The following is a 72,089-nucleotide window of genomic DNA, read 5'->3' on the forward strand; positions in this document are numbered from 1 at the left end:
GAGAGGACTACAGATAATTCTAACTATATGACATCTGGTAAAAACAAATCTGTTGAGACAGGTTGTCAGGAGTTAGAGGAGAGAGAGGGATGAATAGGCAGAGAGTAGGGGAATTTTAGCACAGAAAAACTATTTTTTATGATAACAAAATGGTGAATAAATGTCATAATATATTTTTCAAAACCAATAGAATATACAATACCAAGTGTGAACCCTCATATTAACTATGGGTTTTGGATGCTGCTGCTGATGTATCAGTGTACAAATCAACTGTGACAAATTAACCACTCTGGTGCCTATGCTGCTACTGGAGGAGGCTGTGCCTGTGTGGGTGAAGGGAATACGTGGGAACTCTGTACTTCCCCTAAATTTTGCTGTAAAGGCTAAAAGTAATCTAGAAAATAGTCAATTAAAAAAATTAATAGCTTCTTTACTCAATCCATGCAGCCATAGCCGTAGAAGGAGATAAAGTTCTTTCCCCAAGTGTTTCAAATAAATCTTTTAAGAGTTCTTTGCCTACAGTGGGAACTAACTCATGGTTAAAGGTCAGTTTAAGAACTGCCTTCCCACCTAATCCTGTTTTAGATAGACTCAGGATACCTGTCTGGGCAGAGTGTAGTGGCTACTAAATATTTTCTGACTTTAAAATCCATGAGTGTACACACTCTTTAACTGTGGTTATTTGTGTATGAAACTTACTGAAAAACAATAGAAATCCTGACAAATTTTGAGAGAAGACTAAGAGCAGTGTGTAATAGTCTGTGACTGTTAAATACCTAACTATACCTTGATCCTTGCATAAACAGGAAGTAGGATGGTGAAGCTGTGCATTCCCCCAAAGGCATCCCATTAAACACCCACCTCAACTGTGGTCATCAAAGAAAAGGGACCAGTGTGTGGAGGCTAGGATGCTCCATAGAGATCTCCTTCAAGTCTAAAGAATATATTTTCCGGGAGGCGGCTCAGCATAGCGCTTGGACTCGAGCAGCCGCTGGGGCTCCGGGTGGCTGCCTGGGGAGGAGCTGCATGGCGAGCTGTTTGGACCCAGAGTGACCGCTTCCAAACACTGGGGGGTTGCCCGGAGGAGGAGGAGAGGCCCGGCGGGTCGCTTGGGTCTAGGAGTGACTGCATCAGAGCCACGGGCGGTTGCCAGAGGAGGAGCTGCGTGGTGAGCTGTTTGAACTCAGAGTGGGCGCTCCTGAGCGCCGGGGGACTGCCCGGAGGAAAAGGAGGAGCGCGGCGGGACGCTTGGTCTGGGAGTGACTGCATCAGAACCACAGGCGGTTGCCAGAAGAGGAGCTGCGTGGTAAACTGTTTGAACCCAGAGCGAGCGCTCCTGAGTGCCAGGAGGTTGCCCAGAGGAGGAGGAGGAGCACGGCGTGTTGCTTGACCTGGGAGTGGCTGCATCAGAGCTGCGGGCGGTTGCCAAAGGAGGAGCTGCCTGACGAGCTGTTTGAACTCGGAGCAGCTGCTCCAGAACACTGGTGGCCTGCCTGGAGGAGGAGAGTGGTGGGACACTTAGCCTGGGAGTGACTGCATCAGAACCACAGGCGGTTGCCAGAGGAGGAGGAGAGTGGTGAGCTGATTGGACTAAAAGCAACCGCTCATGAACACCGGTGGCCTGCCTGGAGGAGGAGCGTGGTGAGTCACCTGGTCTCGGAGCCACCGTTCCTGAACACCTGGGGGGCTACCCCAAGGAGGAGGAGGAGGAACAGGGCGGGTCACTTGGACTTGGAGTGACTGCCTAGGGCTACGGGTGGTTGGCGGGAGGAGGAGACCCGAAGTGAGTTGTTTGGATTCCTAGTGACTGCGTCGGAAACCGGGCGGCTGTCCGGAGGAGGAGGTGTGTGGTGGGTCTCTGTGTCTCGGAGCTATTGTACGGGGCTCCAGGTGGTGGCTCAGGGGAGGGGCTGCATAGCCAGGCGATTGGTGCAGAGCAGGGTCCCAAGAGCTAGGTGGCTTCTTGCTGGAAGAGCCGCACAGAGACACGCCTAGGGCGGAGCGAAGTTTCCAGGGCTGCGGGCAGATTCTCTGGGAGAGGCAGCCTAAGGAGACTCGCCTGCGAAGGGTGAGGCTCCCAGGCCCAGGACGTAGGTCCGGGCCCCTGGGATCGTTGCAGAAGAAGACAGCCCAGCCCAGGAGGTAGTTGTAGATTGAGGGGAACCTCTAGGAGGGCAACTGACTAGCGAGACGCCCCCACCGAGTGACTCTTCCCGGCCGGGGGAGGTTTTCCCACAGGGACGGTAAAGCCAGAGACATAGGCACAAACAGGCCTTGCCTCAGCCCACAGTCTACTTCCCCATTGGATGACCATTGGTCAACAAGTGGAGGCACCTCCGCCCACTAGCAGGGAATATACGCCACCTGAGGGTTACCACACCTAGAGAGGCAGCTTCTTCGTGGAGCTCTGCATTATCAACCTCCTCCAAGACTTCAGGCTACTGAAGGATAAGAGGGGATATACTAGCAATCTTCAGGGACATTATAAGTTGATAGAGGAAATCTGCAATATCTTAATGACCCACTGATCCCTGAACAATATGAGAAAACAAGGGAAGAAAATGCCCCAAACAAATCTAGATGTTACATCAATAAAATCCAACGACAGCATGGCAGAAGAAATGACAGAAAGGGAGTTCAGAATGTACATAATTAAAATGATTAGGGAAGCAAACGATGAGATGAAAGAGCAAATGCAGGCATTGAACGATCGCACCAATCGACAGTTAACAGAGCAAATTCAGGAAGCAAAAGATCATTTCAATAAAGAGTTAGAGATATTGAAAAAAAAACAAACAGAAATCCTTGAAATGAAGGAAACAATAAACCAAATTAAGAACTCCATAGAAAGCATAACCAATAGGATAGAACAGCTGGAAGACAGAACTTCAGATATTGAAGACAAAATATTTAACCTCGAAAACAAAGTTGAACAAACAGAGAAGATGGTGAGAAATCATGAACAGAATCTCCAAGAACTATGGGATATCATGAAAAGGCCAAATTTGAGAATTATTGGGATTGAGGAAGGTTTAGAGAAACAAACCAAAGGAATGAACAATATATTTGAAGAAATAATATCAGAAAATTTCCCAAATCTGAAGAATGAAATGGAAAATCAAGTCCAAGAGGCTTATAGGACTCCAAATACACAAAATTACAACAGACCCACACCAAGGCACATTATAATGAAAATACCTAACATACAAAATAAAGACAGAATTTTAAAGGCTGTGAGAGAAAAGAACCAAATTACATTCAGGGGGAAGCCAATACGGATATCAGCAGATTTTTCAATCCAGACCCTAAAAGCTAGAAGGGCCTGGAACAACATTTTTCAAGTTCTGAAAGAAAATGGATGCCAACCAAGAATCTTATACCCAGCAAAACTTACCTTCAAATTTGATGATGAAATAAGATCATTCCACGATAAACAAAAGCTAAAAGAATTTACAAAAAGAAAGCCAGCATTACAGAACATTCTCAGCAAAATATTTCATGAGGAAGAGATAAAAAACAAAGAAGCAAATCAGCAAAGAGAGGAATTATCCTAAAGGAACTGTCAAATAAAGGAGGAACCAAGATGTGTCAAAAATTTTAAATATGAACCAAATGACTGGGAATACAAATCATATCTCAATAATAACCCTGAATGTTAATGGCCTGAATTCATCAATCAAAAGACATAGACTGGCAGATTGGATTAAAAAGAAAGATCCAACAATATGTTGCCTGCAAGAGACTCACCTCATAGAAAGAGATACCCATAGACTAAAGGTGAAAGGATGGGGAAAAACATACCATGCACATGGGCTCAGCAAAAAAGCTGGAGTATCCATCCTCATTTCAGATAATGTGGACTTCAAGCCAATGTTAGTTAGAAGGGATAAAGAAGGACATTTCATACTGCTTAAGGGAAGCATAAATCAGCAAGATATAACAATCATAAACATCTATGCCCCAAACAGTGGCTCATCCATGTATGTTAAACAAATCCTTCTCAATTTTAGAAACCAAATAGACCATAACACAATAATACTAGGTGATTTTAACACGCCTCTTTCACCACTGGACAGATCTTCCAAACAAAAATTGAACAAAGAAACCATAGATCTCAATAACACAATCAATAATTTAGACTTAACAGACATTTATAGAATATACCATCCAACCAAGAGCGAATACACTTTCTTCTCAGCAGCACATGGATCCTTCTCTAAAATAGACCATATATTATGCCACAAAGCTAATGTCAGCAAATACAAGAAGATAGAGACACTACCTTGTATTCTATCAGATCATAATGGATTGAAGTTACAAATTAATGAAAGAGTAAAAAACAGAAACTACTCCAACACCTGGAGATTAAACAATATGCTACTATATAATGAATGGATAACAGAAGATATTAGGAAGGAAATTAAAAAATTCTTAGAGGTAAACGAGAACAAAGAAACAACATATCAAAATCTCTGGGACACTATGAAAGCGGTACTTAGAGGAAGATTTATTTCATGGAGCGCATTTAATAAAAGAAGTAAAACTCAAAAAATAAATGACCTAACACTACAGCTCAAAGCCCTAGAAAAAGAAGAACAGACCAACACCAAAAGTAGTAGAAGACAGGAAATAGTTAAACTCAGAGCTGAAATCAACGAAATTGAAACGAAAGAAACAATACAAAAAATTTACAAAATAAATAGTTGGTTCTTCGAAAAAATAAACAAAATTGATAAACCTTTAGCCACACTAACAAAGAGAAGACGAGAGAAAACCCAAATCACTAAAATTCGGAATGAACAAGGAAATATCACAACAGACACGACCGAAATACAAAACATAATTAGAAGCTATTTCGAAAATCTATACTCCAACAAAATAGAAAATTTCGAAGACATCAACAGGTTTCTAGAGACATATGACTTGCCTAAACTGAACGAGGAGGACATACACAATTTAAATAGACCAATTTCAAGTAATGAAATAGAAGAAGTCATCAAAATCCTACCAACAAAGAAAAGTCCAGGACCAGATGGGTTCTCAGCCGAGTTCTACAAAACTTTTAAAGAAGAACTCATTCCAATACTTCTCAAAGTATTCCAGAAAATAGAAGAGGAGGGAACTCTCCCAAACTCATTCTATGAAGCCAATATTACCCTGATTCCTAAACCAGACAGAGACACATCGAGGAAAGAAAATTTCAGACCAATATCCTTAATGAACATCGACGCAAAAATTCTAAACAAAATTTTAGCAAATCGCATACAAAAACATATTAAAAAGATAGTGCACCATGATCAAGTGGGTTTCATCCCAGGGATGCAAGAAACCTGTGGCTACCTCTACCTTCATCAATGGTGTGTTGCCATCAAGATCACCGAGGTCAAACTTACAATTCTTCTTTATTAGAAAATCCACCATTTCTGCTTTGCCAAAGACTCAGGCATAATGTAGAACAGTCCTATAAAACATGCCACTAAAGAAGAATTAACCTATAATTACATTTATGTAACAAGCCCTACATATAAAAATGTATGTGTAATATCTATAAACACAGATGAAAAGTTTTCTTTCACTTCTACATAAAAATGTACAAGAAAATGGAAATTCCTCTTTATACATTTTGTGTTGGCAAGGACTGTCCTAAGAAAGAATGAAGTGAAAAGAAGACTTCCTTTATTTCTTCCTCTTTAAAAACTTTTATTTATTGCATTTTGGTGCTGGCGATTGGATGCATGCCCTTTAGCTTGCTAAAGTCAAACTGACTTAAATCAGACAAAGTACTCTTTTGCAGATGCTCAAGTGATTTATGGACATAGTGAAAAATATCTGTGCCCCTAGTAAGAGAAGAAATATAATTCTAACATTAAATGAAATACATTTCTCACCTACAAAGTTTTGAGGATGCAAGAGGAGTTGTACTTAGACTCTGCTGCTTAAGGTTAAGCTGCATAACACTCCTCAAATGGATGATTTGATGGTAAGTTCTGTACAATGTTTAAAAATGTATACATCCCTACCTACCAATTCTAATATACTAAATATTTTTTCCATAAAAAAAAAAAAAAAAAGAATATATTTTCCCCAGGTGCTGGCAGTGTTCCTGGTCAAGAGTCCTTAGTTGTCAATCTTTTCTGGGAATTTCCTACTGCTGGAGAGAGTTATCATACACAAGTTCCTGGAGACAGCCAACATCAAATGACCAGTACATGCAGGAACTTGTAGCACCACCAAACTCAAAGCCACTCTAAAGGGTCAACCCAGCTTCAGATCTTCTTCTGCTTGGTTGAGGCCTCCATTGAGACTACACTGTATCCTGTTCTTTTCTATATGCCCACGTCCAATGATCTCTATTGCCCTCCTTAGTAAACTTCCTGCAAACTAATCTCTGCCTCAGAGTCACCTTCCCAATTAACTTGATTTTTGAAAACTAAAAAGACCTCTCAGAGGGCAGAGGGCTAATTAAAGAACTTCATTCACTGCTGCAGCAGGACATATTTTTCCCCCTTATGTCTTTTTCTGAGTAGGTGTGTGTGTGTGTGTGTGTGTGTGTGTGTGTGTGTGTGTGTGTTATTTTCCTGAAAGCTGAAAAAAAAGTCATATTGACATTTTTGCACTTAGTTATTACTACCTATGTGTTTAATATGGAGCTATGATGCACTGTGGTCTAGAAAAGATATAAGAAGCTTATGTTACTGTATTATACTGTTTGAATTTATAAAGAACAAAAATTTATTTCTCAAGGTCTAGAGGATCCAAGATCAAGTTTCCTGCAGATTCAGTATGTAGTGAGGCCTGCTCTGGGTTTCCAAGTTGGCTTTTTGTTGCTGTGCCCTTACTGGCAGAAGGGTACGAAATGTATAATGTTACATTCTCACATGCTACAGGGCAGGGCGAGGCAGCTTTTTTGTAAAGGGATTAATCCCAGTTACCTTCCAAAGGCCTCATCTCTTAATAATACCACCTCCGGGGTTAAGTTCCAACATGATTTTGAGAGGTCACCAATGTTTAAACCAGAGCAGTTATTTTTATTAAAATGGATCAAATATTCTCCAATAAGATTTGATTACTATCTTATAAGAATATGAACTATGAATACTATATTCTTTATTTTAGAAGATAAATAGTTCTAAAAGCAAGATTCCCTTAGATGTTTTTTTATTGCAAGCCATATTTCACTAAGGAGTCAAAAGTGGTCTGTGAAAAAAATTTAAACACTATCATGGAAATGTTGGGAACATACAACTTGCCTCAAAATAGTGGACTGTCATAGAGATCATTTGATCCTTTTTTTTTTTTTTAGTGATGGAAGTTGGACATTTAGTTGAGTAATTTTTTCTGACTGGATAAAGGACTTTGTTTCCACATCTTCTTTGCAGCAAGCATGTGTTTAAATTACATAGGCCAACACGCTGTAAGTGAAACATTGGTATGGAATTTCCAGGAATCTACCTAAAGGCTCTCTCCTATCACTAAGGGTTTTCCCTGTTGCTCTTTTACTTCTTTCTTCCAGCCAACAACTCAGACATGGAACTGAGACTAATTAATCTTGCACATAAAGCAATCTGGAGGGTGGGCCCCAGAGTTAAAATGATGAAACAAAAAGAGAGGTGTCACAATTATAGAGGAATGAGAAGCCACCAGTCCAGCCCAATGATGCCAACTCTAAATCTTTTTTGCCCATAAAAAATAACTTTCTATCTCACTTAAGCCATAACTATCTCAGATTTTTGCATTATATACAGCTGAACTTAATCCAAACTAACACATTCAATTTGATGTAATCCTTAAAATGGCCCCTGGCCCATCATTACTCCTCCAAGGGAAGGTTTGGATGTGCCACCTGGTGTCCTACATATTTAACAGGTGTACTGTACACACAAGAGGCTAATTAGATCCCAAAACTTCATGACTTTTTACAGTCTAGCCTCATGCAAAGTACTTCTAAAAGCAATTCCACATAAATTCTATACTGATATAAGGGGTTTTTTTGTATCAGTATAGAACATTTTCTGGGTATTGGACATTAACTGGGAATTTGGATGGTGGAGAGCAAAAATACATTGCTTACTCCTTGACTTTTCTGTTGTCACAGTTACAAATTACCACAAATTTAGTGACTTAGAAAACATAAAATATATTCTCTTATAGTACTAGAGATCAGAAGTCAAAACGAGTCCTATGGGGCTAAAATTAAGTGTCTGGAGAGCTAGTTCCTTCTGCGAATTTATTACTGTACAGAAGAATCATTACTGGTCTCTTCTAGCTTCTAGAAACTGATGGAAATACTTGGTTTGTGGCCACAATATTTCAATCTCTGCCACATTGCTTTCTCTTCCATCTCTGATGCCCTGTATTTCTTTTAAGGATCATTGTGATTACACTATGCACACCTCTATAGTCCAGGATGACTTTTCCATCTCAAGTTTCTTAAATGAATAATATCTGCAAAGTAAATGCTGCTGTATAGGTGGCGGGGACTCAGGGGACCTAGGTTTAGGATGTGGACACATTTGAGTCTGTGATTCAGCCTGCCACACTGACCTAGACTTTGGCTTAGAAATAACCCAGGAAAGGACTTTCCTAACTTAAAAGTAATAGAAATTGATAGATATGACTACCTTAAATAAAACTTCTATAAATCAAAAACTAAAGTTAATATGTTAAAAGGAAAAAACAAACTATGTTGAAAATAACTCGCTAGGTGACAAGAGTTTGAAGTATTTGATATACAAAATATTACCTCTAAAATTATATTAAGAAAACCACTAAGATTCCAAACTCTTGATAGACAGTTAATTGTGCACAAGCACAAATTCATAAACGGTGACCCCCAAATCTATTCCTCTTCACAAGTATAAAACCCCCAAATAAATAGAATGTTTCACTTTCAGGATTATGATGATAATAACAAGATAATATCAGTGGTAATAGTGCAATTACCTAAATTCATGTACTTTTATAAATTACCTCAAGGAGTGGCTATTGGTATTTCTCAGGAGTTAAATAGCCCTAGGTGTCAAGAACCTTAAAAAAATGTTCATATCTTCAACTTAGCAATTCCACTTTTGGGAAATGCTCTAAAATAGAACAGAGAGAAAATTGGGAAAACCTAAATATCCTAAAACAGGAAAACGACTAAATAAACTGTGCTAAAATCATAAGATAGAATATGCTTCAGTTATTTAAATCTATGCTACTTTGAGAACATGTTTTTTAAATCCATTGGAGAAATTTGTATGATAAGGGCAGGGAGGGTGATTGTACAGGAAGCTGAGCAGATGTGAAATATCTGCTCAAAGGATGGGGAGAACATGCCTCCCCAGACCTCAGACCTGGGCTTTCTGAATGCTCTTTTCAACTGCTATGCTTGATAATTTAGATATATTGATTGTGTGAGTTTGTTAACACTGACTTCAACCAGCATCAAAGAGATACATAGGACTGAAATTCATCCAGTTAACATTACTATGGCTCTAACAAATGTTAAAATATGAAACACTGCATTCTGAATTGGTTGTTGAATGGCAAATGGTTGCTGGCCTGGGCTGAACCCTGGGATCCTCTCTGTTTCTTTGGCTTCCTGGGCCCCTTCATTGGGGCCCCTTACTTTGAATCTCTTTTTTATTGGGCAACTGATATGGCTGTCATAGCTGGGCTTCCAGGAGCTTCTCCAGCTTTGTGACTTTCATGGTAATTGTACTGGTGCCTGTACTATATGAGTTAGTGTATGTTTATCATCACACAAAAACACATATTCTTTATAGGGCAAACTTCTTCCAGATTCTTTCTTTGATTTTGGTAGAAAGAAAGAGAGAAAAAGAGGGAGGAAGAGAAAGGAAAAAGAGAGAGAGGGAGGGGAAGGGAGGGGTTGAGGAAGGAGAAAGGAAGGAAGGAGCTCATTTGATTCTATTTTGCCTCATTTGCATAATCTTTTTCTCATAAGAAAGGGATTCAATACTAAGACAAACATGAGTGGAGCACATACACTGTAGCTCTGAAAAGCTCAGAAAAAACCTTTTGCTTTATTTGGTTTAGTTGCTACCTTGTTCTTAGTGAAGCAAGAATTAAACACAGGCAGTCAGTGTGGATAGGTAATCAGGTCAGATGGAGAAAATGGAGGCCTGTTTGAGTCCAGGAAGTTGGAGACTACCCCTGGGATATCGGGATGTTAATGCCTTCAGAACCCTTTGATTGCCAAGACTGCCCCTTCCAGAAGGCTGTTAATGAAGCACCCCCTGAACAGACAGGGAACCGCTAATTAATGCCCTTTGGGTTGCCACTCCCTTCCTGCCCCACTCACTTCCTGCCCCATAGCTGCACCTTGGTCCTTCCAGCCCACCTGCTTCACACCTTTTGTCTATCCCATCAGAATCTCCTGGGCCTTGTGACAGGAAAGAGAGAGATAAGGGGGAAGAGGGCAGGAAAACAAAGAAAGTCTAAAATGTATAAAAGGGGCAGGACACCCTTACTTCTTGGGGTACCAGGATATCAGCTATGGCCCCCTTCTCCCTCCATGGAGAAGTCTGCGTTACTATTTTTTAAATAAAACTTGTTTTCTACCCTTGCCTTGGCCACTTTTCTAATGCTCAAACTTCACATTTGAGGAAGAAGAACTGGTCACCAACTACCGGCAGTATCATTAGTACCTTCATGTTTATGGATAAAAGAATGTGAATTCTACATGTTTCTGTTTTCTCTGCTTGTTTTTCACTCTGGTTAATCTTCAGCTTTTCTCAAATTGATTAATTTGATTCTACAATTTCTATTAATTGGTTTTCATGCCTTCCTCCTGAAATGGAAAAGAACCAAAGTAACGCCATTTTGTTCTGACCTGACTCCATTGTAGGCTTGCTTGTAATGTTTTCCTTTGAGCCTCCTGAAGCTGTATCTATGTTGACAGTACAGTAGGACCTTCTTGCGTCCCTGGCTATGGCCCTGATGTATAACAAAAATGACTCAGAAATGTATAATCAAAACTATTCTCTCATGTAATCAAAATATCTATCCCGACAAGGTCTTTTTTTACTTACATGTACCTCAATTTTTCTTGTGGTTTTGCCTTTATAAACCCCTGCACCCCCATGCTCTGGGATGTTCTCCCAATAGCCATTTTGGGCATTGCGTGAGACAGTCAGCAGGTCGGCTAATAAAGATTCTCAAATTTGGACTTCTCAGTGGTGATCAGTCTGTTCTTAAATTGTGCCCCACAACACTACCTCCCATAAATTCCCAATTTGAAAAATATTACCTGTTGAACAATGGTAAGAGAAAACAAATTCTAAAAACTTGTGTATTCAGGAAGGGAGAGAGGAAGAGAGGAAGAGGGAAAAAAAAAAAAAAAACTTTGCGTATTCAGTATTGTCACAATAGTACAAAATGATAGCTTTGGATTGGGTTCTCCAAGAAGCAGATGCCAAGACAGAATCAAAAGTGCAAGGATTTGATTACAGGAAATTCTTCTGGGAAAAAAAAATGGGGAAGTAGGAGAGTTTAGACCCAGTGCAAGGTTCATTCTGAGCCAAGGAAAACTGGAAGTAGGTTGAGTGAAAGGATCCTAGACTGCTGTGTGTACCCTAAAAAGCTTGGCAAGGCCATGGGGAGTTCTTAAGTCAAAGTCCTTCATCAGAGGAATTTTGTCTCCCAGAAACAAACCCATCTCGTTATTTCTCTGGTGATCAGATGGTAGCTGGGAAGCATGGCCTCAGCACAAGTAGGATAATGAATTTTCAGAGTGTAGAAACTGAGACCTCTAGTCAGTTACAGTGCTTGAAATTGAAAATCCTCCAATTACTAGATTAGGGGCTCTATTCTTCCTTTCTATGTAATGCCCCTAGTACCTCCTAGAACCATTTCATAGCTTTAGACCCTAATATTTTGCTGAGATCTCAAACTACAGACATGTCAAAAGGTGTACATATCCACAAAATTAAAAAACAAAACAATTTGCAAAGAATCATGAATCTATACGTTGGTTTCATGAAGAAAGCAATGAGATAAACATATGTAATGACACAAAACTGTTAGCACATAGTAAATATAACTCACACAGGTGCATTTGTTTATAAAGTTTTCTTCAAAGATTTGTTTACAAATAAAGAATATCTAGGAACTCTCAACATTTTTCCTGAATAGGATTAAAGAAAGGAAAATACATTTATTAGGATACTGGTTTTGTGCCATGTCACTGTGGTAGATAGTTTTGTGTATGCAACCTTAAAATGCTAATTTGTGTCTTTTATTTAATATTAATATCAATCTTCAGGTGTTATTATTTCTGTTTTAGAGATGAAGCAATAGAATTTAAAGAGGTTGAGTAATTTGCCTAAGGTCTTATAGTAAGTAAATGATAGAAATACAACATGTAGAAGTTTGCCAACAGGGAAGAATGAGGAGAATATATCTATACAAAAATATACATATGTATATATGTAAATATACATGTACATATATATGTATGTATGAGTAACATGTGGAAGCTCCTGGTTTATCTGATCCCCAGCACAAAACAACTATATATATATGTATGTTCATATGTATACATATATATACACACACATATACATACATATACATGTATATTAATATATACACATAAATATGTATAGATACATATATATGCATATATATAACCAGAAACCATGCACATACAGAAGAAAAGGTAGGCCCAAAACTCCAACATACTGACTCACATGCTTATGTCTCTGTGTGTGTGTGTGTGTGTGTGTGTGTGTGTGTACATATTTTTGTTTTGTTTTATTTGTGTGCTGGGGATCAGACAACCCAGGGACTTGCATATGTTATGCATGTGCTCTACCACTGATCTACATACCAGCCATGTGTATTTTACTATTGCAAGGAATTTTTTTCCTCTAAAGCATCTTCAGTCTTCCACCTAAATAGCTAAGGCTATTTCACACCATCTTTTGGATCAATGCTATCTACATCACAGCGTGGGACCAAATCTCTTACCAGGGGACACTTAAAGAAGTCAAGGGGAGTAGTCATGATCAAGTCAGCAGTTTTATCTGTCTCAGGAAGAAAGCCAGCACCTACGCTCCTTCTCAATATCTGACTTTCATTAAGTAGTCCCTGGTTTGGTTACTTATCCAGTCATCCTGTTGTGCTGTGACTTCATACTGTTTTGAGCATTTGCAATCTTTCAGAGGGTTAAAGTCCTTTCTTCAAAGGATAATTACAATGCACAGTCCCTCTTTGAGGTCTCCTATCTTCTGGATTCTATTTCTTTCTGTCCTTCAGTTCTTCTTTTTTTTAATTGATTCTTTTTCGTTATACTTGACAGCAGAATCCATTTGGTTATAATTATACAAACATGGAATATATCTTATTCTAGTTAGAGTCCCATTCTTATGAGTGTACATGATGGTGGGATTCACTATGTTGTTTTCTTATACGTACTTGGGAAAACTATGTCGGATTCATTCCACTGTCTTTCCTTTGCTTATTTCCCCTCCCTCCCCTCCATTCCCCATTGTCTAATCTACTGTACTTCTATTTTTACCCTCACTGCCCACCCCCCTCATTGTGAGTTAGCTTCCACCTATCAGAGAAAACATTCAACCTTTGGTTTTGGGGGACTGGCTTACTTCACTTAGCATGATAGTCTCCAAATCCATCATTTCCTGGTAAATGTCATAAAGTCATTCTTATTTAAGGCTGAGTAATACTCTTTGTGTACATATACCACATTCTCTTTATCCATTCATCTATTGAAGAGCACCTAGGTTGGTTCCATAGCTTAGTTATTGTGTATTGAGTTGCTTTAAACATTGATGTGGCAGCATCACTGTAGTATACTGATTTGGATATATGCTAAGGAGTGGGACATCTGGGTCAAATGGTGGTTCCATTCCAAGTTTTTTGAGAAATCTCCATACTGCTTTCCATAGTGGGTGCACCAATGTGCAATCTCACCGGTAATGTATAAGTGGTGTACCTTTTGCCCACATTCTAGCTAACCTTTATTGTTACTCGTATTCTTGATAATTGCCTTTCTGATTGGAGTGAGAAGGAATCTCACTGTAGTTTTAATTTGCATTTCTCTAATTGCTAGAGATGTTGAACATCTTTTCATGTATTCGTTGACCAGTCATATTTCTTCTTTTGAGAAGTGTCTTTAGTTCCTTTGCCATTTATTGATTGGGTTATTTGGTTTTGTTTGATGTTAAGTTTTTTGAGTTCCTTATATATTCTGGGTTTTAATCTTCTGCTGGAAGAGTAATTAGCAAAAATATTCTCACATTCTGTAGGCTCTCTCTTCACATCCACATTCTTTATTGTTTCCTTTGCTGTGAAGAAACTTCAGTTTGAAACCATTCATTTATTGATTATTAATTGTACTTCTTGCATGTTAGGGATCATATTAAGGAAGTCAGTTAGTGAGCAGATACGTTGGTTGTGCCTAACTTTTCTCCTAGTATGTATATGGTTTCTGGTCTAATGCCCAGGTCTTTGATACCCTTTGAGCTGAGTTTTGTGCAGGGTGAGAGATAGGGGTTAAATTTCATTCTACCACATATGGATTTCCAGTTTTCCCAGCACCATTTGTTAAAGAGGCTATCTCTTTTCCAAGGTATGTTATAGGCACCTTTGTCTAGTATGAGGTAACTATTTTTCTGGGTTTGTCTCTGTCTTCTATATTGTTTCATTGGTCTTCTTGCCTATTTTGGTGCCAATACCATACAATTTTTGTTACTATAGCTGTGGGAAGCTATCCATGACTAGCAGAATCAGGCTCCCAGATACTGGCAGTCATGAGAGACTATTTCAGATAGTCTGGGGTGTGTGACTTCTGTGCAGAGTGGCTCACTGCCTGAGAAAGTTCGAATCCTCCTGGGATGATCTGCTAAGCAAAAGGCTTTCTTAACTCCACCCCATCCTATTTCTCACAGAAGAAGCTCCTCTTGGTCCCCCTTTACCTATATGACTATAAATAAAGGGAAGGTGGGCTCCTCCATTTTGTTAGAAGCCAGATCTTAGCATGGCTCAATCCATCATGCCCCCTTCAATTTAAAAAGATATTGTCTCCTGCGGTTATTTTATTAAATAAGTTTCTCAGTGATTACCAGTGCATCCCTCCGACAGAAGCCTTTCCCTCACCCACACTAGATGTGGAAGAAACCCTACATATAGCTCTGTAGTATAATTTTAGGTCTAATATTGTGATGCCTCCTGCTTCACTTTTCTCACTAAGTATTGGTTTGTCTGCCTTCAGTTCTGAGACCTATCCGTATAGCTGATCCATATTTGTGATTGCTTTTATAAATCAACCATCTTGAATTTGCCCCACTTCTCTGCTTATCAAAGTCTTATTATGAAATAAAAAGAACAAATAAAAAGGTTACTACCCCCCCCAAAAAAAAAAACCCTTTTTATGACACTTTGAGTCTCAGTCTCTTTATAATAATGAGTTTCTTCAGCAAACAGACATTTTCAACTTGTTCCACTATCAATACTTTTTGGTTTATTAATATGGGTCTTGATACCTACCTTTTCCAAATAAAGCCTCTTTGGTTTAAAAATAGTTTTATATGCAACTTACTGATCATTTTCATGTATCACCTCAGTTAATCAACATAATAGGTGTTGTGTTACAGAACAGGAAATTGAGATATGGAGCAGGTTTGATTCTCTGGAAGAAAATGCTGAAATAGATTAGGGATCAACGTCTGTGATAAGAAAGGGGAAGAAGGGAAATTGAACAGAGGAAGAAATTAAACTGTGATGCCGCCTAAAATAGCCTTGGTCAACTTGGTTGAGAGTGATCAAGTATTGCCCATTGGCATTCCATGTCAGGTCAAAATGGCCAGCTCTTCGTACACTTTGCTTGCTCCATCGCTGGCTGCAGGCTGTCATGGGAAAGCATGACCTCAAACAAGGAGGGTTCCAACTAAGAAGACTGTAAAGGAATTAATAATGGGAAGTTATCCATGACTGCATTCTTCACAGAGCAAATAATCCTTGAAGGGAGGACCTGTGTGGTACATCTCTGTGTCTACCATGAACTCTTAAGGGGTTTCAAATAATCTGTGAAAGGTTCTTCAGCTAGTAACTAGTGAAGGTTTGATACCACATCTTTTGTGACTCTAAAGTCCATTTTCCTAGCCAGATATGGTGGCACACATCTGTAATCCCAATGATTCAGGAGGCTGAAACAGGAGGATTATATGTTCAAGGCCAGCCTCAGCAGCTTAGAGAGGACCTAAGAAACATAGGGAGACCCTGTCCCAAAATTAAAAGGGTTGGGGGATGTAGCTCAGTGATAAAATTCTCCTGGGCTAAATTCTCAGCACCCCCCAAAAAAGTTCATGCTCCCCACTAATTTCAAATATCTATTTAAGCCACTATATCAGTCACCTTTGGATTTTTTTTTTTAAATAAAATAGGCATCTCTGCATCTGCTTTGTATATTTAAATGGAAGTTATAATTTGGTCATCTAATAATAGGAAAGGGGTCAAGACAGAAGTTTAATTACTAGGTAAGTTTAATTATACAGATAAGGTATAAACTTAAGAAAAAATTGACTTCTTACCAAGCTAAAAAAAACCCCAACTTATTAGTGTAGCTTCTTTTAATTTTTCCTTACCAGAATAAAGATAGGAGTTAGATTCTGAGGCAAGTTTTCATCTAGTGGGTCTCTCAGGATTCCAACTGTGGAGAGATAAAGAACCCGGCATTCAGATAAAGCTATTAAAATAAATATCTTTTAGGATACACAATAGCTGGTACATAAAGTTGTTTTTAAATTTTATCTAATTCCCATGAACTCCTTTATATGAAAAGTCTTTTTAAAATTGTGAGTTTTGAAGGCTTTGAGTTGAGATAAATGAAGTGAATGTGTCTTCTCTCTGGTTTGTGATGATATCCTGAGTTTTGTGGCTTATGGTTTATGGTTTTTGATTTCTAGGACCATTTTAAGGGAACAACAAATCTTGCTTCAGCTGCCACAGGAAGTTTACACTCTATCCTGAGCACAGGAAAGGAAGGAGGGGTGCAAATGCTATATAAATACATTCCAGGATGTATTTGTCACTGTGACAAATACTTGAAAACAACAACTTCAGAAGAGGAAAAATTTATTTGGGCTTACAATTTCATGGACTTCTGCTCTGATCAGCTGGCTCCATTGCTTTGGGCCTGAGGTGAGGCAGAAACATCTTAGCAGTAGGGCATGGTGGAGGAAGGCTACTCAGCTCATAATAGCTGGGAAGCAGGAAGGGCAGGGGACAAGAAATATCCTTCCAAGGCACACCCCAAGTGACCTACTGTCTCCAACAAGTATCACTCCCACAGCTTCCACCACCTCCCAGTAGTCCATCCAGCTAATAACAGATTAATCCATTATCCAATCACTTCCCTAACGTCCTACCTCTGCACTGGGGACCAAGCCTTCAACACAAAAGTCTTTGGGGGAACATTCATTCCAAATGACACACTTGGTCAATAATGGAAGTTCTAAAGTAACTGTACGTTACTCTGTATTGTACTATGCATGGTAGAAATGCATGAATATTTAAGTGCTAATAATGAAGGTTGATGTAAAGAAGTGACAGATACTGGTTGACTGAATTCTTTAAAATTAGGAGCAGTGACACATACATCTTCATTGTATCTCCAATCATTGCATATTGTGCCAGAATCAATGAATACACAAGAGTTTTTAATCTTATGTACCAAAAGCCATTGAAGTTTGGCCTTGGGAGCACATCACCAGTCTCTGGGGGAAAGATTTGCAAAGTCACCTTCTGTCAATGACTACAAAAGGATGAGGGCCCCTAAGCAAGGTCTGTCATTTGGAATCTCAAATGGTGACAAATTTGAATATCTCCTGTGGTTGTAAACTAAACTAATTTTTAGCAGTCCCACAGTAACCCTAAACTGATTTTGAAATTTTCTATTTCTTCCTTCACCATTTCTATTATACTTCATCCAGACAGCAACCACATAAAGATTGTTGAAAATGAAAGTTTCCTTTAATTGATAGTCAAGATCTCATTTTGCTCGGAACTTTAATATATTTAGAAAGAACATGTAGCCCATACTAACAATGATCTTGTTCCATTGATATGTATCTGCAGATTAAAGGCAGCGGCCCTTCCCTCTTGTTGAGGAAATGTATCCTGTCACTCATTTTCTCCATAACCTCAGATCAGTGCTTCTTGTTTTCATGATAATAAGCAGTCTCATCTTCATGATGTTTGGGAGGGGGCTGGAGTTTAAGATCTTTTACATAAAAGAAGTTTCATAATCACAAGCTGTGAAAAGGGAGAGAATGTATACTTACCATAGGTACTTTTTTACCACGAATTTCCTGACCTTGATTTGATTAAAATCTCAACCTAAAGATTGCAACAATTTAGATGTCTTTAGAGTTTAATTGTTCATTTCACTTTGATAAAAACCTCAAGGTGGGGCAAGAGTGGCAGAACGGAAGGAGAAGCTAAGGACTGAGTTGCTTTGCAAAGCAGTGTTTGAAAGTGAACAGCCCATTTAACAAGAAGCAAAACCACAGAGAAGATTCTGCTCACTTTGTTTCACAAAATCATTCAGGCTCTTCCTACGGTCCTCTCCCTCTAGTTCGCCCCTTTACTTCTCAGATACTGCGGGGGTAGATAACCTGATCCATCTCTGAGAAATTCAGGGGAGAAAAGAAGACTTCTGCTTGAGTGGTTTTTCTGTCACTGATGTTCAGGGAAATGAAGACATCGCCAACCATGTGTAGAATTGGGAAATCATTTTGGGTCCTTTTCCTAATCCCATATCTGGGCTTCTGGAGCATCCACGGTAAGGTACTGACTTCGATTATTTCTGGTTTTATTTCTCAGTGGATTATGGACACAATGTATTACCTTGTTGAACTTAGTAGGGCATGATGTTTATGCCAAGTGGGTAATGGTAGACGAAATGAAGCCGTTACATTTGCTCCCTAATGACATTATAAAATATACACCAAATTAGAGCATGCTACTCATGCTTAAATAGTGAAGACCAAATCCACTGCTTGGCCAGTTTTCTTAAAAACCCATGTTGATGATAAGAAAAAAGAATTGATTAGCTACTATAAATGGTTAAGTACAAATTTATTGCTACTATTATCACAAACTTTTTGGCTACCATACTGATAGTGAATAAATAGCATATTCTTTAAAAAGTATATATGTATATATATTTTAGTTTATGGATATTTATATATTTATTTATTTATTTATATGCAGTGCTGAGTATCAAACCCAGTGCCTCACACATGCTAGGCAAGTGCTCTACTACTGAGCTACAACCCCAACCCAAATAGCATGTTCTTTCCAAACTGATTCCAGAAGAATGCTGTGGAGGTCATTTGGGTAGGACAGGTGCTGGATAACTGAGATTAAACCTGTCTCCTTGGTTACTCTCCAGTAGTATATTCTCTAAATAAAATATTGGTACTTGCTTCAGTGGTGTGTGTGCCTTGAAAATATTGAGTGAGAAAATGCTGGGAAGCAGGAGCAGAGTATTCCACACAGCTTCTATTTTGTTGGAAGGGAATGATTCCTACTTGGTTGTCAGCTGAATATTGAAACAGTTTGAGTTCTGTATAGATGACATTTGTCCAGACTCGAAAAGACTTTGGGTATGTGAAAACAATCAGTCCTTCTTTATTTTGAGGTTTCTTGCTCCCTTACATAGACGCCGGGACCATAAGTTGTAAAGGAGGAAGGCCTATGAATGGTTAGAAGAAGTTTCTAATTGCTCAGTTAACTCTCCTCTGTACACAAACACTCATTTTTCAGCTTGTGTGCTTTTAAGTTATAAAATATGATCATTGCCATCCTAAAGAACGTCCTCTTTGATTCTAAAACTGTTCAGTCTGGAATTTGACTCCATGGTGCCAGGATACCACAGCAAAAATCTCCTCGGTTACTGAGTGTCTCGTGTTGAGTCCACTAGGTGCTTAGATATTTTGCTGAAATTTCAGCTTCCATTAGATGCCTGCAATCACAGAGCTACAAACAGAGACAAAGAGTAAACAGAATTCATCCTAAAGAATCTATTTTCTATTCTCTGTGAAATTAATGAAAATATTTTCAGTGCTTTACTACAACTGGGGTACCATATTACGTCCATTCTTCCTCCAGTGTGTTGTAACTTAGTGCTTATAAAAATAGACTTGGGTATTAGAATCAGCTTCTTCACTTACTCTGCCATTTACTATGTGATCTTGGTTAAGCTTCTTATCCTCTCTCACTTTTACTTTCCTCATTTGTAAAATAGAGATAATAATTGTACCTAAATTGTGGGCCTATAGTGATCGTTAAAAATGTAATAATACAGTTAAAGTGCCTTGCATACCAAGTACACATAACCAAAGCTGGATTACCGTTAATGGTATTTTTGCTAATTATACTTTCACCAAGAAACTCCCGCAAAATCCAGTTAATTAAAAGGTAAAGTTTAACATTATTATATAATTAAGATGCTGTGTAACAGATCACTAAAACCTATTCCTCCTAACTCAAACTTTGTACCTGTGACCAACATATCCCTAATAGTTGAGTTTTTAAAGTTAAAATGAATAAGTGAAATATATTGTACAGTATATTAAGCCCAGAATATGGTGAATCAAATTATTTGGAAAATGAAAGGGAAAGACTTGGCTCAAGTACTGACCAGGTATCTTATATAGAAGTTAATTACATTATTAGATTACATAAATTACATAGATTACATTATTACTCATATTAAATTAAGGATATAGGTTGAGATAAAAACATTAGGTGGGGGTGTAGCTCGGAGGAAGAACACTTGCCTCACATACATGAGGTCCTAGGTTCTATCTCTTGCACCACAAAAAAAGAAAGAAAGAAAAAGAAAAGGAACATTTGGTGGATTTGTTCCTCAAGACAAAGCCAAGAGCTCTGAAGTTCAAGTAACACAACATCTGTATCAGGCTTATTTGTATTGCTCTTGCTATTTATTTCTGTTGAAATGCACATATGAAATTTTAGAGTCATGTCTTCCAACAAATGCCAAATACTTATGTGCTGTTATCACAAAAATGCCTACCATTTATGCAAATATCTAGGAACACATTCTGCAGTTTCAGGATTTCCTGGATTAAGGCACAAACAGATTAACCCCCATACTGATTACAGCCTCGAATTGACTCCCTAACAATGAGAAGCTCTTTAATTTTATTGTTGCTTCCTTCATCCCACTATAAAAATTTCCTCTATTGTAATAATGAAGTTAAAAGCTATTATCTTGCCTCCCTGGGACTTTTCTACTTTGTTTCCATTATCAGTGAGTTTTGCTTTTAATTAGAGTTCAGAAAATGCTTATCTTCTCTTATACCCAATTTCCTCATCTTAAAAATAAAAGTAATCATCGTAACCACTTCATAAAATCATTGTGAGACTAAAAATGAAGTACATATAGATGGTCCTCAATTTAGAATGGTTCAACAATGATGCAAAAGCAATGTGCCTAAAAGTGACTAATGGAAAATAAGAACTTAAAAATATTCATCCTATCCTTTTTGCCTGTTGTCGGGATGGTTCCAGGAGGGGTCTACTGTCCAGTGGTGAGTGAGGTGCAGTGGGCTCATGGGCAGGTGACAGGGAGTTTGCAGCAGTGATTCCTGAGTTGTGCTTCCAAATGTGACTTAGCCTGTCCATCTGCTATCCAACCCCATGACCTTGAAAGATCTCTGCTTATCCTATTCTTAAATATCTCAAGGAGAGTTAACTCAGGCACTTTGTAAGCTTTGCTAAGTGTTTTCAAAAGCTACACCAAATGAAAAAATGACTGTTTTTAGGTAAAACAGTTTCAGAATTATCCCAATCTAGATAAAACCATGAGGTTTATGGTTTAAAGTCTTATATTGCTCTATACAACTAGATTGCAGAGATAGTCTTCAAATTTCCCCCTAAGTAGTCATATCACACGATGAGAAATTCTAGCCTTAGAAGAAATTGTTTCAAAATGTGCTAAATAATATGAAAGCGAACTTAAAGAAACAATTCATGCATGATTATAAGAAGGTAAATTTTTGGAGGAAGGGGATTTTTAAGAGGAAATAGTAAAAGATGAAAATTCTCTCAGTTTTCTTGTATCATGTTTTTAAAGTAATGAGAATAAATATAGATTCATATTATGTGTATTCTTGATGTGAAATTAATTTTTTCCATTTTCATCATAAGGGAACTTTATATTATGTTAGTGTGTGTGCATTTGTATGTGTTTTGAGAGAAAATGACTATCCCTGTCTAAAGACAATATCCAAAGAAGCTATTCCACAGAGAATAGGAGACAATGTCTATTATTCTGTGCCACTTATATGTCTGTGATCTATATTATATTAAATGCTGTTTGTCAAATAGATGTATTGAATATATTTTGATTTCACAGCAATCTCAGTTTCCATTCCATTCCTAAGAACAAGTCACAGGGTTTTCCTTAAACTAACAATAGTCACCTTTTATAACACAAGTTCTGATTTTAACACATTTATGTGTCATGTATATTTAAATTTATCCGGGTATCCCTATCAATTTTGGGAATATTTGACATGTGCAGTGGGTTCATTGCTCTAATGTTAAAGTAATACATTTAATAAAGGTTACAAAACCTTGAATTAGTGACTTCTAGCTCTAATCTCATGTCACCACATTCTGATTTTGTGTATGTATGTCAGCTAGTTTATGACAGTAAGTATACCATTTGGGCCTTCAGATGTTACCTGTATGATTCCCCCAAGGTGCGCGGGTTGATGTCCTCCCAGGGTCTTTGATGTACTGCCATTGCTCTGCATGGATTTCCTTGACTGGGCTCAAGCCACTGCCTTGTGTCATCTGGAAGCCTCAATCTGCTAGGGATGATGCAGTTATTTCCCTTCCCTGGTGGCCATCATCTGCCCTCCCTCCACTATCCTACTCCACTGAAGTAAAGCAGAACATACCATCATCCGGAGGCCTTTTTCCTCCCGAGTGTGGAAACTCTCCTCTGCAGTCGCCCCAGCATGTATCTGAAGTATTTGTTATTTATCATCATCTCTTCTGATAGAGACCAAGATATTGGCTGATGTCCCTAAAAATTATTGGTCTATTATGCCTTTAGTAATATTATAGTTTTCTAAAATATTTTACATTTCTATGTTCATCACTAACACTGTCAGCTCAAATTAACCTTTTTGAACTTTCCTTAAATTTTTAGAATTTTTCAATGGAGGAATACTGCAATTCAGGATTTTTCTTATGATAACAGTGATAATCAAGGGTGTTTTTTTGAAATAAGAAATAATGGTATTTCACAAAAGATTCATAATCACAGTCCTAATTTAAGAACCTAACTAATAGTTTTCACAGATTACTTACTCTTTTCAGCCCTGATAGTATTTGTACATGCAATTACACTTGCTCAGCTGGAAGTCACTGGACCGTGTAGTTGTTGGTGTCTAGTATTCCTTTCTGAGCAACCGATCTGGTGTCTAGATGGCCATGCAGCATGACATAGTAAATATTTTGGAATATCATCCATGAGTGAACTTAAATCAGGTCTTCCCACATACTTGCAAAGTCTAGTTTTTCTTCAGTGGTTATGACCTAACCACTACAGGGTATTTTGATGTGCATATATTGTCACCTCAATGCCTTTTAATTGACCTCTTAAAGGGCTTAACTGTGTTTGTGTCTTAAGGCATAGGAACATTTAGAGCTGTAAACAGGGAATTCTTCACTTCTTCAAGCTTCCTCTTCTGTCTTGGGGCATGTCATGCCTTCTTACCTTCATACTTTCCTAAGGCTACCTCCTTCTGCAGAGATGGATACCATAAATCAAGGTCATGGTAAACTAGACAGGGGACAAATGCATCAACACAGAAGTAGTTGAAATAGAGTGACGCATGCCACCCTGAATAGCATGGGACCATTTTTTAGGAGGGGGGATGGTATTGATTGTGATAATGGGAAAAAGACTGAGTATGCAGGGTGGCGGGGTTGGGAGTGGGAGAAGACTCATTCCTCTCCGTAACACCTTCCTGATTGGCCTAGTCAGGAAGATGCATTCCCTCTTGAGGATCTGAAAGCTCTCAGAGATTATAATCATGTTTAAAATAAATAAAAATCTAACTGCACAGTTGAAGAACCACATAAGCAACTTTCTGCCTCCTCTTTGCACTAGAAACCATCGCATTCCTGAATTGCCACAGGCATTAGGATGTCTACATCCCTGGGTGCATTCTCACAGCCTATTTAGTATTGTACAGCACCAGCAATTCTGAGTAATGTCAGTAGTAGGACACTTCCCCTATAATATTTAGTTTAAGTTTAAAGTGATCAATGTGTTATTGTTGAGTATTAATATGTGTGCAAGCTTCACATTAGTGTGTTTGTAGGTTTTATTCTTCAATAAATGTTACCTTTTATTTGCAAGTGAACTCCAAGAACTTCCCACCTAGATTTGGCCCTGGACACATACAAATTCAGTTACTTGATTTCATTTTGAGAATAAATATACAATGTTCAGAATCACTCCAGTGCTCCAGGTATAGTCTAGATCCCCAGTTGCTGTGGTACTGCATGTTCCTGCCTCTCAATTGTCCACTTTAAATGAACACCACAATGATAACAGAGATGAAGAAACACAGGAGAGGCTGCTTCATTCCCATCACTATATGCAATTGTGTTGAATATTTATTTGTTTAAAGTTTTAAAACAATGAAACAGAGTACAGAGTGTAGGGTGTGATATTTTTACCTGGTAACTCTGGTTCATATATCAAATACTTTATTAGTATCTTTACAATTGAAATGCACACTTTTTAAAGGGCTAATTGTTTTGAAACTACAGAATTGAGCAAGAAAAAAACTATATTAGTGGTAAAATTTAGCAGTTGCCTAAGGTGTACTTTGCAGAATTTCAGTTTTAATAAAAGTTCACTTATCAGTTTAATGAAATTCACCTACTAATTAGTGGACACTTATTTTTATAAATTATTCCACAAATTATAACTAAAGGATCAAAGTTCACATTGCTCAAATAATTGAACAAATAGTTGTGCATTTTTTTCTTTTTTCTATTCTATTTTTCAAATATTTGCGAAAGTAAATAGTTGTACATATGAAATTCAATACAAAAATATTTACTGTTTGTGTTTCTTTTCTGGCCACTTTATTGTTTGTTTCATTTTATGATTATTTCTGAAAATATTTCTCCATGGGGAGGTAGAGGTTGTTCAAAATGAGTTGTGCTAGACTTTGAATGTCTACCATGATAATTCCCATGTGGTTTTCTTAAGAATATTCCTAAATTTATAGTGATTTACAAAGATATTTTATCATATGAAAACCTAGAGGTGTTAGATGCTTTTAAACTCATACTGCATGTATTTATTTTAATTATTTTCAGCATCAAAAATTCCCTATTACCACATACGGATGTTTGAGAAAAACAGCAAAAATAATACAGTAGTTACAAAAATAACTGAGAGTTGACAGATAAGTCACAGCCCAAAGCAACTGTGATTGTTTTCTCCCTTCAGAAAATGTTTGTTTGATGATGCAGTCCCCTTGAGGAAAGCTTTCTGTGCCTTGCGTGCCTTAAGATGGATTTTCATAATTCACAACAGATGAAAAAGACTTGTCAACATGCCTGTAGGCACAGTGGTCTTTTATTGAGATAAAATTCATATATTATACAATTCATCACTTCAAAGTAGACAATTCAGTGGTTTTTAGCATAGTCAAGACATTGTGCAGCTATCTCCACCATCTTATCCCAGAATATTCTCATCAACTCAAAGAAACCCATACTGGTTAAGTTGTTCCCAGTTCCCTCCTTTTCCCCATCTCTAGAAACCACTAAAGTGCTTTCTGTCTCTATGCATTGCCTGTTTGGAGCATTTAATAGAAATAGGAACATACAATATGTGATCTTTTGTATCTGGTTTCTTTCACTTAACATAGTATTTTTAAGGTTCCTCTCTATTGTAATATGAATAAATATTTCATTCCTTTTGGTGACTGAATAATATTCCATTGTTTGGAAATACCACTTTTATTTATACATTTATCAACTGATGGACAGTCAGGTTTTTTCCCATTTTTTAAAAATATTATGAATATAGTTGCAATTAACACTACTGTACAAGATATGGTGTGTACACATATTGTCAATTCTCTTGGGATAAACCAAAGAATGGAATTTCTGAGTTGTAGGATAACTATAATGCTTAACTTTTTGAGGAACTGTCAAACTGTTCTCCATACCAATGATATCATTTTGTATTTCCCTCAGCAGTGTATCAGAGTTCCCATTTCTCCACATTCCCACAATCACTTGTTATTTTCTGAAGTTTTATGATTATTATACTCATTCTAGTATGTGTTAGTATGTGTAAAGTGGTATACCATTGAGATTTTTATTTGCATTTCTCTGGTGAATAATGATATTAAACATTCTTCTGGTTTTTTTTTTTTTTTTTTTTTTTTTTTGGCACTTGGGATTGAACACAGGGGCACTTTGCTATTGAGCTACATCTCTTGTCCTTTTAATTTTGAGACAGTCTTGCTAAGTTGCTGAGGCTGACCTTGAACTTGCAATTCTCTTGCTTCAGCCTCACAAGTCATTGGGATTACAGGCATGTACCAAGATGCCCAAAGTTAAACTTCTATTCATGTGTTCATTTGACCTTTTGTATATAACCTTAGAAGAAATATCTACTCAAATTCTTTGCCCCTTCTTTAATGGATGATTTGCCTTTTATTATTAAACTGTGAAAGTCCTTTATATGTTCTAGCTCTTAGACTCTTACAAATAAATAATTGCAATCGTTTTCTCTCATTCTGTGAATTTTGTTCTTTCCTTCCTTCCTTTCTTTTTTTCTGAAGATGGAACTCAGGGGTGCTCTACAATTGAGCTACATCACCAGTCTGCTCTTCCTTCCTTCCTTCCTTCCTTCCTTCCTTTCTTCCTTTTACAGCATTTCATTGAATTGCCTAAATTGACCTTGAACTTCTGATCTTCCTGCTTCCCAGTCTCTGGGATTATAGGAGTGTGCCACCACACCAGCTTCCTTTTGGCTTCTTCATGGTGTCCTTGAAGACTTCAGATAATTTTCTTTGATTTAGCTTCTTTTTTTGCTTATTACAAAAACATGCTCACTTAACCTTTTGAACATTAAGGCAACTTCAGGATAAAGATCAAGACTATCCCCTGACAACTTCCCAGGAAGGGCAGGGGAGCAGTCCTCCTTGGAGATCTGGCTGCCCACATATCCTGAAAAATTAGAATTATGACATTTGGTTCAGTGGATCATTCTCACCCTAGAAACATCAGGTTTAGTCTCTGAGAGATAGGAAGAGTAACACCTTGTTTATGCACAGAGGAAATACTCTTGATAATTTTTAATGCCTGGTTTCCAAGCATTCATCTATTCATTCTTCCATTCAAGAAATATTCCTATGCCTGTGGAATCAGAATTCACACTGGGATTGTTAATGATCCTCCTGATGCTAAAAATATGCAGGAACCCCAACGGTGCTTCTGTAATCCCATTGCAAGTTAGTGATGTTGCTAAAGACAACAGCTAGCTCTTTTTCCCACCTCTACCAGCTAATCAATTTTGTGCACTCCTCCCAAGCATAGAATCACAGGACTCTAAGACCAAAAATTGTGTTTAATTGTGCTACTAGCACCAGGTGACAGTTCTTTGACTAAATGGAAGGGCGTAATATCACAATGAGTAGAAACTTCAGTCTAGAAGTGGTTTCACAGTCAGTCACACATTGGGGGAAGTGAAGTTGTATGTGTTTGTGTGCTGGAAGGTGATGGTGGTTAAGAACTTCCCTATTTTTGTAGTTCAATCCTTTTTCTTATTGTGAAGCAATAGAGTGCTGCTGAAACTGGGCAGCTATCTCAAGTTTACACAATATTTTAGCATTTGAAACAGGCATGTTCAAATAAATATTCTCATTTTTAGTGATTTCCATGCCCTTTATAAATGTCCCCCACCCCAAATTAGGCACTGCATTTTCTCATGGTGGACAGGTAAAGTTTAAACTTCCCTGCCTAATACTTATTCCATTTATTCTGAAACAACCAGTGGAATCTCTGTCACTTTCAGAAAACTGCAATCCAGTTGCATCAGTTCCTTGAATGGACCATAAGATTTCTAGATGAACAACTTTTCTTTCCCCATTTCCTCAGTCCTGAAATACCTTGCTTGTCTCTGCTCTGATTGTCAAAGGGCTGTTTATTCACTGAGGTTCAGCTCAGGTACCATGAAGACTTTCCTCAAGAGCCCTAGCTGAGGTCATGCACCTTCACACAAAGTGGTCTGTACATTTTTACAGTGTTATCCTCCCCTTTGTCCTGCATCTTTATTTCCCATCAGGAGCCAAATTCCAAAATGCAGGCATCATGTCTTATTTCTATACTTCCCAACAATCAGTATACTAGGACCCTCTAAACCTTGCTTTCAGCTCAGGTAAACTTTAAGTAAAAAGAGTAGTAGGTAATAAGTATATTCTAGAAAAGTGACCTCATCATTTGGTAAATTGTCTAATTAAACAGTAAACTCTTGAAAACAAAAGGTCTTTGTAACCATCTGGATTTTTGAAATTCTGGCACAAATTTACAGGTTCCATAAACTATTATTAATTTACCCAAGAAAATGAAAATGGGAAGTTAGGAGGCTGTGATAGTCCACTAAGTTAAAACAGACATCTGGAAACGGTTTCACTTGACCTTTCTGCCTCTGAACTCCTTGCTTTTTTGTTATGACTGTAACAACATCCAGGTGTTGTATTGTTAGGCACTTCCTTTTGGTAAATTACCTTACTCTTTCTCTTCAATTTTTTGAAAACCTCATCCTTATGACTTACTTTTCATTTGCTTTCATTTTTCTGAAATTTTAAAAGTAAATTGACTTAGCAAGTCTTCAAGTGAACTTGTTTGTAGTCTCAACATAGTTATCAGTAGTCAATCAAGTTCTAAAGTTTCTCTCTCAATTGAATTCCTGAAAATTTAATCAAATTTCAATTATTATGTGCTAGAATTGATGATATATGCAGGAATTAGAGTAAAAGGCTTATTAGGTATTAAGAAATAGCTAAAAATGAGAATATTCATTCTATAAGGGTTTAGAAATAAAGTGGAACATTGTTCTAGGTAGAGAGGCTTGTGGAACTCAGGGCCCCAAAGCTGCCGGCTAACTCATTGCCTGTCTCCCTGTGTGGTGGGGCCCTTAGCTCTTCTGGTCTTTAAAGAAGGCTTTTACCTGTAACCTCAGGTATGCTTATGTAATTATAGCTCATGATTCTGTGAATCTATTCAGAAGAATATTTGAAGATGTGTGAAAGAAATGAATGGAGATGGATTACATACATTGCTGACAGAGTAGTTCAAAACATAAAATAACAGGCTAATAAAAAACTAGAAGATTGAAGGTAAAAGTACTTTAATTACCTTTAAGACCATGTGCTTAGTCTTATCTTTGCTAGAAAAATAAAAAGATATAAATTACCAGGGCTAGGACCGTAGCTCAGATGTAGAGTGCTTGCCTGGCATGTATGAGGGACTGGATTCAATCCTTAGCACCACATAAAAATAAACAAACAAAATAAGGGCATTCTATCCATCTACAACTGCAAAAAAAATTTTTTTTAAAGATATAAATTACCACAAATAGCTTAACTAGAAAGAATCTTTGCCTATTTTAATTATTTTATTTCACTACCTCAGGGAGTTAGAATCATAACAAAACATTTGGTGGTTTATATATATATATCATATACATATCAGTTATATGAGGTAAATGATGTAAAATTTTTTATTATTATAAATGCATACCATATTTCATGCTACTTTTATGAATGGAACTCAGATAATTAATAGTTAAAATTCTATTATTGATTAAGTCTTGTCATTGTGAGCATATTGGTCTGTATTTTATAGCATGTTTTATTTCATGTCTGAAATAAAAATGACATTGTAAGAATTACATATAAAATGAGATAAAGTTTGGATATTGAGATATCTATTTTGTCACCTTGGAAAATATTTCTTTCTCATACAACTTGACTCTCAGCTATATTTTGAATGTAGAGATTACAGGGTAAATACATTCATGATAAGTTAATGATAACTTGTTCAATGACAGAAATCTTTAAAATTTTTTCTGGCTGCAGATTTTATACACACTTGACAGTTGCTAACTGGAGGTCATAGAGTATATAGAAAGGCCTATTTCCAGTGAAAAGCTCTTTTCCTCAAAGGGAGGCATGTTTGCAGTATGTTGGGCCAGCATGCAGAAATTCCCAGAGTTGGAACCCTACTCTTCCTTCCTGTCGGAGAATAAATATGTCAGGGTAACTAGGACCATCTTATCTTCAGATGATTATCTTGAATTGCATGTCTTCTATAAAGATAGTCAGGAGAGAAAATTTGCAAGGCGGGATTAAGGCTATTGAAAAACCAGAAGAGAAAATTTCTAATTCCAAATATTCTAGGGAAATAATTGTTTACAAAAATTCTTCTCCTTCATTTAATGGAATAAGAGGTGCTCAAGAAGTAATACAGACTAATGGTTAATGAGTTCTAGAGCAAGAGACTATAATATGACCTTAAATCTTAATTCTCCTAATTTTTGGCATGTTATTATAGACAAGTTCTTTACCACCTCAGTCTCCTCATTTGTAAAGCAGATATACTAATATATAGTATTTTTGTTGTGAAGATGAAATTATTTTTTAAATCCAGTATTCAAAATATTAAATGTAAATATTTGTTACATGACTACTATGTACCAGACACTGGGCTAGAAAGAGTCAGTTTCTTGAAAATATTATCTAGAAAAATTATATAATTAAGTTTGAGAAATTTTTGGTAGAAATGGTTGAAGTGGCATATGTATGCTTGTTAAGAAGAACATATTTGATTTTAATTCTGTCTTCATCTTTTAGGGAAGGAGTCATGTAAAGAACAACTTTATGTCAGGAGACATTCCACATACTATGCCTCAGCAGGAACTTCCTTTAAAATGGAATGCCTTGTCAAATACTGTGCTAATAGACCCAATGTGACTTGGTGCAAGTTCAATGGAACAAAATGTTTACAACTCAGGGACAGACTTCAGCCACATACAAGTTGGGAAGAAAGGAAGAATATTTCAGTATTTTTTCTACATTTTGAACCAGTGCTTCCTAGCGACAATGGCTCCTATAGCTGTCATGCGAATTTTTGGTCTTTCCTCGCTCAAAGTCATTCAATAACCCTTTATGTGACCGGTGAGTTCTCAACCCCCAGATCATCTAATGTTTTTCTCATTGTGTTTCCAGGAAACCAAAGATTTGGATTTTTGAGCGAGTAGGTTAGAAACTGAACGCCTGTATCACCTCAGAAGTCTGCCACATCTCACGGAGTGTGAGATCCACGAGTGCACGTGTGTTTGCATGTGTGTGCGTGTGTGCGAGAAGTGAGTTAGAGAAGAGTAAGAAAAATACAATGAAAGTTACTGTTTTTGTGTTTATGGATTATATCATATACTTGATAAGTTCAGAAGTAGATTATTGAAGCAATGAAAAAAATTACAGTGAACACCAGTAATTGCAGATAGTTCTTCATTGTCCTTGCTTTATTTTTTCTATTTTAAAAATTTGTTTTAGTTGTCAATGGACTTTTATTTTATTCATTTATTTATGTGTGGTGCTGAGAATTGAACCCAGTGCCCCACATGTGCTAGGCAAATGCTCTACCACTGGGCTACAACCCCAGCCCCATCCTTACTTTATTTTTCTTTTATTTTTTTCTTCCATTTTTCTCTTTTTGACTTTGTCAATTATAGTCAATGCAAGTTACATGTGTGGTGCTCAGATAAATACACACGTGTAAATGTTCACAGTTTGCCTATAGAGCAAATGGACACAGGGAGCTTGACTCTGATGAGTTTTGGGGACTATGCAGGGCTTCAGCTGACTCCCCAGTTCCTCCCCAGAGGCCTTTAATTGACTGCAACAGCTAAGGAAGGACAGGTGGAGGTTAAGTCCTAGAAAACCACACTGAACAGAGCAGAGAGAAAAAATACAGTGAGGAAGAAAGGAGAATAAAAGTTTTTGATTTCTGAAAATCCCACAGCAAACATCTTAACCAATGGTGGAAGACTGAATGCTTTTCCCCTAAGATCAAGAACAAAACAAGGAAGGTTTCTGCCACTTCCATTCAACATTGAACTGGAAGCTGTAGCCAGAACAAGGAAGCAAGAACAAAGAGTAAAAGGCATCTAAATTTTAATGGAAGAAGTAAAATGATGTATTCAAAGACGGCATGAACTTTTATACAGATGATTGCTTTAAAATTCATAAAAACACTACTACAGTTAACATTCAAATTCAGCAAACTTGTAGGACATAGGATCAACATATAAAAATCAGTGGTAGTGCTATACACTAGCAAAGAACAAACTGAAAAGAAATTAAGGAAAAAAATTCCACTTACAATAACATCAAAAAAATAAAACACTTAGAAATAAATTTAACCAAGGAGGTGCAAGGTTTGCAAACTGAACAAAAGAAAGTATGACTAAAAGAAATTAAAGATATAAATAAGTATAAACACATTCTATTGTCATGGTTTGGAAGACTTGCTGTTGTGAAGATGATAATATTCCCCAAGATGGTCTAGAGATTCATATGATATTGTGATAGATCTGGAAAAGCCAAAACAATCTTGAAAAGCAGCAAAACTGGAGGCATCACATACCTGATCTCAAGACACACCACAGAGTCATAGTAACAAAGACAGCATACTACTGACATAAAACAGGTACAGAGATCAACGGAACAAATCAGAGGACTCAAAAACAAACCCACACATCTTCAGCTGACTGATTTTGACCAGGGTGCCAAAAATATACATTACAGAAAGGACAGCCTCTTTACCACATGCTGCTGGGAAAACTGGGTATTCATATGTAGAAAATTGAAACTTGATCCCTATCTCACACAGTATGGAAATCAACTCAAAATGGGTGAAAGACCTTAATCTAAGACCTGAAACTTAAAAACTACTAGAAGAGAATATAGGGGAAACACTTTAAGATATTTGCCCCTAGCATGGAAGAGACTCCGGTTTGTTCCATAGCATTGAATACCACCAAATAAAAAATCCAAATGAATGATTTGGTTGGGACAATTGTATACTCACAGGTAAAAGAATAAATTAGAACCATTTGTCTCACACCAAATAAAGAAATGGATCAGAGATTTAACTATAAGAGTTAAAACTATGAAAACTAAATTTATATAAAACTACAAATATATATATATATAAAAGTATAAATCTTCCTGGTCTTGGATTTAGTAATAGTTTCTTAGATACAATTAGAAAAACATAAACAAAAAAGTAGATAAATTTGACTTCATAAAACCTAAAACCTTTTCTGCATCTAAGGACACTTCCAAAAGAGTAAAAATACAAACCACAGAATATGAGAAAATATTTGCAAATCATGTGTCTGACAGGAGATGGTTAACTAGAATATATAAAGAACTACTACAACTCAACTATAAACAGATAAGCAAGGATTTGCATAGACATGTTATTGAAGATATATGAAATGGCCAATAAGCGCATGAAGAAAAGCTCAATATCATTTAATCTTCAGGGACATGCAAATCAAAACCACAGTGAGATTATCACTGCATACCCACTAGAATGACAAGAATTAAAAAATAAATAAACAAGGGTGTGGAGAAGTGGAAACCCTCTCAAATTACTTGTGGTGGCAATGTAAAATTGGCACTGTTAATTTGGAAGAGAGTCTAGTGGCTCTTCAAAAAGGTAACCTAGTTGCCACATGACCAAGCAATTGCATGGCTATGTAAATGCCCAAATGAAATTAAAATATGTGCCACACCAAAACTTCTGCATGAATGTTGATAGCAGCTATTTACAATAGTCCATAGGTGGAAGCAACCTAAATGCTCACCACCTGATGAACAGCTAAAGGAAATGTGGCATAGGCACAGGACTGAATATTCGTGATCTGTTAAAGGAAATGAGCACTGATATGTGCTGCAACCTGGATGAGCCTCAGAAACATTAAGCTAAGGAAAACAAGTCAGCACAAAAGCATGTCCTGTTAAACTCTTTGCCCTGAGGGGTTTTATTACTTTTATACTGGAACAAAATATGTGAAGATAAAGCAGTGAGACACCAAAAGTTAAATAGAACACATGAAAGGTCTCCTTTCTTTTGAAAGATTTCTAACCTCCTAGTTTCATGCTCCTCCCTTCCTTATCACTCTCTTCTCTCTTTCTTTCATATCAGTCTCTTTCATATCACTTTGTCAGTCAAGGCTTCTGATCCACACTGGGACTTGGCTTTTGGATTTCTGCTCCTGTCAATAGTCTTTCACTCTGTTGATGTGTTCCCTTTATAGCTTCTAAGAGCATGTCAGGCGACTCCAATTTATGGTACTATTGGACTTCTTGACCTTAGTGTTTCCCATTTTGGTCATTTTAGCCAAAAATATCCCTATTATACTGAATTTGCCTAATATACTTCTTGTCTCCTGGAGAGCATCCTCAGTGCTCACAAAACTGGGCTTACGTTTGTTCATCAGCACTCAAAGTCTTCCTCAGTTCATTTCCGCCTATCTTTGTGGATTCCTTTTGGATTCCACATAGAACCTCTCCACTCAGCCAAACAGCCCAGGTTGCCAAGGCCATGCCTTTACTGTGACCCCTCCTATGCCGTTGTCACCCCTCGCCGTAGGGCATCCATTCACCTGTCTCCACCTATCAAAACTTCAGCCCTCGGTTCAAGTCTAGTTCATTACCCAAGTTTTCAAGGAAGCCTTTCCCCTTGCTCTAGGGGATGCGACTTTCTTTTCTGTCAATTCTTATGCCATTTAAGCCTCTGTGTCTCTCAGTTTTTATATATTTTCTTTCACTGTAGTAATGTATGGAAATGCTTTGAAGTCCCATAAACAATTATAATGTCCTGGAAATTGTATCATATTTCTTTAGGTTTTCTCTATTTCCTTCCAAAAGTCAAATAAATTATTTTGGACTTATCTTTAATTTAAACTGGGTGTGAATTCTAACTTAATGAAAAGGTGAAAACAAAGGTAATAGGAAAATGTTAAAAAATTGCTTTTCTTTTGGACATGAGAGGACTCAATGATGTAAGTATGAAGTGAGGAAAAAAATATGCCCTGGAATTATATTTAAGAAACATACTTTAATAAATACATTTTGAGGTATGACAAAAATATTTAATTTTTCCCCTTGAAACATCTTCCTGAAGGGCTATTGGGCATTTTCTTGTTTTTGGGTCTGACTTTCCTTTGCTGTTTATGTTCATTAAGAATGGGTTCGTGTAAGAACAGGCATGTGACAAACTGGGGACTTGGATGCTCTTGGGAAAGCAGTATTCTCCCAGAATGAAGAAAGGCACTTTGTAAAATATAGCAAATTCCCAGGAGAAAGTGGACTGAGCTGGGGAATAGTCATGGGAACATACAGTGTTCTGGAAGTCTGTTCTCAGCCTGTCCCTGGTCAGTCCTGATTAGGAACTTCACAAAAGCAAGGTGGTAATTATCTGAGCAAGAATGTGGTATGGAGTGAGAAGGCAGGGGGTGAGAGGCACAGTCTTTGTTTCAGAATGAGCACCCAGAATGTCTCCCAAAACATCCTTTCCTGATGGCCTTCCATACTCGATTTGGAGCACTTGCTGGTGTGTCTTGTTATTGCAGGTGCTAGAGGTGTTGTATGGGCTGTTTTTTGTCCCAATGCCTAATGAATGGGGAAGAGGGAATCAAAGCAAGGATGAGAGTTACATTGTATTTGCAAAGATTTTCTTTGAGCCTGAAACTAACTTAGGGATTTACTTTATTTCATGATCTTACAGTGATGATCCATAGAATCATGCAAACTGACCTTGAGCTGGGTTATCGGATTCTTTTTCAGTATGCAATTACCAGAGTCCTCTCCAAATTTAGCTTTGATTTTAGACATACCCGAGAATACACTCATTGTTTTCTCAACCAATTTCAATTCTTCATCCTCTTTCTGTATTTCAGAACAGATCCAAAATAATTCAGAACAATCTCAAATAAGTAAGTATCAAATTAATTAAATAAAATTACAAGTTTGTGTGACAGTTGGAAAAGTAATAGAAGTTGGATCCCCTTAGTCAAGTGAATTTGTTTGCATTAGATTATCTGTTGTTTGGTATCCAGCCCCCTCCCCCACTCTGGCGATGATTTGGCTCCCTGCCCAAGCTCAACAGCAGCTGCAGCATGAACAGTGCAACGTTTATTGATGTTTGTTACCACTTGTCCTGAATTCTGAAACTATAGAACTATAGGTCCAGCCTCAGTTGCCTCTAGCCATTTTTACCCTAAAACCAAGCATCTAGGGAAACAAATTACACACATTATAATAGGATATCTTATTTCAGTACTTTTCATGCTGGTCAACAGTAACCTCAAATAAAAAATAGATCCTATATCAAAACCCATAACATGCATATTAGTAAAAAGTTTCACAAGGCCATACTTATGTTGAGATTTTATTGTGGATAATCTTTACTGTGGTGAGGAGGTGTCTTGCGTAATGTAGGGTGTTTAGCTTGTGCTCATTATATGCCAGCCCCACTCTGACCTAGTCACAAGGAGAAACATCTCCAGACATGGCCGTGTGTGTCCTGGGGGAGAAATTGTCCTGCTTGAGAATCACTGCTGTACTGTGTGTGATCAATTTTGATGTATTCTGTTGTGTTCTGCTTCATTTTCCATAAATGCTATTTGCTATCTACTAAATTGTTTCACAACCTGATAATAAATTTCAGACTACCCTGTACAAGTGGCCTTGATGTTTGTTAACTCTTATAAATAATAATGAGCATCAGCTATATGCCAGGCAAAGCATATTTGGGGAAATCAAAAGCATTTGGTATTTGAAGATAACAATTAGTTGTGAGACAAAGAAAAGGCACTGTGTTGAAGAAATGTGTATTTAGTATCTGAAATGTGTTGGCTCCCTAGCTGTCTGACTTTGGGTAACTCCTGGAATAACAATATTTTTCTCAAGTCACAGAACTGGATAAAGCTAAAGACTTCTCTAATTTCCTTAAATAGTGCATATGAAAGTGAACTTTGATCCTGTAAAGGGAAGGGCTTGGTGAAATACTTTTTGAGAGATGTTATGAAATTGTTCTACAGAAGATTAACTCTAGCAAAATAAAAGATTTTTGCAAAAGATTAAGCCAAGTACTGAGGCCTAGTTTTTCAGGAGAGGCCCCCAGAGAAGAAATCGAGGCATCTGACAATGCAGAAGGATGTTGCTGATCCTAACATAGCTCTCTCCTAACTGTCTTTAGCACTGACTAACATTCCAGATGCACCCAGTGCCTCAGGACCACCCTCCAAGGAAGAGGTAGCAGACAAGCCATGGCTCCTCTACGGTCTGCTTCCTTTGGGAGGATTGCCTTTCCTCGTCGTTGCCTGTTTCTGCCTGTTCTGCTACTTGAAAAGGCACCAAGGTGGGTTCCATTTTCCCCCTGCCCCTCTGTAGCACATATCTGGGGTTCTATTTCCTGGGACTGATAGATTTTTCAGTTGGTTCCCATTTCTTTTCTGATCTATGATAAACCATGGACAAGGATTTCCTGGGAGACTACTCATGTTTTCACCAAAAAAAACAAGTGGATCTATTTGGGCTCCCTCTTGCATAGTGAGGCACATGCATCACAGAACAGTGCACAGCCCAGGGGTGTTGCCAGAAGGCCATGTTCCTGGGACATTCTTACTCTATTGGCATCAATCTTATGCTTGCATGTGAAAGAACTCTTCTAAACTGAGTCAAAAGTGGGGGAGTTGAAACAATCTCTCAGGTGAACGTGTCTGAGTTGAGTTGTTCTGTCTACCTTTTTACAGCTATACTGCATCATCCCAGTAGCACAGTCCCTGTTGGGAATTCATATGCATGTCCTTTCATGCATATGTTGCCATCATAAACACACAACTGAACTAAATTGAACTCAATAGTCACTCAACAATAATGTGCTTGAAAAATGTGGGTTTGGCGAAAACGGGAGAGGTGTGGTATTTTGAAAATAATTCCTTTCTGCTTTTGAAAACATTCTGTCAGTGTCACCACCAAACACTTAAAACCAGTAAGATAGGGATGCATTGAGAATTCTGATTAACTCTGACCTTGTCACCTCAGTTTTCTCTTTTTTCTTTTTCTTCCGTGTCTTCCCATTCATTTTCCCATACCATCGGCCGTAGTGTAGGTATGGAAACGAAACCAGACAGACTACCTACCCTGATTTCATTGCCACAGGAGAAAGATTTATCTGGTTGAAGTACTTCCAGTGAGGATTTTTGAAGTCCAGAACCTTCTTACAATTCTGAGGAATCCTCTGTAACCCCACCTCTGCATCTGCAATTTCATGGATCTTTCTCTGTCTCTCTGTACGTTCCATTATTTTTCTAGAGGCTGCTATAACCACTCTTAAAAGAAATTCAGAAAAGAGGCAGACATAATTTTTTTAAAAAAATTAATTTGTTTATTTTTATTATTTGCAGTTCTGGGTATTGAGCCCAGGGCTTCATTCTACAGGGTACTACATCCCCAGTCCATTTACTATTTTTTATTTTACTTTGAGACAGAGCTGCACTAGGTTGTCCAGACTGACTTTAAACTTACGATCCTCTTGCCTCAGCCTCCAGAGATTGAGTATGAGATGTACTCAGAGCAAGGGCTTCTGACCTTTACAAAATAAAGTGCTAGCTCTTGCCCCTTCCTCTTGGATATACTATAGAAAGGCTAAAGGGAAATGGGCAATGTGAATGATCACCCCCTGGAGCGTGTGCAGCACGCTAGCCAAGGCACATATACAAGCCCAGACATATGACACCATTGCTCACATGCAACAGGGTAGGCATGGGGGTCGGTGCTGTGGTTTACTTCTGCTTTCTTTCCTCTTTTTAATTACTTTTTTTTTTTTTTTCACTTTTGTCTTCCAGGGAAACAAAAGAAGCCTTCAGATACAGAAGGAAGGGAAATTAACCTGGTATGTTTGATGTATCTATTAAGACAAATGCAATTTGTGTGAAATTTTTTTTTTTCAATAAGTTTGCGTGACCATGGGACACTCATTTTTTTTTTTTAATGCATCAAAGACTCTTTGGAAATAACAAGCCTCATAATAAGTGTTTCTTTGGTCATGGAAGCAGTCCAGAATAGAAACAGGAAAGTCAAAGAGAGACCCACATAACTTTGGCTCAGCTCTTGTCCGTTATGTGGCTTTGGGCTATTCATTATTTTTACAAAAACACCTTAAAGTCTTTCTGGAAGAGAATAGAGAGTTAATGAAAGAATGAATCCATAAATAACCATATTTATAGGTTAATTATCACAATAAATCCTAACTCCATCAGAACAACTAGATTTTTCATAAACATACCTGTAGATAAAGAGACATGATTCCAGACTTAATGATTATACCAAAGTCCATAGTCAAGTGTGTGGGCTCATCAAGGAAAGGAAGAGACAGCCAGACAAAGGAAAAGGCATTTTGAAGGCAATTTTTTCTGTAAGGTTTGGAGAATAAGTGGTATGAATCTACATTGTGCACAACCATAGAAACGAAAAGTTCTACCCCATTTGTGTACAATCAATCAAAATACAGTCTGTAAAAAAAAAATTATAAAAAAATAAGTCTTTCTTTTGTATCCAAAGTTGTGTAGCTATTGGAACTAAAGAAAGAATGCAAGATGAAGCAATGTATTTGTGGGAAAAAATGAAGCTCTCTAATTAAAATAGTCATAATGAGGTACTTGATATGTGTGTGTCTGTGTTTCAGTAAGGAAAAGGAGAGAAAAATAAGCAGTAAGTATCTTCAAAGTTCCAGAAATGCCAGAGACAAATACAACCAATAATTCTACATATAATATTAAATAGTATTCAACATTTCCCACCTAGCTGTCAAATTTTATTTTATTTTCCCCCTATTTTTATTGGTACATTATAATTATACATAATGGTGGGATTCATTGTTACAGATTTGTACATGTACATGATCAAACACTATAACAATAAAATCTGGTCAATATCATTTCCCAGTATTTCCTGTCTCTTCCTTTCTCCCCCTGGTTCCTTTCCTCTATTCTACAGATGTCACTTCCATTTTCATGAAATCCCCTCCCCTCCCCTTTTTCCTTTTTCCTCTCTAGACTCCATATGTAAGAGAAAACATATGACCCTTGACTTTATGAGTTTGGTTTATGTTACTTAACATAATGTTCTCCAGTTCCATCCATGTTCCTGCAAATTGCATAATTTCATTTTTTTTATGGCTGAATTTTATGCAGAATCAAATCATTCAACTTGATAAACTCATATTAAGTTTTAGTAAGCATTTGTAGGCACTGGGTTTGGTGCTAAAACTTTCAGCTTTTTGTGGCAGGTTGTAGCAGCTTATCCCTGTCAATAGTCTCTAAAGCTTATGAAAGAATTTTTGCTTTCTTTTTGCCCATTCTACAGTCATTTTGACTTTAATTTATTAGTAGATATACAAACTGATGTTCTGGACTTATTCCAAAATAAAAGCATGAAAGTTATTGTATACTAAAAACCATGGAATTGTGAAATTCAAAGTTGAACGTTATGGTATGTGTATTTTAATTCAGTACACTTTTTTCTTTGTGGAGGGCAGGGGTTAGGGAGAATTGAACCCTAGGGTGCTTAATCACTGAGCCACATCACCAGCCCTTTTTATATTTCATTTTGAGACAAGATCTTGCCAAGTTGCTTAGGGCCTTGCTGAGTTGCTGTGGTTGGCTTTGAACTTGTGATCCTACTGCTTCAGAACTCCCAAGGATTACAGGCATGTGCTGTCACACTCAGCTCCATATACATTTTATGGTTTTATAAACCATAACGTGCCATTGCTGCTTCTGTCTGTATCAACTCTGTCCACCACATCATGGTGCGGGATCCTTGTGGCAGCCACTGTTTTGATGGAATATTACAAAGGAGATTCAGGGAGGGAGTACCAGGTTCATTCTAACAAAATTCTCCATGGCAATGAGTCATCTTTTGAGAAGAGGGCCAGGAAACTGAATTGACAGATTCATACAAATTAAAAAGTATAACAGGGGCCATGCGGAAACATTGAGGATTCATGGCTATTTACAGGTCATTTGACAGCCTGCAGTCTATTGAATCTATTGGCTTTGACTAGGCTCCTTTGTGTGGAGATGGGGACACATTCTATCTGAGTCCAGCAACCTCAGCCCCTTCCACTATTCAGACTTAGTGTTAATTCTGGGTGGTCACCTCCTTAGAGGAAGCAGTTATTACCTCATTTCTCAGGATGGTGCCAGAACTCTTCCAAGGAGATATAATACACATCCTACTATACACATCATGATGAGAATTACAAAGGACTAAATAAGGTATGTAGACTATAAAGTTTATGGACTTAATAAAAAAAAGAGTTAGGCCAAACGTCAAAAGTACTAATTGGAAAAATTGAGATTTAAAAAAAATTGAAATAATAACCCCTTTCATTAACATGACATCTTCACTTTTATCAGATAAATCCTTTGTACAGCTAGGAATGGCTAACAAATAACTGAAAAGAGTGAGAAGTTATCATTACTCATTTTAGTTTTAGTTTCCACAAACTCACCTCTTTCTTGGAAACTCTAAGATATTTGACACTCTTTGAAAGTATAAGAATTTTCTTGTGATAGAAATAACAACTGGAATAATATTTTAGAACTTTATCTAAGCTTTGTCTCTCCAAAACTGGTATCAATTTTCCAACTCTGGTTCTCAGATCATGATTGTTTATCTCGGATAGCTCATAACATTTATTCTTTTGACCCTCATCAGGAGGTAGACATTCTGCTTTATTTACGAATCTTTCTATTCTATCCTACATTAATACTTACCATTGGATTATGAAATGCTTGCAGTTTTCATGGGGTAGTTTATGTTTTTCCTGTTAATTTGGACTGAACTTTTATGTTGAAGGGAATTGAAAGTGTTCTATAATTTCAAAAGTGCCCCACAATAAAACACCAAATAAACACTTGGGAGCCACATAGTAGTCCTCAAAATTTATCCCTTAATAACCAAGTGTTTCCCCAAAATGTAGATATTAGCAGCATATGTGAGGACCAGTAGATTATTTCTCTCATGGTATATGACACTATTCAGCCTTTTGCTCAGTTTGCTAAGGAATCCACATTATCATTCAGTGGTGCACCTTTTTTCTCTTTTAGGTTGATGTCCCTCAGCCCGTTAGGAGTGAACAAGGTGAAGTGAGCATCACACAGAATTCCCAGACACTGCCATCAGAAACTGAAATTTATGATAATGACTCCTTGTTCAGGATACAAGAAGGCTCTGAAGTCTATTCTAATGCATGCCTAGAGGAAAACAAACAGGGAATTGTTTACGCTTCCCTGAATCATTCTATCATTGGTGTGAACCCAAGACAGGCAAGACCAGTGCAAGAAGCACCGACAGAATACGCATCCGTTTGTGTGCGGAGTCAAAACCGGTCCTGATACCAATCAACCTGTGATCATCTGATGATGGGCCTGTCACCTCCACTCTCTGGCCACAACAGGATGTCAAATATTCCTCAATGTGGGAATTTTCTCTTCAAGGTGGTTTATGTGGGTGCTTGTGTCTTAAGGGTTCACAGAACACGTGATTACAATTCCTCCTGATAACTTTTTTGGGATAATTTTACATTATAGCCTTGAACAACAAAATCTTCTCTCCAAAACTGTTTCATATTATTAATAGTACAACAGTAGAACGTTTAAATTTTGCTATATTTTACCCAATCTATAAATCCAATATTTCCTTTGAAGCTTTCAGAGAGACTTGTGGGGAAGAGAGGTTTGTGTTATCTGATCAGTTCACTACACACTCTTGAAAAGGAAAGAATGTTCCAATTTGAGTAACTATAAAAACAGTTACTGTATGTTTCCAGTCAATATTCTGTAACTAGAAAGTATTTTATGTCAATCTAAAGCTAGTGTTTCTTACATCTAAAGGAGAAATAATTTTAGACTTGACATAAGCAAAGATTGGAAAGGATAGGTGCAATATGGTTATAGAATATACCAATTGGATGTATTAAATGCTTAAATTTGCCCTGTTAGATTGTGAAGCAAATATAGGTATTTATGGAGCAATCAATGCATAGCATTTATGAGCAGAAGGGTAACTTGGTGTTTGGGTCATGTGGGATCACGTATGTGAATGTGACATAATGCTGCTGAATTAATATACTTGTGGGCATCTGAATAGACCTAAAAAGCAATGAGAACAGGTATTATCAGGCAAGTGCAGAATGAACTTTTAATGGCATCATGCTTGACCTGATAGCAATAAAAGGACAAGTAATGGAATGGAAGAGTTCAGAGTAACAGCTTGGTCAGTAGAGGTTGACATACTTTCATTAACATCTGTAACTTGGCTGTTCTTATAAAGGAATCAGGGCAAATCATATGCTATGAAGCAGTACAGTTTGACAATCATTCATTAAAGATACTGAAACTGCAGCCAATTAAGAGGAAAGCAAGAGATGATTTCATATTTCAGAATTTCCAGAGTACTTGAGTCTAATTATTTAAGCAGTAGCCTGCGACTTGATTCAACAGTTTGAGGCTAGTGTTCTTGGGTGCTGCTTCTAAATAATGCAGTAGTCCTGGTACAAAGTGGATGGAAAACCATTAGGATCCACTTGAACAAATAGGTGAGCTGCTGAGCAAATGAATGTGGTCTGTGTGTGTGCGTGCACGTGTGTGTGTGCGTGCGTGTGTGTGTGGCTTAGTGTACAGAGGGGTAGGTGACTTACAGAAAGAGTGCAACAGAAGTTGATAAAAGTGGCTTTCCATTTTCAGTTTGCTTATGAAGTGCCCAATACTAGAGTGAGTTATTAAAGAAAACAATTTATATAAAACGATAGTGCGAGTGTAAGTAGGGAACACACACACAAAGACAAAAATGAGGTTTTATGATAAAACTTTTCTGATGTAACACTCCTGTTAATTTTAGTTCTGTGGATTTGGGTTTTGAGTCACCGTTACTTAGCCAGTACAATAACATGACATCCAGAATTCTAAGCAACCAATTCTCGGTAGGCTCTTTTCGCCAAGCCCCATTTGTGAGCAATTTATGTAAAAAAGACATTAGAATAGATGCTTGTTGTGATCTTAAAATAGAAACAGGAAGCATGGGAGGATGCATGCAGCTGCCTTCTTATCAGATAAACACACAGAATTGAACGGTTCTTTCATAAATTCCCCCCAATTTAAGAAGAAGTATATTTTTCTTACTGTGTTTAGAATATCCATAATATGTCTTATAATAAAGATAATGTTAGGAGTGATTTCACCTCCATCAATGATTTATTTTTATATTGGTACCATGATGGTCAAAATCATAATTCATTTATGCTTTTATTCCTTCTTAATAAATGGTATCAGAGAGACATATGTAATAAATCTATTTCAGTATTATTCCATGATTATTTCATTAATTTATATGTGATATATAACTTAATGATTTTCCATGAATTTTAAACTTGCTGATTGTTCTCAATAAGAAAGTAAAGTTATTAAATTTAAACTTACTTGAAATCAATTTGACATTTGTTTTTGTAACAAGAATATGTGGACACAAAATGGAAGTGATTCTTTAATCTCATGCACATCAAACAACCTGAAGGACTTTTCAACCTATAGGTCACCAACTCCTGGCACTAAGAAATTCTGATTTGGGAGGCCTAGGATATGACTGTATAATCTTTATCCTTAAGAGATGCCATGGGTACTTCTGATAAGGTTTCCAAAGTCTACAATTTGAGGAAATATGAAGTAGAGGCTAAGTTTGTTATATCATTTACTTAATCAGTTTTGTGCACCAACCAAGATTGTCTAGTCCAGAAGGGATGAAAGAGAGAGAAAGAGAGACTGATTGAGACTTAAAGAGCAGTTTTAGTTTCATCAAAACTATGCAGAATAACATGCACAGTCTCCCCTCTCATTAATATCCTTCCCTTTCACTGCAGTGGTATATTTGTTAAAACTGAACAAATACTGAGATATCATTATAAACCAAAGTCCCTAGTTTGCCTTACCCTTTACTCTTGGTGCTGAACTTGTTTGCATTTTGACATGTATAATGACCTGTACATACAATTATGGTGACATGCAGGATGATTTTATAATTTTATAATTTCTGAGCTCCATCTATTCACCCCTCCTTTCCTTGTAACTCCTGGTAACTGGTAATCTCTATTGCTTTATAGTTTTGCCTTTTCCAGAATGTAATGTATCTGGAATCATATCCCAGGTAGCCTTTCCAGAATGGTTTCTTTCATGTAGTAACATGCATATAAATTTCCTCCATGTCTTCCCATGTTTGATAGCTCATTTCTCTTAAGTGCTGAATAATATTCCATTGTTTCACTGTACCACAGTTTATTCTTTCACCTACTAAGGAACATCTTGGTTGGTTGTAAACTTTTTTAAATTATGAACTTCCTATAAACATTCTTATTTTGTGTGATCGTTTTCAACTCATTTGGATAATTACCAAAGAGGGTGATTGTTAGATAATAATGGTGAGAGTCTGTTCAATTTTGCTAAGAAAATGCCAAACTGGCTTCCAAAGTGACTCTACTGTTTTGCATCCCCATCAGCAATGAATGAAAGTTCCTATTGCTTCACATTCTAGCCAGTGTTTGCTGTTGTCAGTGTCCTGGAATTTTGCTATTCTAATAAGTGTTTAGTAGTATCTCTTTGTATCTTTTTGGTGAGGTGTTTGTTGGGATCTTTTGCCCATTTTTAAATTGGATTATTTATTTTCTTGATGAATTTTAAGAGTTCTTCTATAGTTTGGATAATAATTCTTTATCAGAAATGCCTTCGCAAATATTTCCTTCCAATCTACAGTTTGTCTTCTTAGTCTCATGATAGTCATTGCATTTATTTATTTTTTAAAAAATTTTAAAAATTTGTTTTAGTTATACATGACAGTAGAATGCACTTTGATACATTATATATAATGGAGTATAATTTCTCATTTTTCTGGTTATACATGATGTAGACTCTCACCAGTTGTATAGTTATATATGTACATAAGGTAATAACTTCTGATTCATTTTACTATTTTTCTTATTCCCTTATCCCCTCCCCTCTCTTCACTCCCCTCTACCTAATATAAAGTAACTGTATTCTTCCTTAGTGCCCCCTTTGTGAATTAGTATCTGCATATCAGAGAAAATTGTGTTTGTTACCACATAAGTCTGTGGGTTTCTTAAGGATTATGTTAAATTCCTCTTTAATATCATAGCCCAGTGCCTGGCATATATTAGAATTAAATTCAATGTTGAAGGAAGGAATGATTGTGTTTGTGAAATAGATCATCTACTTCCTTGCTCCTCAAATCAGTGGTAGGGAATCTTGGGAGCTTGGTGGTAATATAGCTTCTCAGGCTTCATACACTCAATAAGTATCTGCATTTTAGCAAGATTCTTAGGTGATGTGTACGCACTTCGTGACTCTTTCAATCCACTCAGTCTTTATGTGCCCATCTTTCCCTACCCTGAGTAAGTGGGGTAGGAAGCCAAATACATTTGTAGAACAGACTCATTTGGAAAGTTCTATTTTAGGCAGGAACAGGAAGGACCTCACCACCCCACCCAGAAAGTAAAAATGACAAGTGAGAAAGAAAACATGACTGTTTTATAGAAAAGAAGTTGGTGCTGAACTTGAGAATTTGGAACTGAAAGTTCTGTGCTAGAAATCAACTCACAGGTTCAAATTCAAGTTACAGAGGTTGTGCTTTAACCTGAGGCCTTAGTTTGAGTCAATCACGATAAACATGCATGCAAGTTGCTTTTTCTGTAAATGATTTATGACCCCCTACTACCACCTACTACTTTGCTAGATGCTGAGGTTTTACAGTTGAAAAAGATTCCACTCCTGCCTAACGCTGTTTACAGTCTATGAAGAGGGTAGAAACTAAACAAAAATGATAATCCATTGGTTGAATTATAGTGTGGAGATAGGTGTAAATTACTATGGAAGCACCACAGGACTGAGTTCTTTGAATATAAGGCTCACTTCTGATTCACTTTAGTAGAATATTTTGTTCACAATACACTGAGGATTTTTGAGAGAACCCTGATTAATCACATTTCTCTGTTTCTATAGGCTATTTCTATTTCTATATTTCTTAACCAATTAAGAAATAGAAGAGCCAGTTGGGGATAATGTTACCATTAATAGTAAAGATGGATTGTCGAATGTGACTTGACCTCAAAAGCAAAATGAACTTCCTGCCTGTCCCTCCACTGAAATCTTGGTTGACTTTGGGATCCACAGATAGGCACAATTAGGTCTCTACAGAGATACACAACCACCCCATGGGAGGATGTCAGTCTGCCTCAAGTTTCCTTGCAGCTGAAAATATGGTGACAACTTCCTTGCCTTTAACACAAGGGCTTCATTCTGAGGTTAATGTGACTGAAAGGCTCTGTGTCACTAAGCACTTAAATCAATCCTCTTTCTCGAAGAAGGCACCAGCGAGAGGGTAGATCAATAGAAGACTGTTTTGTAGCTAATGTGAGGACATGAGGAAAGCAAAAAGAATGATTTTCACCCTAAAATAAATAGTAAGAATTCACTGAATGTTAAACTAGTGAGTTGAATGAATTAAAAAAGGAAGCAACTACTTCTTTGAGAGGAATCAAATAAAGAACATTTGTGCTTTCTCTTAGAGCCAGGATGAAGGGAGCAGGGAATTCTCTATTGAGAGGAGAGCTATTCGAAATGGCACGGCAAAATCTAAGAACAGCCAGAAATCCTGTGGTTGTAGTGTAGGTTATGTGAAAGGAAGGACAGGATATAAGACCAATATCAGATGAAATGTCCATTTAAGTAGAATGTTTGTGGTTACAAAGTTCTTTCCTGTGTATTATTCAAAACATTTTATTCACTGTGAGAAATCTATTCCAACTATTTTCTCTTTGAGTTATGTGACTGTCAAAAATATGTATAATTAACCTGCTGATAGAGTCACAAACTTCATTTTTATTTTAGACAATATGACAACAAACATCAGTGTCTTAATAAATGTTTAATAATTGATAAATAATTTTATTTGGGATTAAACAAAAGGAGGTCAGGAAGACTAGAATTTTAGCAAATAATAACCAAGTAAAGAGACATTATAAAAACTCAAAGTTTCTTATTTACCATTCACAAGCTGACTTAAAATGGTTTCAAATGATAGCTCCAAAGTAGATAACCACAGATTACACTGTTCTTCAAACTTTGCAGGGTACATGTAGGTTTTTTTTTTTTTTTTTTTTTGATGATATTTTATGTAGAGATTGAACCACAAATGATCTCAAAGTTTATCTGAATGATATGAATGTTTGGTAGGTATATTTTCAAAAAAGTTAAAAAGTATAAATTAAGTAATATTATAGTGAGTTTCTTCCAAGGAATTATTCCAAGCAATAGTGGGACTTGTTCATAGGTTGACAGGTTGCTATATTAAATTGAGACCTACGGGTTTTTTAGAGCTTTTTATGGTTCATAACCAAGCATTAATAAGAACTCCATAGTATTTTAACTCTAATATTCTTTCTTTTAATTGTAATAATTAACACAAATTAATTGTTCAAACTAATGGGTTCCTTTGTGACATTTCCATAAATGCATATAACATGCTTTCCTCATATCTTCCCTCCCTATTACCCTCTCTTACACCCCCTTTCCTCTGGGCTCTGATCCCTTCTCTAAATAATTCTCCTCCTTTCATTTCATCTCTTTTTTTCCTCTTATGATTCTTGATGATATCTTTGCAAGAATAAAATGCTATTTATAATAAGAGATAGCTATGATTTACTTATTCTTTGTCTATAATCAAACACTGTTGTAAGATCTTTAAGTGTAAAACTTATTTGACTTCTCACAATAACTTTATGAACTAACCAATTATTGTGCTTATTCTGCTGATTAGGAAGCTGAGGTACACATTAGTAGGGTAACTTTCCCAACTTTGCATTGCTAATAAGTGATAGAGATTGACTTTCAACCTAGTGATTTGATTCTAGAACCCAGGTTTTGACCATCAAGTCAAGGAGAAGTGAGGTATTTGGGATTGTTCAGGTCTCGGTAGTATACACAAGAAGGCTATATGATGCCTTAGTGTTTAGACGCTGAAGCTCACACAGGAGTGTTTGATAAGCCATGTGTAACAGTGCTCATGCTTGCAATTGCCCAGTTATCAGTGCTGGACCATCAGTACAAGGAAAGAACTGGTACCAGGCAAGGATCTGACACTGTATTGGAGGAGGTAGTACACTTGCTGAAGGCAATAACAAATCGCCATATAGTCATCATGGAAGGCATGTACAGGAGGAGACAAAGTGGGAAGACGATGGTCAGATGGTCAGTGATCCAAGTAAGAGTGAAGATTAGGCAAATGATAGAGGAGAATAACACAGCGTCCAGCAGTAGGAATGGAGTTAGACTCTGAGCTAAATGCATTAGAGTGTGGGAGTCTCTAACATAATCCCTACGCAGACCTGGTCCCAGAGTAGGGCGGGCTTAAGTCTGAAGATAAAGACAAATACGCAGATGTCTCTGGAGAAAAGAATTGAGGAATTAGAAAATCTAGATGTTGCTGTCAGCAGTGATGGAAGGAAATACCAGGTCTGGAGAAACCTGATACTTCTCATCACAACTCCCCTCGTCTCAGGAAGCATCCACCTATTGGAAAAACCAATAAAAATGGAGCAGTAACAAAGTCAAAGAAGGAAAGAAAGACTCAGAAATCAAATGATTCAATCAATTGTGTGTTCAAGGGTATGTCCCATCACCTGTCAGCTAAAAGTGTACCCTAACAGCCTTGGGAAAATCAGAAGGTATCCCTTTTACTAAAATCCTCATGTCATACTAAATGTTTTAGTTTTAACTTCTTTTAGTTATCAGCTCTTTAAAATGTGCTAACCAGAACAGCCTCCAAATTCACACAATTTTTTTTTAAAGTATGCACTGCCTATTCTGTATTGTTGAGTATCTTGAGTGTCCTAAAGCATCTCAGAAACCTCAAAATACAGTATTAGTAGTAGGTGCAACATACCATACACATGCTCACACACATGCACGTACACAGAGACATAAATTTATATGTATACATATATTTATTTAGTTCAAAAGATGAAAACATAATTTAAAAATGACTACCTCTTGCAGAGAGAGAATAGTGTGGAATAATCAAGACAGAAATGAGACTTCAGTGATTCTATCTTGATATAGAATTTGACTTTGGAATCTTGAAAATTATTTGCATAATTAAATAATAATAGTTTCATGAAACAAATATCCAAAATTGAAAACAAACTGGAACAAATTAGATATTAGGTTGATGGGACAGTCATATAAAAATTATGTTTAATGACTCACCAGTGTTTGACTATACAACCCTGTAGGAATATAAAAACAAAGAAGCCATTAGGACATTTTAATCTACATTTTGTACTTTTCATAGTAAGAATGACATTGTTGTTTTAGAAGTAATATATGTACAAGATAGGATTCAGCAAGTATATATGAGTGTTAATTTATTTAGAAATAAAGCTTTTCTGCTTTAAAAAATGCAAGTAAAATTAAAGATGTTAGCTAAAAACCCTGAAATTCAATTTTGAATTGAATGTAGAAGTATAAATACATGACTTTTTTTCCTGCTAAAATCTATTTCCTATATTTGGCTTTGAAACAAAACAAATTAAAAGAAAAGGGGACATGCACATTTCTCTTATTAAGACTAAAGCCTTAAATAAAATATTTCCAAATGTGAGTCAACAGAACACTTAAGGAATGATGTACTAGAAACAAGGGAAGCATAGACAAGGAATGTCAAGTATGTAACTGCAGTCTCAGAAGAAGAGGAGAGTGAAAGTTGGATAGAAAAGATATATTTGAAGAACTAATGGTCAAATTCTTCCTAAATTTGAGGGAAAAGATAAATCTGTATGTCTCCAGCTGGACAAACAAAAGGAAGCCTATACTTAACCATATTATGGTTAAATTATCAATAAATAATTACAAAGGGAATATATTGAAAACAGCAAAAAGGTCTTAATATGTATATTGCATTAATAAAAATGGCAACAGAAAAACAAAAATGGGGAAAATTTATCACCAAAGCAAATATACCACTAAAATATTTTAAAAATGCTTTCTTGGACTGAAGGAAAATGACACCATATGAAAAACTGGATCTGAACAATAGAGTGAAAAGTTCCAGGAATGGGAAATATTTGAATAAATGTAAAAGACACTTGAAATCCTATGTTAAATTTCTTTAAAAGATAAATGACTTTCTAAAGGAAAACATAACAATATTATATGGATTTAATAGAACATGTAGACATTAAATATATGACAGTGCTAGCCCAAAGAATTAAAGAGTAGTAAATGGAAGTATAATATTTATAAAAATAAATGGTGATAAATCAAGGATGCAAACTGAAATCCATTGAGCAATCATTAAATTCTTTTTAAAAAGAATTATAGCTAGAAGGTCAATAAAAACAATAAAAGTAAGATGTTACATAAATATTTAATGGAAAATAAGTCAGAAAAGAAGAAAATAGACAAAACATATAAGGTCAATAAAAAACAAATATTAAGATAATGAACTTAAACCCAACCATATGAACCATTTTATCAAATGTAGATGGAGTGTAGATATCAATTAATATTCAGAATGATAACACCAAATATTGGCAAGGTTGTGGAGCGACTGGAACTCTTATAAGTTGCTGGTAAGATTGTATAATAAACAACAATGTTGCAAAGACAGTTAAGCATTTTGTTATAAAAATAAGAATACACCCATCACATGACTTAGTAATTCCACTTGTAGATATTTACTGATAAATGAAACATATTTTCACTTGTACAAGGACTTGTTCAAGAATGTTCTAAACAGCTTTTACATAATAGTTAATGTCCATCAATAGACTTGATTTTAAATTGTATGCTCATGCAATATACTACTACTTAATGAAAAAAAGAATAGTAAAGAGTATTCAGACTCCAAAATGATTCTCAGTGAAGTTCCAGAAGTTCTCAGACTTCTACACTCCTACCTTGGGAACTATTAGTTTAAATATCTAGAGACAATGGCTTTCAGTTCAGATAAATTTTTCTGATGAGGTCTTATCCTGCTTGATGCACACATTGCCAATGAACAGTACACATACTTTTTATGTCTGTGGTCAGGTCTTAAAGAGCCTGCTAACCACATCCCTAGCAGGGACAGAACTCTCTTGGCTTGGACAGTCATTCCACCTTGGTTTACTCCCACCTCTTGACAATGAGTTCCAGATCATTCCTGGTGACTCTTTCTCCCTGCCCCTGGGAACCCAGAGAATCAAGAGCAATTGGATATTTAGAGGTTTCCTGAAGCATTTCAACTCAGCTTAGAAACATCTTAGCTGATTCCTGATTGAGCAATGAATTTGTGAACACAACAGTAAGGGGCAGTAGTTCACCCAAACACCCTGATTTGAAAAGCCAATCTGGCCACTACTTCTTGGTTACAAAACGTTTCTCTTTTCACCCCCTCTATCCCTAGGAATTTACTGGAAGAGAGATCATCCTTATTTTGGCCAGCTCACTGTGAACTATTTTCCCTTCTTCAGAAGATAAACCCATATTCCTGGAACTGGTCTCTGTTCTCAGACCTCCCTGCATTGTTTTGGGGGAAGTTTCCTTCCAGCAGCACTTGGCTCTGCCTGACAGTTTCAATCTCCATTTTTCTTGCTGATATTGCATAAGTCTGTCTGGAGACTTTCTTTTTGGTACTTGTCTGGATTTGATTGTAGATGCTAATTACTTTTACCAGGAATGCTTTCCCTGCCTTGGTTGGTTGGTAACTAGGTTCCTCCTAAATCCTTACTTAGTAAATATTCTCACTAAATAATTGAGTTACACATAGGAACTTATTGTATCAATGTGTTCCATTCAGTTCTCCTATTTCTCTCAGCACGCTGTATTTCCTGGCTTACCTTCTCAATCTCAGTGAATGTCACAGAGCTATCTCCCAGTAGTCTGGTACTGTCCCTAGATATCAGTAATCCACACAGTCCTCATTGGGACAATTTCAAGTCTTTGCAATTTGGTTCTATGTTCCATCTCTCCCTCTCCCACTTTTATCTTTTTTATTTCTTTTTACCAAACTCAAATGACAGAAAAGCATTTCCAGAATTTAACAAAAGAATGTAAAAGATATACCACCTTTGCTTTGATTGCTTAGTCTTTGCAAGATAGTGAGTGCAACAAAGGGTGCTGCCACGTGATTATCCGTGCACAGTGAGCTCATAACTGGTGTTCTACTGAGGGTCGAACTGAATGAGATTTGCTCCCACATGGCATTCTGCATGTCTTTAATTAAGTCCTTGTCACATTCCACCTTAAGATTGGTGCTAGGGTTGGGGATATAGCTCAGTAGCTAGAGTGCTTGCCTTGCAGGCACAAGGCCCAGGGTTCAATCCCCAGCACTGCAATAAATAAATAAATAATTAAATAAATAAATAAAATAAAGGGGAAAAAAAAAAAAAAAAAAAGGATTGGGCTGAGAGCCCACAGCCATGTAAGCCTTTATGTTCCATAACCTTTTAAACTTCTGTAGTCTTGCATACTGGTTTTCCTCCCTCTTACATATTTCCCACCACGTGGTACCTGGATAATTTCCAGTTCTTTATGACTTAATTCATGTCACTTTCTTTGAAAGTTCTTTCTTAGGTTCTCCAGCAGAATTAATTCTACCGTATTCTGTGTTCCGTAGAACTTTGGATCATTATTATCTGTTCACGTTCTAACAGTATCCTGACTCCTTCATTCATCCACCCCTGGAGGTCTGGGGTTCTAGGCTTCATCTCTATGAACTCGTTGCCAAAACAGTGCCTGGCATGGACTGAAATTGCCACAATCATTTATTTTAAAAAAAGTTTGTTATATGTAGAAATCCATTTAATCAATAATTTCCATTAAATTGATGTTGCATATTATTTATTTTTGTATTTTTATGAATGGTTACTTTTAAACATTTATTTTATTTTTATTTTTTAAATGTTTTTAGTTTAATTTTTTATTTATCTATTTTTTTACTTTTTAAATGTTTTTGTTTGCCTTTATTTTATTTATTTTTATGTGATGCTGAGGATGGAACTCAGTGCCTCACACATGCTAGGTAAGTGCTCCACCACTGAGCTACAGCCCCGGCTCCTTAAAATTTTATTTTAACTGATACATTAAAAACAAAAATTGTGCATATTTATGGACTATCATGTAATGTTTTGATAAATGTATACATTGTATAATGTTTAACTCAGATTAAACATATCTCCTCAAACATTTATCATTTCTTTATAGTGAAAACTTAAAATTCCTTTACTAGCTTTTTGAAAGGTACAGTGTATTATGTTTTCTACAATTACCCTACTGTGCAATAGCATACCAGAACTGCTTGCTTCTGCCTAACTGTGACTTAGTACCTACCCACTGATCAACTTTTTCCCATTACACCCTGACTCTCCCTAGGTATTGCTAATCACCATTCTTCTCTCAACTTCTATGAGATCAACATCAACTTTTTTAGATTCCACAAATGAATGAGATCATGAAGTATATGTCTCTATGTGCCTTGCTTATTTCAATTAAAGTACTCATACATGTTAACTCAAATGACAGAATATCATTATTTTTCATGGCTGAATAGTATTCCATTGTGTATGTGTGTCACATTTCATGTGTTGGAATATGAACCCTTAGATAGTTTCCATTCCTTGGCTATTGCAAATAGTATTTCAGTGAACACAGGAATGCATTTGTCCCTTTAATATATTGATTTCATGTCTTTGGATATATACCCAGTAGTGGGATTGCTGGATTACACTACTTTTAATTTTTTGAGGAGCCACTATAGTGTCCCATAATGGTTGTACAAATTTACACTCTCACCAATAATGTACAAATATTCCCTTTTCTCCACATCTTCAACTGCACTTGTTATTTTTTGTCTTTTAAAAAAATATACTGGGCATTCTTATTGGGGTGAAGTGATACCTGGCTGTGATTTGTGTTTGCATTTCCTCAATTATTAGCCACTTGTATGTCTTCTTTTGAAACATATATCTTTAGATCTAGTGCTTATACTTAAATCAGTTTTTTTTCTTTTTTTTTCAATTAAGATTTTGGAGTTTCAGATATGTAGTTTGCATATATTTTCTCTCATTCTGAAGCTGTCTGTTGATAGTTTCCTTTGCTGCATAGCAGTTTTTAAAATTTGATATAAACCCATTTCTTTATTTTTTAATTTATCTTCTGTGCTTTTTGGGTCCTATCCAAAAAATAAAAATAAAATCTTGTCCATTCTAATGTTCTAAAGTGTTTTTCCTATGTTTTCTTCTAATAGTTTCATAGTTTCAGGTCCTACATTCAAGTCATTAATCCACGTTGAGTTGATTTTGACACCTGCTGAAAGATAGGGGTCTGGTTTCATTCATGCATATCCAATTTCCCCAGTACCTTTTATCAAAATGACTGTCTTTTCTCCAACATGTATTCTTAGCACCATCATCAAAAGCATGTTGGCTATAGATGTATGGGTTTACTTCTAGACTCTGTGTTCTGTTACATCACTCTGTGAGTTTGTTTTTATGTCAATACCATGCTGTTTTGATTACTACAACTTTGTAGTATGTTTTGAAGTCAGATAGTATATTCCTTTTTGCTCAAGGTGGTTTTGGTCATTTGGCATTTTTTATTATGTTTTCATATAATTTTAGAATCTTTTTACTAGTTTTATGAAGAATGCTGTTGGTATTTGATAGAGATTGCATTGAATTTCTTTTTGTAGTTTGTTTTAGTTAGTATGAGCATTTTAAAAATAGGACCTCTTCCAATCCATGAATATAGCTTATCTTTCTACATTTTTGTGTACTTTTCGATTTCTTTCACCAAGGTTTTATAAATTTCATTGTGGAAATCTTTTCCATTTGGTTAAGTTTATTTAGAGAGATTTTACATATTTTTGGACAAGATTTTAAATGGGATTGCTTTCTTGATTTCCATATTTCAGATAATTCACTATTTGCATATGGAATACTGATTTTGTATGTTGATCTTTTGGGCTACAACTTTGCTGAATTCATTTATTCTAATAGGTTTTTTTTTTTTTTTTTTTTTTGTGTGTGTGTGTGTGTGTGATTTGCAAACAGTGATAATTTTACTTACTTTCCAAATTGGATGATCCTATTTCTTTCTCTTGTCCAGTTGCTCTAGATGGAACCTACAGTATTCTGTTGAATAAAACTCGTGAAATGAGCATTCTTGTCTGACTCCACATCTTAGAGAAAACTTGCAGCTTTTCCCCATCAGTATATTGTTAGATGATGACTTTTTATACAGTCTTTTTTCTGTTGAGCTACAGTATACTTAAGGTGTTCAGCATTTTTATAATGAAGAAGTGAAGTTGAATTTTATCAAATACCTTATATGCATCTGTTGAGATGATCACGTGGCTTTTGTCCTTTATTGTGTTGATGTGGTTTATCATATTTATTAATTCACAGATATTGAAACATTTTTGCATTTCTGGGATGAATTCCACTTGCTTATGGTGAATAATCTTTTTCATATGCTCTGGAATTCAGTTTGCTGGTATTTCACTCAGGATTTTTGCATTTATGTTAATCAGGAGTAAAGGCCTAATCTTTTGTTGCGTCCTTAACTGGTTTTGGTATTGGGATAATGCTGACCTTGTAGAGTGTGTGCTTGGGAGAATTCCTTCCTCTCTCTCTCTCTCTCTGGAATAACTTAAGAGTATTGTTATTAATTTTTCCTTAAATGTTTAGTAGAATTCAGCAGTGAAGCTGTCAGATCCTAGGTTTTTCTTTGATGAGAGGGTTTTTACCACTAATCTTGTTTTGTATTATTGATTTCTAATTTCTTTATTATTATGTGTTGCCTTTATGTGTTATTTAATCTTGCTATATGCTATTGATTTTTATTTCTTTATGATTCAGTCTTGGTAAGGTGTATGTGTGTGCAAATTTTTCCTTTTCTTTTAGGTTTATCGAATTTGTGGGCACACAGTTGGTCATAACCTCTAATAAACTTTTGTAATTCTGTGGTGTCAGTTGTAATCTCTCCTTTATCTCTCTAATTTTATTTGAGTCTACTCTCTATTTTTCTTAGTCTAGTTAAGAGTTTGCCTATTTTATTTCATTAAAGAACTAGTTCTTTATTTCAGTGATGTATTTATTTTGGTCTGATTTTTATTACTTTTTCCTTCAAATAATTTTGGGTTTGGGTTTGAGATGTAGTAATAGGTTGCTTATTTAAGATGCTCCTCTTTTTTCTGATGTGAAAATTGATTGTTGTAAACTTGCCTCTTAGCACTACTTTTGACGTATCCCATAGATTTCAATAGGTTGTATCTCCATTTTCATTGTTTCAAGAAACTTTCAAATTTCAATCTTGATTTTGTCTTTGACCCCTTGGATGTTCAAAACTAAGTTGTTTAATTCCCATGTATTTTTATAATTTCCAAAGATTTTCTTGCTTTTGATTTATAGGGTTCTTGCATTATGGTCTGAAAAGATACTTGATATAATTTTCTTTACAACATTTTTGAGACTTGTTTTGTTGCCTACCATGTGATCTATCCTGCAAAATGTTCCATGTGCTGTTGAGAAATATGTGTATTTGGTATCTGTGGGGTAGAATCTTTTGTGGATGTCTGTTCGGTCCATTGGGCCCACTGTACAATTTGACTCTGCTGTATTTTCATTGTTTTTTTGTTGGGACAATCTGTCTACTGCTGAAAGTGGAGTGTTAGAGTCCCTAACTATTGTTGTAATGGAGTTTATATCTTCCGTTAGCTCTGCTAATATTTGCTTTTTATGTTTGAGTGCTCTGATACAGGGTGCATATGTATTTAGAATTATTACTTCCTCTTTCTGAATTGACTCTTTTATCATTATAAAATGACTTTTCTTGTCTTCTTTTACTTATTTTGAGTTGAAATCTACTTTATCTGTTCTAAGTGTGATTACTCCTGCTTCCTTTTGGACTTCATCCATGAGGAATGTCTCTCATTTTCAATCTGTGTGTCCTTAAGAGGTGATGTCCTTCTTGTGAGCAGCATATATATGACTCTTTTACAAATCATTCTGTCTTTTAATTGGAGAATTTAATCCACTTGCATTCAAAATAATTATTGATAGGTGTCTTACTACAGTAATTAATGTAACTTGTTTTCCATTTTTGTTGTATTTTCTTTCTTGCTGACTTCTCTCTGTCTTGCAGTCTTCCTTTGTAGTTAAGTGACTTACCAGTAGTGTGTTTTTATTCCTTGCTCATTATTTTTGGTTTGTCTATTATAGATTTTGCCTTATGATTACCTTACAAAAATTATTTTGATTGTAACAAGCTATTTTGAAACTAGGGCAACTTAATATGGTTGTAAAAAACAAGAGGAGACACAAAAGAATAAGAGAACAAATATTAAACAGAAAACTCAAAAATTGTGCAAGTCATTCTTCCCATTTTTCTGAAAATTTTAATTAGTTTTTTAAATTTGTTTTTATTGATTGTACATGACAATGGTATGCATTTATGTTTATATCTTTCTATGTTACCTATTTATTAACATATTAATGTGGTTTTTTTTTTGCCTTCATGCTGAAAGTATGAATGGCTTAAGCACCATGTTTAAAATATTAGAGTCTTCTAAATTTATTTGTATAATTACTCTTAGCAGTAACTTTTAAACCTTCTTATGCTTTCCTTTTACTCATTAATATCTTTCATCTTTTTAATTTCAACTTGAAGAATTTTCTTTAGGCTTTTTCATAGGGCAGATCTTGTAGAGATATATTTTCTCACCTTTTGTTTATCTGAGAATGTCTTTATTTCTTCTACATATCCAAGGATAGTTTTGCTGGGTATGGTATTCTTGGTTGATAATTTTTTCTCTTCAGTTCTATGAAAAATCTCCTGCAGCTCTCTCCTGGCCTATAAGGTGAGAGCTTGATTATCAGATATTTGGAGGTAGACTTGGTTTAGGTAAATCTGACTGGTGACCTTTGACCTTCCTGTACATGATATTTAGCCATCTCTACACCTGAAAGTATTTTGTTGTTGTTTCTTTGAATAAACTTCCTACACCTATGGCATTCTCAAGTTCTTCTCAAATCCCAACATGAATGCTTGTTCTTTTAATACTGTTCCAAAGTTCCCATAAGCTTTCGTCACTCATCTTTATTCTTTTTTTTTTTTTTTTCCTCCTCTGACTGTTTATCTTTAAATAGTCTGTTTTTAGGTTTACAATTTTTGGAGGGGTGGTACTGGGGATTTAACTCAGGGGTGCTTTAGTACTGAGTCACATCCCCAGACCTTTTTATTTTATTTTTTTATTTTGAGACAGGGTTTTGCTAAGTTGCTTAGGTCCTTGCTAAAGTGCCAAGGCTGGTTTTGAACTTGCGATCCATCCTTCCACCTCAGCCTCTGAGCCACTGGGATTTTAGGCATGAACCAGGTTAATAAATTCTTTAATCTTTTTGATCTTTCCTACTTATTGATTCTTTCTATTATGTTTTTAATTTTGCAAAGTGTGTTTTTTTAGATCAAGGATTTCTGTTGGATTTTTAAAAAAAGGTGCTTCCATCTCTTTATTAAGTTTCTTTGTTAAAATATTGTAATGTTTCTCTGAATTTTCTTCAAGCTCATTGAGTTTACTTAAAATATCTATTTAAACTTATCTGAGAGTTCTTCAATACTGACTACTAGCTGGTCAGTTTCTGAAACCTTATATTGAGTATTGGGGGAGGTCAGGTTTCCTGGAGGCAGCCCTCCCCCAAAACACATACCTCTCTTTCTCTCTCCTAGATATCAAATCTAATACCTTGCACTTGCTAGGCAAGCACTCTGATACTTAGCTACGCTCCCAATCCCCCGGAAATTCTTAAAGCTTATTAGCATGCAACATCATCTGGGCATTAAGACATTAGCTTTTTATTCCAGTCTTCTCAATCTGTCTTTGTGCCTATGTATTCAGAAATTCAAACAGACTGCTTATTTTCTCTGAGCCTATGGTCACTTTCCTTATTTAAATGCTGGATGGTGCTTGGGTCCAGATTTGCTGGGAGTCTGCTGTTGAGGTATTGTCACTATTTCAGTGCTAGAGGGCAATCTAAGCCCAGGTTTGATCCAGATACACTCTTGGTGCATTGTTCATGATGACCAAGAGAATACATGGAAAGAGGAATCCATCCCCACAGGTATATTGGTAGGGCTGGGTTAGGCTCAGATGCTTCAATCACGGCCACCAGTCTGCAGTCAGATACTGAGATTCTGCCTATCTCTGGGCGGAATCACCATAAATAGACCAACCACAGCCCTTTTTTCACAACTGTGGCCACCAATACCACCAGGCTGTGTCACACTATTAGCCCACAGACCACTAAGACAAGCACAACTCCAGGGTCATACCAACGTCCATACTGCTACAGGCTGCCTATTGCTGAGGTAGACTCATGGTCTGAAGCTGCTGCAACCAGCCACAGATGAAGTGATGTTTTCTCCTGGCACAGGAGCTGTTCCAGAGGTGAATTTTCAGGTAGGTCTGGGGATGTGGGCTGTTAGGATGTACACAGTGTTGGGTTTCCCTTGCTCAAGAGTAAGTTCCAGGGCAAGTCTTATACTTACCACCCTGTCCCAACCATAGAAAATGGGATCTTGCACCATGCTGTGGTAGCAGAGGTTGGGAAGTGTTGGTGAAGGTCATCTCTTGGGTTCCTAGGCTGACATTACGCTGGGTTGCACCTGAATCTCATAGCTGCAAGGGGCTGCACAGTCTCAGGGGTGCACTGAGGCTCACACTGCGGCTAGCAGTGTTGTAGCCTGGAGCACAAATCTATCCTACTCTGACACAGGTCTGTCTTGTGGTGGCACAGTTCTAGAGCCATCTATGAGGATTTGCCTGGCAATAGCTGTGCAAGCTGAGATTAGGGGAATAGGTGGTGAATGACAGTCTCTTGGCCATAAAGACTGACTATAAGCTGGGTTGTACCTGTTTCTCATAGCTGTAGTGACCCACAACAGTCTTGCGATCAGGATGTGTGTGCCCTAGGCCCACTCCAAGGCTGGAAATGATGTGGCCAAAATGTGAGTATTCTCCCAGTGCACAACTCTCCCTCTGATGCCAGTGCTGGTCTAGAGGCTCCATCTGTGAGCTCTGCCTGTGTACAGGGCCTTCCGTTTCTACAGAGTGCTAGATCTCACTACAGCAATCTTGACATTGAGCTCACACACAAAACTCTGTGCTAGTTTTCATACCCTGCTCCCTAGTAGATGAATCTTATTCCCTACTCCTCTTCCAGGTTGTGGGAGGGGTAGTGGATGCGGTCAGTCACTGAGCTCAATGCAGTTGAAATGAGGGGTCTATGGGTTTTGGTCTGGTTCCAGTGTCGTCAGATTTTACTTATCACTGGGTTTCACCATGGAAGACCTGGTACTGTGTTTTAAATCTAAGGCCTGAACTTCATCATTTTTTCTTCCCAGAAGTGGGAGGTGTGTTTTGTTATGTTTATTTTTATGGTAAAAGTCAGTATACTTTTTAAAAAGTTACAATTATTTTTATTTTTAGTTGACACGTAATAGCTATGCATGTATATTGGGTGTGATAATTTGACACATGCATGCGTGTGTAATAATCCAGCTAGGGTACTTTTTATTTCCTTCTCATCAAACATCAATCACATCTGAAATCAAAACTGTGGATTATCTGAAACCTACTCATATCTCTATTATACTTCCTACTTGGATATTTTCCAATGTTATTCACCAATTTTTCATACTCAGGTCATTCCCCAACAGGTCAAAATTTGATTGCAAAAAAAATATTGCTCATTTGTATAATCACAAATGGCACCCAAAAGTACTTAATCTATTTTATTTCAATTTTTTCTCAATTCCTGTTTTTTTGATTGTCACTAAGTATTTAATATCCATAGTAATATCAAGAATAACAAACTCTACAACAGAAAACTTGATCTGAAAATACTGATAATAAACTTTCACATCCACACAATAAAGGTCACACAGCATAATCATCTCAATTTCTTCACCATCAAAATATCTAACTTTTAAATACTATAGGTCATATGATAACACAGCTTCAACGCCTTTTAACAATTAAATTATTTAACTAAAGAATCTTTAAAACTAGTTTAAAAAGCACAATTCCCCAAATAGTTATGCTTTAACCACAAGACTTCTAGAAACTATTCAGCAGTCATCCAGGAAATATAATTAAACACAATAAATATTGCATGCATACACACAGTTATATACATGAAGCAAATTCTCCCAATAGTTCATGTGAGTCTATTAACTCAAGTTACCATAAGTGAGAAGTTTGAAGAAAAAAAAATAAAAATCAGGATTCATATTCAATAAAAAAGCTAAGTATTTCATGGAATTTAATTATAGGTAATATAAAAATTCATGGTTTTTCTTCTACTCTAAGAGTTGTAGAAGTAACAATAATTAAACTCTTAGGACTTTATTCTTATCAGAATCATTAGTGTTCTACAAAGAAACAATAGCAGAATTCTCATGGGTAACCCCAATTTATCCAGACATTACAAAGAGTTGACCAATTGCGTTCGTCATTGCTACACATTTTGCCTCTTCATCCAGTTGGATTGTTGAAATATTATATTATGAATCATGCAGAGATGCAGAAACCTGAAAACTAAGAGCAATTTCCTAGTTACAGTAATAAAAACATAATATAAGAGACACTTCCACAGGGCAAAATATCTTTCAGAGAAGCTACTGTAACTACAAACATACTTTCGACAATTATTTATGTTGGCATTGAGATCTGCAGAAATCTCAGCACTTGATTTCATCCAAACTTCTGTACTAAGAAACTTGACCATATACTACCATAGCTGCTAGCAGCATAAAGTCTGTGTTCCTAGATTGACTCTAACCTCCCTTAAAATGCCTGCTTGAGAAAGCTCAATGCAGCTCAAATGCTGCTTGTTTTAGTCAAAACCTGGCAATAAACAGGCCTCTCATCTCCTTGGCACTTGGGTTAGAAAGCCTGCAATTATACATCCTTCTTCTGTTTTTTGTTATCTAAATATACCCAGAACTATTTCCTGAAGGACCCAAGCCCATCTCTATGAAATGCTAACTGCTATGTACTGAGTTGTGTTCCTCTCATATTCATGTGTGAAAGTTCTTGTCCCCCGGCCCCAACCCCCTGGCCCCTTGTAACAATATTTGGAGATGGGACCTCTGAGGACGTAATTAAGGTTAAGTGAAGTCTTTGGGTGAGATCCTGATATGATAGGATTTGTGGCTTTGTCAGGAGACACACTAAGCAGCTGGCTCTCTCACTGTGCTTGTGCATCGAGGAAAGGCCATGTGAGCACATAACCAGGAGATGGCTGTCTGAGAGCCAGGAAGAGAACCCTCACCAGAAACTGAGACGAGAACCTTGACCTTGTGTTTGTAACCTGCAAAGCTGTAAGAATATTTATTTTTCCTGTTGAAGTCACCAGTCTGTGCATGTCGGCACGGTCACCCTAGGAGGTCATACACATACAGGAGCATAATTCTTCTTTGCTCTTGCTCCCAGTCCTGAGGGAGGACAAGGACCTTACTACAGCTTCAGGGGGCACCTGACTCTGACTCATACTACTGCTTCCTGTCATAAAGGTATGAAAAGTTCGTCTCTCTGGATAAGCACCAGTGAACTCAGATGGCCTGGTGATGTGGGACAACCTCCCCAGAGTCTTTTTCATATACCTCAGTACTTAGCAGTTATCATATTTTTGTTTTGGAAAGGTTGAGTTCAATCCACACTGGGCCATCTTGCCTTTGGCAATTTATTTGAATAAAAGTTATTTTCACTACATTAGTATAAGGCTTTGATATTTGACAGCATCAATTTTATGGAATGAATTTGATGTGGATTCTCAACTAATAAAACTCCTGTCATACAATCTTTTGCTTTATTTCTTTAATATTTTTAAAAATTATTTTATTTTATTGTTCTAATTAGTTGTACATGGCAGTAGAATACATATATACATTTCGATAGATCATACATAAGTAGAGTGTAGTCTCTCATTTTTCTGATTATACATATTGCAGAATCACATCAGTCACACAATCAAACATGTTTTCTCCCTTTTTGTTTTAGTGACTTGATGGAGGGATTGGAATTTAGCAGGTAGGAGTTCAGGTAAGGAGAGAGAAGACAAAGTTTGAAGCAAGACAGTTGAGTATGTTTACAGTTGCTCATTTGTCTGGTTTGGGTTGACTGTTCAGTGGAATAGAAGCATACTTTCTTAAATAATTTATTCTCCTTGTATTGTACCTTTAAAAAATCTCCAAACCCCTAAACCAATGCAATCCATTCAAATTAAACTCTTGGGATGGGGAAACATTGAAATTCTCTTCTAGCCGCCTTGATTAGTGATGTGTGACAATCTATGATGTAAATCACTTTAATCTTTGTATCACTTTTGTGCAATGTCAGATGAGTTGGTGATTGCTAGTTCATTATTATTCTTCATGCTGTGATCTTAATCTCAGGATTTTTGAATAGAAATGTAACTAAAAGTCACCATAGGGGGCAGAAGTACAGAGAATTTTACTTTTTAACTAATTCAGGTGAGGACGTGATTGACATGTAAAATACACTTGGACAACCAGGAAGCTTTAGGAGTGGGCATTAAATGGTGAATGTGTGAATAAATACACAAGACTCCAAATAGGAGAAATTATCCTGTGAAATATGAGAGACCAGAAGGAGCAGAGTCCTCAGTAGGTTTGCAAAGGATTACTGCTGTGCAGGTGCAAAGTGATGTTTAATTTTGTGTCAACTTGGCTGGGCCACAGTACTCAGTTATTTGGTAAAACATTATCCCAGAATTTTCTGTGAAGATATTGTTTAAGTGAGATTCAATTTGAATCAGTAGACTTTGAGCAAGGTAGATTATTTTCCATATGGGGGTAGGTTTCGTCCAATCAGTTGAGGGCCTTAATTTTAAAACACTGACCTTCCCTGAGGAAGGGAGAGTTCTGCCAGAAGATGGTCTTTGGACTCAACAGGTCCTTGGAGCCCCCTGGGTTTGCAGCATGCCGTCCTACCTTTCAGATTTGAGACTTGCCAGTCTCTAATCACATAAGCCTATCCCTTAAAAAAAATCTCTCTCTCTTTCTCTTATTAAAACATAGTCTATCATAATTACATGAATGAGGTTTCATTCATTTCCAGTCTTTCAAGGAAGAAATTAAATAGTTTGTTTTTCCAAAGCTTATGTTTTTGCCTGGGTTAGAAATTCTTGTTGACATTTTGTTTGCCAGCTTTACCCTTTTCCCCTTTGCATTTGGAAATCAAGTCCTAATTATAGCTCAACCTTGCTGCAGTAACCTAAAGGAAGTGAAACTGGGGTGAGCCAAACAAACTTGACACTTGAAACTGCCTCCATGAATCATGATGGACACTGGAAGAGAGGTGGTCACTCCTTGAGAAACCTAAAAATATTTCATGGTTCTTTTCATGATGACTTCTCAAGATGGAATAGTGCACTCTTAGACTATTTTCTTAGTATTCCATTCATATCTTTATGCATCAAACCATACTTGTATTCTGTTGGAAAAAGAGTATTAAGACACTCTAATGTGAGACACACTAATTTCAAGGAGGTCAGAGGTCAAGACAGGAGAAGAACTATAAGGAGGCAAATTTGCACAAGAGCACTCTTTTAAGTTTCAAGATGGAAGTACACAGAGCACATGTGTTTATTGGATATTGGCTTTCTGATTTTACGTAAAAATGAAGAAGTAGTGGACTCAGGTTTTGTATTCAGATCATCTCTGAGTGGGCTTGGGTAATGATTATTCAAAAGGAATAGTTGTTTAAATGGTCAAATTATGTAAGTGTAAGAATTTTTAAAATTCCATTCTAACTGCTGAGCTTCCCATGCTTATTGTCAACGGGTTTACTCTTACTGTATCTGTGTGCATCCTCCCGAGGGGGCACAGAGTATGGGCAATTCCACTTCACGAAGCACATCATAACTTATCTCACTCCTGCTGCTTTAACAATAGCCTTTCTAAACTATATCCAACCTCCCCTTTAATGCATTTTTAGCTAGAATTCTTTATGCATGGGAGATACAGGTGGACTATAACATATATTATAATACATAACAGATGATGTTCCTATCTAATTGCCATCTGTTTTGTTGTTGTTGTTCCTTTGTTTTGTTTTTGAGATGGGGTCTTGCTATGGCCAAATTGCTTTTACCAGAAGTCATGCAGCCCCAACGTGTTGTTAGTATTGGCAGCTAATGGATCACAGCTGCTACCCACCCAATTCCCTGGAGAATTGACTTCAGATGATGGCAGTCATCTCCCAGAGAGATAGAAAAATTAGCATCTACTCCTCCACAGACAATGATGACTGATACTAGACTTGGATAAGCTAACACCTTAACTTGAGGGCAGGAACTCTCTGGGGTGCAAGATATGCTCCAGTGCACCCCCCTACTTGGAGATCGGGCCAAGTTATTCTGTACCTGACATCACAGTCTGTTCATCTCTTTCCTATTCTGCTTCACTTCCTCTTCTTAAAGATTTGTTCTGAAGAGCACCCCCTCAATAAATCTCATGCAGACAAATCTACATCTTAGAATCCATTCCTAGGAAATCTAACCTCACTTAGTTAATATCTTATGTGTTTCCCTTTCATCACACAGAGAAGCAAACTGAGAGGGAGAAACTGCACAAGATTATTTGTAGTTTGGAGAAAAAAACGCTGAAGGAGCAGGACCGCTGCCCATTCTCTTTACTGGTGGAATCCCAAGAATGGAAGAAGGTGGGTTGGACCAATGGCCTAACAAACATGGGAGGCAAGATAGTAAATTAGCAGGCCTGAAGACAACCTGGAGGGGATGAAGATGCCGCAGGGCACAGGGAAACTGCACACTGGAAAGTGAAGAGGTCATTGGAAAATCTTCGCTTTAATCTGAGAGTATAAGTGGGATGAGGCTTGGTGCTCTCACCTTTGCCTGTTTTAGTTGGCCATGCCACATGGGAATCTTTGAAATTATCTTACTCCTCCTTTCTAGTAAACATTAGGCAATTCAGAGTTCTGGAAAGACATCTAGAGATAACGCCTCTGATAAAGGAAGTAATTAAGGTGGGAATTTTGATTCCTACGAACTAGATCTCTTGACATTTTTGCCAGTCCCCAGCACACAGGCAAATGATTGCTGGGGGTTCGTAGGAATGTGTGGAGGACTCCTTTGATAACTTCAGCTGTATCTGATAGGCTAAGGATTAGGCAACTGCCTTTCTTTTGATCAACAGCTTAATTAAATCAACAAGTACATAAAAAAAAATCAAATAGTTAAATAACTCCATTAAGACAGAAACTTTATTTTTTTTTAACCCAGGTATGTACTCATTAATAATATTTATGGTGGAAAAATCAAAACAACAGTCATTCAAAAGAGTAAATGTCTGGTAGGTTTCATTCCACAAGAATGTAAGCATACATTTACTCCTTTTGCCACAAAATGTTTGAATTTGTTCTTATGTACCATAACCTAGTTAGATGAGATTAGACTCAATAACCATTAAGAACAAGTTAGTGGCCTACACTTCTGAGAACCACCTCCTTAGAAAATGCCCAAGGGACCCTAGGGGCAATGGTCACCTTTATGATGGAGGGTCGCTGATAACTGCAGTGAAAAGCAACATCTCAAACTGTGAGATACAAATTATTTCTCGGAGATCCTGCCAATAAACAAATACCCAAAAGGCAAGTAGACCCTTGCTATTTAATTTTGGCACACACAAAAAATCATTCCTCATCAGAAATTCTGTTGAACGGAGTTTGCCTCACCAGCAAGAAATCTGAGTTATAGTAGGCATTTGAGCATAAAGAGGTGTCAAAGATGTTTAAAAAGGGCAGCGACACAGGAGTCTCACTGCGTTCTTACGAGCTATGCTTAGAAAATATTTAGAAGTGTCTACAGTCACAATATATGCATATTGAAGCTTTTAGAAGAATCAAATACATTACCCAATGGATACCTCTTAAGTTTTGTATTAAAAAACTTTCCATTTAAAAAATTACTGGTGAATCCATTTATTTGGCTGACATATTTCAAGGTAATATACAGATATCAATTGATCTGTATAAAATAAAGCATACTTCTAGTTAATCTGGTTATCATTAACTAAACTTTTATTACTTGTTAGAGTTTTTCCCTATAATGTAAAATTCATATGCAATGAAATGTACATTTTTAGTTTTGCTGAATTGAAATACGTACACCCAGGTCAGTCAGTCTCCTGTCAAGATGCGAACTTCTGTTACCCCAAAACGTTCCCTATGTCTCCCCCAATCAGTACTCACCTCCCCAAGGAACAACTGTTGTTTTAATTTTTTCCACCATAATATTATTAATGAGTGCATACCTGGGTTATAAAAAAATTTTCTGCTTAAGGGTGTTATTTAATTCATTGATTTTTTTTGTGTTTGTTATTTCATTAATCTTATTCCTTAACAAATATTTGATATTTTCTACTTGGAATGCTTTAATTGCTTTTTCCCCTTGTCTTTTTTTCTTTACCCCTAAACTTATTTAAATGTTGTATATTATCATTCTATTCTATATAGGTTAATTTTTTATATTATGTAATTAAATGCATATTTTTCTAATAGTGTCTAAGTTTAATTAGTAACTATATTCTTCAATTGTACAAGAAAAGAAAATCAGTACATTTACAAATTGGTGCATTTAAAAAATCCTGCTTCTTTCTTCTCTATATCCTTCATTGTTACCACATAGAAATTTCAGTCTAGGTAACCAAAACACATTCAGACTTCACATAAGGTTTTAGTAATTTCTTTGGTTATCATTGCTTGAACCCCTCATTGTTTTTTAGAAATAGCCCTTTATTTGCTGGTATACATTTTCAGGAAATTCTTACAAAAAGAAATTCAGTGGCAAATATTTTGAGTTCTTGCATGTTAAAAATATTATTTCATCTTCATAATTTGGCTGTAATTTGAATTCTAGGGTCAAGTAACTTTATCTTGAAACTTTGAAGATATTTTTTTCATTGACTAATAGCCTCTGGAATTTCTTATCAGAAGACCAGTGTTGATTGGTTCTTTTTCATTTGTAGATAATTTTGGTTGAATGATCCTAGGACTTTTCCCCATAAATTTCTGGGTTCTGTCATAACCGTACAGATAATATATTTAGGTTTTCCTCGTTTGACTTTTAATAGGACTTTTTTTTTTTTTAAATCAGGACTCTTTCTGAAATTTAGGATAATGTTCTTATATTATTTCTTTTTTCTTTTATTATTATTTATCTATTTATTTACAGACTGCATTTTGATTCATTGTACACAAATGGGGTACATCATTTTGTTTCTATGGTTGTGCACAATGTAGATTCATATCATTCATGTAATCATACATGTACATAGAGTAATGATGTCTGTCTCATTCCACCATTTTTCATATCCCCCTCCCTCTCATTTCCCTATATGTAAAGCTCCTTCATTCTTCTCTCCCCCCCACCCCCAACTCACCCACCCCAAATTATATATCATCATCCATTTATCAGGGAACACATTCAACCTTTGGTTTTTTGGGATTGGCTTATTTCACTTAGCATGATATTCTCCAATTCCATCCATTTTTCTGCAAATGCCATAGTATTCTTCTTCTTTATGGCTGAATAATATTCCATTGTGTATATATACCACAGTTTTTTTTATCCTTTCATCCGTTGAAGGGCATCTAGTTTGGTTCCACAATCTAGCTATTGTGAATTAAACTGCTATAAACATTGATGTGGCTGTGTTACCATAGTATGCTAATTTTAAGTCCTTTGGGTATAAACCGAGGAGTGGGATAACTGGGTCAAAAGGTGGGTCCATTCCAAGTTTTCTAAGGATTCTCCACACTGCTTTCCAGAGTACCTGCACCAATTTGCAACTCAACCAGCAATGTAAAAGTGTGCCTTTTTCCCCACATCTACACCAACATCTATTATTGTTTGAGTACTTGATGATAGACATTTTAATTGGAGTAATATGAAATCTTAGAGTTCTTTTAATTTGCATTTCTCTGATTGCTAGAGATGTTGAACACTTTTTCATGTATCTATTAATCGCCTGTGTGTCTTCTTCTGTGAAGTGTCTCTCCAGTTCCTTGGCCTATTTATTGATTGAGTTCTTTGTATTTTTGGTGTAAAGTTTTTTAAGTTCTTTATAAATTTTGGAAATAATTACTCTATTATTTCTTTAAACGTCATCTCTTCCCGATTTTATTGTTTAGGAGTTACTATGAAATGACTATTGAAATTCTGGTTCCATTCTGCAGTCTTTAAATTTCTTTTCACCGCTTCTCTCTTTGTTTCCTTGTTTGTTTTCTAAGGGAATTCTGTCTCACTCTTCTAACTTACTACATCAATCTTCAGCTGTGTGTGCTAGACATTTCAGACATATCTTGAATTTCTCATTTCAACAACTTAGTTTTTAAATTTCCATGACCTATAACTTGTTATCTTTATGATTTATTCTGAGAATACTAATTATGCTCTAAAACAATTAAATGACCTGTTTTCCAATTGCCATATCCCGAGCTGCTTTTCTCATTAATACTCTTATGCCATGATGCTCTGTCTTATCTTGGGCCCAGAGCTATGAAATTTGTCAACCGTGGACTGAACCTCTGAAACTAGCCTGACACTTGGACCTATAATGAGAATGTGCTCTGCTGTTCATTCTGTTACCTGAAGAGATCAGAGGGTGGATCACTGAGATACCTAACCTCTGAGGGTAGGTCATTTCCCACTGTAGTTTACTCCTCAGGAGTACAAAGGGGACTTCTGGAGTTGGGATTTAGATTCGTGGAAAGGACTTGTTGGGCTCCACCCTCTATCTTCTCACTCTTTATTTTTTTTATTTTTTTTATTTTTTATTTTTTTATTTTTATTTTTTTTATTTTTTTTATTTTTTTACATTTACATAGGGTAATGATGTTTATTTTATTATTCCCCTCCCCCCACCCCTCCCACCCCTCTTTTCCCTCTACACAGTCCTTCTTTCCTTCATTCTTGCCGCTCTCCTTAGCCTAACTCTAAACCTAACCCTAAACCTAATGCTAGCCCCTCCCACCCCCCATTATATGTCCTCATCAGCTTATCAGCGAGATCATTCGTCCTTTAGTTTTTTGAGGTTGGCTTATCTCACTTAGCATGATATTCTCCAATTTCGACCATTTGCCTACAAATGCCATAATTTTATCATTCTTCATTGCGGAGTAATATTCCATTGTATAAATATGCCACAGTTTCTTTATCCATTCATCAACTGAAGGGCATCTAGGTTGGTTCCACAATCTGGCTATGGTGAATTGAGCAGCAATGAACATTGATGTGGCTGTATCTCTGTAGTATGCTGATTTTAAGTCCTTTGGGTATAGGCCAAGGAGTGGGATAGCTGGGTCAAATGGTGTTTCCATTCCAAGCTTTCTGAGGAATCTCCACACTGCTTTCCAGAGTGGCTGCACTAATTTGCAACCCCACCAGCCATGTATGAGTGTTCCTTTTTCACCACATCCTCGCCAACACCTATTGTTGCTTGTATTCTTGATAATCGCCATTCTAATTGGGGTGAGATGAAATCTTAGGGTAGTTTTGATTTGCATTTCCCTTATTACTAGGGATGTTGAACATTTTTTCATATATCTGGTGATTACTTGTACATCTTCTTCTGTAAAGTGTCTGTTCATTTCCTTAGCCCATTTGTTGATTGGATTATTTGTATTCTTCGTGTAGAGTTTTTTGAGTTCTTTATAGATTCTGGAAATTAGCGCTCTATCTGAGGTATGGTTGGCAAA

At 36.6% G+C, this 72,089-nt stretch overlaps 1 protein-coding gene across 1 annotated transcript; it reads left to right on the forward strand.

Moving 5' to 3' along the window:
• Positions 1–18,591: 18,591 nt before the first annotated feature.
• On the forward strand, positions 18,592–42,775 carry Btla (B and T lymphocyte associated). The gene is made up of 6 exons (XM_047565243.1): positions 18,592–18,805; positions 30,960–31,283; positions 36,080–36,115; positions 37,399–37,542; positions 39,032–39,078; positions 42,299–42,775. Exons 1-6 carry the CDS (start codon positions 18,706–18,708, stop codon positions 42,584–42,586), a joined length of 939 nt encoding a protein of 312 aa, XP_047421199.1. The 5' UTR covers positions 18,592–18,705; the 3' UTR covers positions 42,587–42,775.
• Positions 42,776–72,089: the final 29,314 nt, after the last annotated feature.

This window comes from Sciurus carolinensis, chromosome 9, assembly GCF_902686445.1.
Source record: "Sciurus carolinensis chromosome 9, mSciCar1.2, whole genome shotgun sequence".
NCBI lineage: Eukaryota > Metazoa > Chordata > Mammalia > Rodentia > Sciuridae > Sciurus > Sciurus carolinensis.

Coding starts and splice junctions, on each gene's coding strand:
- Btla (XM_047565243.1), top strand. CDS start 18,706: ATGTTCAGGGAAATGAAGACATCGCCAACCATGTGTAGAATTGGGAAA. Junction 36,116..37,398: donor TTCAGAACAATCTCAAATAA/GTAAGTATCAAA, acceptor CTAACATTCCAG/ATGCACCCAGTGCCTCAGGA. Junction 39,079..42,298: donor AAGGAAGGGAAATTAACCTG/GTATGTTTGATG, acceptor TTTCTCTTTTAG/GTTGATGTCCCTCAGCCCGT.